Genomic DNA, 60,948 nt, shown 5'->3' with positions numbered 1-60,948 from the left:
GGAGGCCGGGAGCTGAGCTCTGGGCTGACCCCTCCATCCCACCCACCTATCCCTGAGCAGCCCTTTCCTGCCTCCAGGGAAACCCACCTGATTTCATGAGGGCTGCCCATGGATTCTCCAGTGGAAAGGGTGTAGAAAATAAGGCTGGGAAAATCCTCTTTGGGATGATCCAGGTGCAACAGGTCACCCGTGGGCCTTCAGAAATCCCACCACATTCCCAAACTCCACCAATCGCGCCCACACCTAAATCTGCTCCAGGTACAACCATCCCTCAGATGCCCTCAGAGAGCAGCAGCACCCCAAACCCCCATCCCAAACTCACCTTTCAGGCAGGATAACCTGAGCCCCATGTTTTCATCCTCTCAGCGGGATCCAGCTCTCCAGCTCCGCCGCCGGCCCTCGCCGCTGGCGCTGGGAAAGAGAGGTGAGGGTTGAGGGAAGTGATGCTGGGAGGGAGAAAGGAGCAGGAGCTAAAAGCTCACATCTCTCCATACGTGTCTGTGTCTACAGGAGCCCGGGCACCACAGGAAACGCGGCTGCTCGCTCTCAAAACCACGAGTGATGTCACGGCACTCCAGTGACTCAATCTGCTCCCATGAGGTTCAGGAAGAACTTTTTAGGGGGGGTGGAGAAGGAGCCTGGTGCTGGCTGAAGGGGTCCCATCCCAGCTTCTCCACTCCTGGAGTCCAGACTGAAAATATTTTGGGATGAGAAGGTTGTGAGCAGGAGGAATTGGGTTGGTTTTAGGTTGGTTCTTGCAGAGAAAATCCCGAGTCCACACACGGGAAACAGAGGGATGTTCCCAGCACTGCCTCCATCGGGCTGAGACGGGATGCACTGCTGGAATTCACATCATCCTGCTCCTCTTGGGCATCCCTGATGTCTCGAGAGCTTTTGGATGGATGATTCCCACTGTGGGACATCGTTTCTTCAAGATGCTGAAATTTTTTTCTGCGAAAGAAGTCCCTTTATTGGGAAATCTTCACCCCTCCTCCCACAGCTGCTGGGAAAAGCTTATTGGGATGAGGGTCAGTGACTCACTTTGGCTCTTCCAAGCTCTGGGCCACACAAAGAGCCAAGGAAAGCCTCTGCTCCCCCTGCCTGACCTCTGCATTTCCAAGAAGCCCTGAGATGGCTCGGCAGCAGCCAGCAAGGGGAAGTGAAAATTTGCTCTCTCTGCTTTTAATTCTGTATTTTTATCAGTTCCCCAGGGGCAGCCCGAGCTGTGACCGCCCCCTCAGGGCTGAGGAGTGGAGTCCTCCCCAGGCCCTCACTTTGCAGCTCTCCTGGAGGCCGCCCAAATATCAAGAAATCTGTTTTGAGGCAAATCCTGTGGGTTTTGGCACCTGCTGGTGGCTCACACCACTCAGGGAGAGAGGAGGGTCACGCCGGGGACACCCAGCTCGGTGCACAGCGGGTCTGATCCTCTGGGATCTGATCCTCTGGGATCACCCCCTGTAGCCAAACCCTTGCAGGACACAGCAGCCCCCTCCCCACGGCTGAGGGCCAGATTCCAGCTCCAGAATTTGGGCAGAGAATTCCCCGCTGTGAGCATTCCAGCGGGATTCCCAGTGCTCGCTGCTCCAACTTCGCTGCCGTGTGCCAGCGCCAGGCCAAAGAAATGTTTGCACCCCGACGAGTTCACACTCCAAAAACCCCCAGGCACTCACGGCAGGCGTCACTGGAGCGGGGACCGATCCGCCGGGGCACGGGGGACACTCACAGGGTGCGCTGGGAAGGGGAAAAAGGGACCAAGCCGGGGCTCCGAGGGGTGGCACTTACCCGGTGCGCGGAGGGGCGATGCCCGCGGTCGCATCCCACCTCGCAGCGCTCCTGGATGCCGGAGGCTGGCAGCGGGGATGCCCTCAGCAGCAGGGCTGCAGGAGGTGCCAGCCGGCCGGCTTTGTGTTTGGCGAGCTCGGCTGGGAACCTGGCTAATGAGGTTAGAGGAGCCCCGGCTCCTCCCAGCCAACCTCCGAGCCCAGCCGGGCCCGGCAGAGCTCTTGGGTGATGAGGAAACGCTGCTTTCCTCTCACCCCGCTGCACAAGCCAGTCCAGAGCCGACAGAGAGAGAGGAATGACTGCCCTGAGCTGGAGGCAAAGCCCTCGGGCATCCAACATCCCTACAAGCAGCCTGAGGGCTACCAAGTGCCCGGCGAGGGCCAGCGAGTGTGCACACCCAGCTCTGGAAAGACCCATCGGCATCCCTGAGGTCCCGATGTCAACAGACATCAACCTCTGGGAGCCGCTCCACCTTGGGCAGCTTCCAGGGAGGATCTTTTCCCCTTCCCAGCCCCAAACCCAGCCTGGCAGCGGGAAGAGCAGCAGGAGGCAGCGGGTTCCTCACCATTCCCAGGATGAGCGCTCCGGGTCGGGTCCCACCCCGCTGGGAGGATGCTCGGGAGAAGGCTGAGCCTCCGGAGCAGCCGCCTTCGCCTGCATTAGCAGCAGCCAGAGGCTTTTCCATGTTACCCCTCCTCCGCAATTAAGAGGCTCCTTTTCAGGCGGTTCCAATGCAGGGCGCCGGCCCGCGGGGAACGCCGGCCGCACATTAAACACCCCCGGGCTGCGGGAGGCAGGGGAGGGGAGGAAAACTTGGAACTTCACCCAGGCATCGGGAAAGAAAGTGATCCCAGGAGTTTGGGAGGTCTCCGATGGGATCAGAGCCCCACCAAGGCCGGCTGGGATGGGCATGAGGGGCGGCAGGGAGAGGAAACGAGTGGCTGTGCTCCACTTTCTGCTGGTTTGGTCCTGCCATGTCTGATGAAAATCAGAAATCTGGGGAGAGCTGATTTCCTTCCCGATCTGACTCCTCCGATTTGTCAAACAACTGAGTTATTGCGGAGCTCCAGGAGCGGGGAGGGGGGCACAGGGGCAAGGCTGCAGCTCCAGCTGCAGGCACAGTCCTGGGCAGAGACTGCAACCCACAGCTCCTTTTCCCCCCCGGAAAACAGACTAATTAATTGGTTTATGTGGATTTTTTCCCTGTTCAGCTGTAAAGTCTAAGAGTTAGAGACGAGCCTTGAAACAGAGCCTGGCAAACCTGATCTTTCAAGATCCCATCCCAAACCCAGAGCTCGCAGCATCCCATGGAGCCAAGAATCGCTCCCTGGCAGCACAAATCCAGTCAGAGCAGCACAAATCCTGCCTCCACCTTGAGCTATTTTACTGCCTGTCTTCAAAACTACCTGTGTGCTGCTGCTGGGTGAGAACAAACAGCCCCAAACCCACGAGGGTTGGAATTAGCCTGGCCTGGAGCAGCAGTTGTTGCTACAACAGTGACAGAAAGTGATTGTCTTGCTGCAGCAAGGGGTGGGAAACATAAACACCAGGCTGCTAAAATACCTGTGGTTAGTTCTGCGGGTGCAGCACTGCTCCAGCTGCTCTGCTGACACCTGATAGGCACAAACACAGCGTCAAACACCCCTTCCTGTCCTCCCCAGGGCTGGCAAGCAAAGAAAAACCTTTGTTAAGGTTTAGAAAGGGGGGCTTGCCCAGCTTGAGGTGAGTGGGAATGGCCTGGAGTCCCTCTGGTCACTGCTGGGTGAGCAGGGTTAGGGAGTGCTAGGAAGAGGAGCAGCCCAGTGGGCTCGGCACCCCCTTTCCAGGGTCACATCCCTTCCAGGAGTTCCTGATTCCTGTCACAAGGCTCTGAGCTGTGCCTTGCTAAGCATCACATCAGGGCAAGTGGCCAAAACTCACCAAGAGCTGGCCAGGGGAGGAAGAGGATGGGCTCAGGGGGTGGGTGGGTATGGAGCCACCTTGTCTCCCTGGGGGAAGATTGTCCTTCCAGAGCTGGCCAGCGCCTGGCTGTCCCCTGAGGTGGTCACTGGCTGCTTTCCAGGCCTGGATGTGTCCCTTAGGTAGCAGGGCTGCTCCTCTCCCGGTGCTTCCCAACCCTCCTGCTCCATCCTGCCCCGGCACTGAAGCCCTGGTGGGGGGTGAGGATGGAGGACAGCTTCCCAAATTCCCTCTGGGGGAAGGGCAGGGAGAGCTGATTCTTTCCAGGCGCCAGAGGAACCGCAGGGACAAGGGACGTGTTGTGCAAACACTGGCCACAAGAAAAGCTTTGGCTGGAGAGCCCGGAGCGGCTCTGCTGGCTCCCTTCAGGAGCTGCTCCTGCAAACACCAGCTGGGCTCCCCTTTCAGCGGGGAGGGGGAGGAAGCAGCTTTCTGGGTCACAGAGTGCCAGGGTCTGCTAACGCAGGTGACACGTCACCCTGGCTCGGTGCTAACGGAGCAACCAGGCCACCTGTCCCCTCCTGCCCCCGTCCCTTCTGGCCCGGGAGGGGGAAAGGGCTGCTCCCAGCCTGGCTCGGGAGCTGCCCCAGAAAGGGGCTGCAGGGCTCTGCCCTGCCAGAGCTGGAAGTGGCAACCGGGAGCAACTGGGAGCGGAGAAGAAACTCCCTCCCGGAGATCCGGAGTCATCCAGGGCTGGCGAGCCGTACCCGGAGGGGATGCCAGGCGTGGGGAGGGAGGAGGATGTCACGAGGAGGCAGCTGAAGATGCAGGCTCCGGGGAAACTGGAGCAGCTCCAGCACTCCCCAAGCACGGGCTCTTGGCAGGACCGGCAGAGTGAGCAACCGGCAGGAACCGCGTGGGCTGGAAGCACCCCGGGAGAAAATCCAGGGATGAGACGGGAGCTGCTGCGGAGGGGGTCGGGAGCGAAGCGGGGAGGGAGCACGTACCTGAGGCACAGACCTCCTGCATCCAGAACAAAGCTCCTCTCTCCCGGCATGGATTCAGCCGGGAGGCCACGGCCGGGAATTGGCTTAGGGACCTGGCCACGGCCGCCGCTCTTCCCGGCTCGCACAGCTCCGGCTTAATCTGGGCCCAGCTTTCCCTTTTATCCCCTGCTGCTAAAACCTCGATAGAGTTTTTCAATTAGGTCCATCTTTTAAGCTCCAGGGTGCATTTCTAGGAAGGGCTGCGGCGTTTCCCTGGGGCTCGGCTGTGCGCAGAGCGGGCCGTGCCTGGCACGGATCCTGCCCGCATCCCGCTAAAGTGCTGCAGCCGGAGCGGCGCTGCCCGGAGCACTCACAGAGTGACCCCGCACCCCCAGCCCACCTACCGGGTGTTTTTAAGAGCAGAATTCCCTGCTTCCCTCATCCCAGCTCTGGCAGGATGGAAGTGCCACACGCAGGAGCGCTGTCCCCCCTGCCAGCCCCCCGTCTCCGTCCTTTCCGAATCTGCCTCTGCCGCCTTCCAAGGGAAAGCAAAAGGAAGGGATGCAGCTGGGGTGTACTTTCAGAGGAGAAGGCTGGGTGAAAATGTGGTCTAAAAGCGACGGTGGGAAAAAAAAAAACCAAGGGAAATCGATAAAGTCCTCAGCGGATCCTTGGGCACACAGAAAGCGCTGCCGGCTGCGGGAGGGCTGGGTCAGGGCGCTGGGGGAAGCAAGGAGGGGGTTGTGGTGCAGGACTGGGATGAGTGGAGGTGTTCAAATCCAGCTGGGAATAGCAGAGCCTGGGCAGGATGGGAGGGGAGCAGCCCAACAGGGACCAGCTCGTGTGGGTGCCCCGGCTGGGCTGCAGGAGCTGAATTCCACCCAAAGGAGAAGCAGAGCTCACAAACCGAGCACATTTCCCCTCGAGGCCATTTCCCAGGCTGCGCTCAGCCGCAAGCCCACCCCACTGCCAGCCTCCTCCATTAGCATTATCCCGGCTCTCCCTGGCACTGCCCTCCTCCCCCGGCATCTCCAGGCGCTTCCCAGATCGCGGAGTGCAGCGATTAGGCCGGCAGCCAGGGAGCAGAGAGACCCGGCATCGCTCCCCGCATCTGTCACTGTCACCTCTCCTTCCCGCAGAAGGAATTCTTGGGGGCAGGCAGGAGGCCGCCCCGCACGGCTGGGGTGGGCTCTGCACATCTGCCTGCTGCTGGCTCCAGCTGTGCCAGGTGATCTCTGAACCGCTCACCTGCTCCCGCATCCACAGCAGCTCCCGGAGCTGGAGCTGTTACAACTCTGCTCGCTTTCCTCGGGGAAGGAGCATCCCAGGAGCAGATGGGAAGAGGGAAAATGCCAGCAGCAGGCTGCTCCACTTGCTGGATGGGGAAAATAACTTTCCCAAAAATCATATGCACACACAGAGTGATGTGCTCAGGGAGAATGTGGGACCTGGAACTCCCTGGGAACAGGGACCTCACTTGTGAGTGTCCCAGGAACAGCTGATCAGGGATTCCATGGCTCCTGTCACCCATCTGCTTGTGGGGATGTTTGTCACTGTTCTGAAAAATTGGATTGAGTGGGGAAAGGAGAATCCCACAGGCTGGGAGAGCTGGAGGTGTTCATTTGGGGAAGAGAGGGATCCAGGGAGAGCTCAGAGCCCCCTCCAGGGCCTAAAGGGGCTCCAGGACAGCTGGAGAGGGACTGGGGACAAGGGATGGAGGGACAGGACACAGGGAATGGCTCCCACTGCCAGAGGGCAGGGATGGATGGGATACTGGGCAGGAATTGTTCCCTGTGAGAGTGGGCAGGCCCTGGCACAGGTGCCCAGAGCAGCTGTGGCTGCCCCTGGATCCCTGGAAGTGCCCAAGGCCAGGCTGGACAGGGCTTGGAGCACCCTGGGATAGGGGAAGATGTCCCTGCCATGGCAGGGGGGTGGAATGGGATGATTTTAAGATCCCTTCCCACCCAAACCATTCAGGGATTCTTTTTTCCAAGTGCTTCAGGTCGTGTGGATGAGGTAAAAAGTTGGGAGTTAAAACATCTGGGCAGGCAAATGCCTGCTGGATAGAGAGAGAAAATAAAAGTCAATCCTTAATGTCATTAACTGCTAACAAACCAAAAAGGAGTAGGACAAACATTCCCAGTGCTGCCTTCCCAGCAAGAGATGTCTTCCCCAAGGTTTCCTCCCCCTGAAGTTTTAAAAGGAATTACCTTGAATTTCTGCACTGAATCCAGCGGATCAAGCAGCCAGGAAAGCAGCATTTGCTCAGGGCACATCAGCAGGAAAGGGGAACAGAGCCTTCCCTGAGCCCTGCAGCTTCCTCATTCTTTCAGGAAAGCCACGGTGGCTCCCTGGATTTATGGAATTGCTGCTTTTGTCCAGCCTTCAATGCAAATAGGCCAGGGGAGATAAGATCTGCAGGTTTGTTCTCTTTGCTTAAAGCCAGCCTGGGCTTCTGCTGGTGGCAAAAAATCCTCATTTGAAAGCAAAGGGAAGATTAAAAAAAGGGGAAGACAAAGCACTAAAAGCTGCTCCCCTGCCAGCACCGTGTCCCAGGTTAGACACAGGGAATATTCCAACAGGTTACACACCGAGGAGACAAACTCTGCCTAACAGGGAGAGCAGGATTAGCCTGAATTTGCATATTTATGATCAAAGCTTGATTAGGAGATGCTGTTACAAAGAATGAGAAACACATTTCCAGCGGCTCAGGAGACACAACAGCTCCTTCTGACAACCCCAGACGAGGAATCTGGCTAAGATAATGCTCTGCCTCTGGGACAATGCCTTGGATTTCACTGGGAGTTTGCACCAAGTCCTCTTCCTGCAGCGTGGGTGCTTTGCACTCTGCTCCCTGGATCTCTTTTCCTACAGATGAGGAGTGGAGCAGCCACTGGAATGTGCTAAATCACTGGTTTTGGGAGCTAAATACAAGTTTTCAGTCAACAAGTGAAAACATTTCCCTCTCCTGCAAGCCTGACTCAGCCTCGGGAAGGTTCTTGACTGGGTGCCAATCTCGTTGGTAATCACACCTCACCCATGCACAGCAGGGAGATAAAAATCAAAGTGTCCAAAGCTTCCTCTCCTCCCTCCACCTCACCTCACCTGCAGGGAACTGCACAGCCTGGGGGCATCCAAGGTCTATTCCCTGCTGTAAATGGGATTTTAGCCTTGCCCCATCCCTCAGCAAGAGCAGGAGTAAAACTTGGGCTTATTGACTCAAAATCAAGAGGTTCTGACAGTTCCATTTAGAAATAAGCCCAGGCTGGATGGGGCTTGGAGCAACCTGGTCATGGGGAGGGTGTCCCTGAGATAATTTTTAAGGCCCTTCCAACCCAAACTTTGCTGTGATTTTAACACTAAGACTGGAGACAGACAGACATTTTGTGGATATTTGGATTTTCCTTGTAACAACGTTTCTGGGCAGGAAGAGAAGGAAATCTGGAGGAATTGTTGCAGGTTGAGGCTGTGCTTAACTACAGTTGGGCAAACAACCACGAGGAGTGAGGCAACAAAGAGCTCTTCTAGGCTGGTATAAAGCTGCATTGTCCAGGAAACCTCTCCTTGGAAATAAATATTAATGGGAAAGACGAGGCAAGCTGGACTAGGCTGTACCCAGGCTCCCTGATTCCATCTATTTGGATCATGAGGAAAATGAGACTTGCTGATTAACCACCCCCAGCAAATGCACAAAATTAATAAAGTATTTCACTACTGTACACTCCAACTGCAGATTCAAACTCAGCAGTGTGCTTCCAGTCCTTTTTATAAATCATTTACTTTGGGTTTAACACATTCAAGCAGGAACTGTGCTTGCCAAGCCCACGGAGAGCAGGAATCACCAGACTATTTGGGAATACTGCTTTAAAACTCTCTGTCATGCTAAAGCACTGCAAAACAGGTGACACGTGAGCATGGAACATCCTCAGCAGTTTGCATTTTACTGTGCCAAGAGAGTTACAATTCCAACCCAGGCCAGAAGAAACCATTCACCTCCCATTTGATCTATTTGCCCTTAAAATCTCTCATCTGAGGACAGGATTGATTATTTTTTTTTTTTTTTTTTTGGAAAGGTATTTCCAGAAATCGTTAAAAAGTAACCTCTCTAAAGATTAGAAAAGCTGAAGTCAAAACCTTGGAATAGGAACAGTGGGAGCCAAGCAGAAGCAGTTCTGGTTTCCAAGGAATAGCAACATTCACTACAAGTGGGATGGTGTCCACGAGGACAGCTGCAAGTGACAGCTGGCAGCTCTTCCAGGGAATGTCACCACCAACATTCCGTGGCTTTACGGACACAGCACCGCGCCACGGGACAGGCCACTCCTCTTTAATCAGTCAGCTTTCCACACAAGGTACTGAATATTAATTCTATTTACATTCAAAAATAGCGTTTTTCTCTCTTCAGTACAGAGTGGGAATGCCCATGGGTTAGTCAGGAGGATCCCTCCTAGCACAGGTGCAGCACAGCTTTGTTGATCTCCGGGTTTGTCCAGTCGTTGCGGATGTCATCCAGGTGATTATCAAAATCCACCAGCGTCTCGTAGGATTTGCTGTCCAGCAGGGATGCAGCGATTCGCTGGGCTTCGGTCCAATCTTCACAGAAGTCACTAGGATGGAAAAGAACCAGCCATCAACAGGAATCACCACAAAGAAAACTCTGGGGAATGAAGGCACGCTGCAGAGCCCTCCACAAAACCCCAGAGGCCAGGAAAGTCCCGGCTCACTCACACGTGTGGGTCCTTGCACCTCCACTTGTTCTCGTGCAGCTCGTACACGTGGATGGCAGGCTCCACACACTCCATGGTGAACTTGGTGTTGTCAACCTGGGGTGGGACACGGAAACACCACCTCAGTCTCCTCCTCAGCATCCCAGGAGATGAAATAAACCCAAAATCAGTTTGTAAAAACACGACATTGTACACCCATCCACTATTTTATCCTCAAACTGCCAAATTTAAGCTGCCAATGTCCTTTGTCACAGCAGTGAGGAGGCAAAGCCCTGTTGGTGACATTAAATATAAAAATTTAAGTTGCATGAGGAGGGCTGGAGCCAGAAATTGCTGCCTGAACATGTAGAGAAAGCCTCCAGTTCCTCTGAGGTGGCAGAGAGCTCACAACAGTCTCTCTGTGGATTTACTTTGTACTTCACTGCTCGTTTCATCTCCTCCCCAGAGCATTTTGGAGGGGAAGAGAAACTGAATTCCTCGCAAAATGAGCCAGAGAACAGCATTTCCCTGGTCCAGCAGCAGGGCCAGGACACACAGGGGGGTGAGGGGAAGGAAGTTGTTTACCATGATGAGCGCAGTGTCCGTGAATCCCTCAGCAATCCGGGAGGCCACCTTCTCTGCAACCTGGTTTGGGCTGGAGCAGAAGGGAAAAGGAACTGAGTGATGTGAGCCAGGAGTTTCAGCTGAAAGCAGCAGGAAATGAACTCAGAGAGATGTGAGGGTGACTCTGGGTGCTTGCAAACAGGAACAAGATGAAGGAGCTGATGCCACAGCTGATGGAAGGCCCTGCAGCACCCGAACTGGAGCTCAGCTGGGTTTAGGAATGGCTTTGGAATGACAGGGAACCAACATTTTGTGGCCTTCTATCTTCTTCCCTCAGACCAAAGACTTTGCCCTGGCAGGCATTTAAAAAAGAAACTGAGTTTTCTCCCCAGTCTGCACTGAAAACTTGTCCAAAATCAGATAACCTTTGAAAACCTTTACCACATTTCAAAGGTGACAATCTCTGTGTGGTGCCAGTTATCTCCAGAAATCAAACTGAAGTTTTAAAAAACCATCAAGCCTGTGATATTCTTTCAAACCTCAAAGAGAACAAACTGTAACTTCTCCTTAAAAACCTGTCCAGCAGATTTATAAGGAAAAGACAGATCATGCTTTTATCCCTGTTAGATACCTTAGAAGTCACAAGTGTTCTTTAAATAACATAATTGACTTTGAATATACGTTAACAAATAACTGGAATCCAATCATCATGGTATGGTTTGGGATGGGAGAGACCTTCAAGATCCTCTGATTCCATCCCCTGCCATGGGTGGGACACCTTTTACTATCCCAGGTTGCTCCAAGCCTCATCCAACCTTGGACACTTCCAGGGATGGAGCACAATACTTCAAACAAGTTGCTTTTATTCTAATTAGTCCTAATCCTGGATTTGTCCAATAGATAGAGGGGAAAACATGGAATACAAAGATCTAAAATTAAGCTGTGGCTCCACAGGAAGGTCCCTTATTGTTTAGTGAGTAATCTGAGTCAGCCTGCAGGGAGAAAAATGACTAATCCTGAGGAAAAGAAGTGATAAATAAGAGCTATCACTGCCTGGCTGGCATCATCCTCCACTTCTCTACCACGTAAAAAAACTGCTTTGAAAAAAAAACTCAGCGGTGATTAAGAAATATAGAAAGAATCAGGTCACTCCTGACTCTCCATAAGATCCTGGGAGTTGTCAGACTTTCCAAGATCCATACTGCACGAGCAAACACTCTGCAGATTTTGGCTTTTTCCCTGACAACTGCAATTGAAGAAGCTGGCACTGGTTCAAAGAGTGGCCTTTTATAGCAGCCACGGGAGGAGAGCAGGGATTCTGCAAAGCCTGGACTTTCTGCACCTGACCAAAGGCCACATCCCGCAGCCCCACCGAGACAATGTGGAAGCAGCTGACAGTTGTCAGAGTGAATCACACACGCCTGATTTATGGGGATGATTGCTGCTGGCAGAGTCCAAGGTACGAGCTAAAAGAGCAAACAGAAGGAAATATTGGCCCAACACACCTGGCATCTTTCACGCGTTCGTTCGCCTGGTAATATCCAGCTATCACGTAGCTGTTCTCCTTGCACCAGGAATCAATCTGGAAAAACAATGGGAACAATAAATTCTAGGAAAAAAAAAAACCAAAAAAGAATTAAAAAAAAAAAACCCAAACCAACAAACAACTCAGGATGAAGGAAATCTCATGGCTGTCCTGTAAATAAAGCAGTGTTGCTCCATCTCTGCCATGGGGTTCTTGAAATAAATCCATATTTCTGTCTGGTTCTGGGCGTGCTCACAGTTGGGTTGATCGAGCTGGGATGGAGAAACCCAACAGAGCATTTGGAGAATGATGGGAAGCATTAACCAAATGGAGCAAAAGAGCAAGGAGTTGTCTCAGTCAAAGCCTGGCCTAAATCCGAGTGACAGGACAATTAAACTCAGCCTGGAGAGGGTTTGGGTCTCACCCACCGATGGCTGGGAGAATTTTCTGTCAGTGCTCACCTGCCAAGGGACTTTAGAGAATTCTGCCCTGTCCTTGCAGAAAGGTTTTATTTCTAATGTCCCATTTCTAGGGGAAAATGCAACCATTTGGGGCCTTCATTAGAAAATAAAAGCTCGAGGTGAAAGGCAAATGTGAGGCAGAAGTGTGTCCCATTTAGCAGCTTTTCAACTGAGATTAAATTGTTTTCCTTTGAGAGCTCTTCCTTATTTAACAACTCTATGTAAATGCTTCAACAGATGTTATTTTTTCATATAATTTGCACAAGTTTTGATTTACACAAGTACAAAACTGAGGTAGTTTTGTTGGTTGTTGCTTTTTAATTTAATGAGTTTAAATGCTGCTGTTCTTGCTGCTTTACACTGGAGCTGAATTCCTCCTGCTGAGTCTGGCTTTGAAAATATCCATCTATCTATATATATGATATCTATATATATATATATGCTGTTTTTCATTAGAATTGAGGGTATCAAGTCAGCAAAATACAAAGACAGAAGGGGAGGAAGCAGCTCAAATTTTCCTTTGCAGTCCCTAGAGAGCATGGCCTCAAAAAACCCTCCCCAGCTCTATTAAAAAGGACTCCAAAAATACATCTGGTGCTGACCTGTCGCATCCTGGGAGTCAAATCAATCTCATTTTCAGCAATAATTATTGTATTAGACTGCAGAACCAACCAAACAAAACAGCCATGTGAATAATCCAAGGGATGACACGGATTTAAGTGATAAAATAAAAAAGCTGTGCAGCCCTGCAAGAGCTGCTGTTTCAATTCCAAACCCATTTTGAGGGCTTAGGACTCTGGTTTTAATTGTTAGTGGTTTGAAAGCTTGGCATTAGACAGTAAAATTAATAATAATAATAATTATTAAAAAAAAACCCAACTCTATCCATTTAAAAATTAAAAACCGCAGTCCTAAATCCATTTTTGTTCCCTACCAAAAATTGTCTTGAAAAGAAAGAAAAGAATGATTTTAAGTTCTCACTTTCCTAACTGGTAATTAAAAATTGCTTCTGCATAAAACAAAGGGGGGAAAAAAAAAATCTCATTTTGGAATAAAAGCTGTTTCCAGCTGCAATTTCCAAGCCCAGCACTGTCCCCTCAGGTATCCTACAGCAATTAGCTCCTATCAAAAATATTTTTAATATTAGAAATATTTTTAGTCATATCCAGCCCTGCCAAGGAAAAATCCAAAGTGGCTTTGCTTTGTTGCAGCCACCAGGGCTGGAAAACCCTGGAAGGAGGAGGAGGAGGAGGAGGAGGAGGAGGAGGAGGAAGAGGAGGAGGAGGAGGAGGGGCTGAGTGTTGTTCCAGGAGAGGGAAGTGCTCCTTGGCTTCTCCTTTTTGGAGCTGTGGTTGTAAAACCACTTCAATTAGCTGAGAAATTCAGAGGCTCGAGTGCAACTTAATTCACTTTTTCTTAATGACTCTGGCTTGGAAAAGGATTTCAAAGTGCAAATTAAACACGGGAGCTTCTGCTCTGCCCTCCGGAGCTACGAATCTTGGGAAATCAGAGAATCCTGGAATATCCTAAGCTGGGAGGGATCCTCAAGGATCATCAATCCAGCTCCTGGCCCTGCACAGACACCCCCAAATCCCTCCCTGTGCCTGGAAACCTTGGGAATGTGAACATTCCCTGGGGAGTTCAGTGCCCCACCACCCTCTGGAGGTGTTTGTTTAGGTTTTTTTCATTCCTTGTACCCCCTGAAAGTTTTAGCAGGCAAAGCCCTCAAGTTTGGAAGTGCCTCCTCTATTTCCAGATTAAATCTGGAGATTTTTGCTCCCATTCCATTCGGGGATGACTCAGGGCAGGGAAGAGGAGGTGAAACTTGTGGGGCTGGTTCTAAAAACCCTCCCACAGGGCCACCCTCAACCACGGATCAGCAAGAATTGAACTTGGAAAGAACCAGATCCCATTAAATCCTGCCACTGCTGTGAAATCCTTCAGAACTGAAGCTGCTTTGATAAAAGAAATGAGTTTAAGCGCCCTGATCTCCCTGATTTATTCTGGATCCACACGCCAGGTTGTACAGAAGATGTGGAATCACCTCCTTTCCACCTTTTCCATGAACAAATCCAATTTTCACAGCTGCTCTGACAGGATTTACCGACACCTTTGCCTTTGTTTAAACCCAGAAGAGCAGCAAAAGGCCCCAGGCTCTTGTAAAATTCTGTGGTTTAGAACGGCTGTGAACCACACAGAGCTGTAGCAAATCCTAATTATTGTGGGAAACACCAAGAGTTTCCAACCTTTACCTTTTTTGCACCAAAAACTGAGAGTAAATTAGTAAAGTTCTGCTATTGCTTTGGCTCTGGGATACTTTTTTTCCTGTAGATGTTGCAAGAAACAGGATTTATCTCTTAATAATCCTATCCTGCTGCAAGATCTACACTGAAAAGCTGCACTGAAAGCCTAAAGTTTACCAAAATTCACTGCCACAAACCCTGTGGAAAGACTTTAAATTCTGATTTAATGAAAACACACAGCGCTCTGCTACTCCTACACCGCTGTGAATACATTTAAAATGATAAATTTTGTGTGTTTTGTGGTAAAACTAACTGCTCAGGGCTCAGGCTCAGCTCCTGTCCCGTGCCTCTGGCTGCATTTCATCATTTCCAGGCTTCACAAAGATGTCAACATTCCCATGGCATCATCTCAGCTGAAGAAAACTGGAATTTATTTACAAGTAACTGGAATTTGTTTCCAAATAAAATCTTTATTGGGACGAAAAAGACTGAGAGAAACATTAAAGCTGAGTCTGGAGGAAGCAGAAAACCGTCATTTTTAATGATGTCAAAAAGGGATGGATCTTCTTTTGCTCACAATCATATAATCACGGAATCATGGGGTGGTTTGGGTTGGAGGGAACCTTAAAGCCCATCCCATTCCAGCTTCCATCATCCCAGGGTGCTCCAAGCCCTGGACTTGGGCATTTCCAGGGATCCAGGGGCAGCCAGAGCTGCTCTGGGCACCTGTGCCAGGAGCTCCCATCCTCACAGGGAAATATTCCTATATTCCTATATCCCATCTAAATCCACTCTCTGGCAGTGGGAGCCATTCCCTGTGTCCTGTCTCTCCTCCCAGTCCCTCTCCAGCTCTCCTGGAGCCCCTTCAGGCCCTGGAGGGGGCTCTGAGCTCTCCCTGGATCCTTCTCTTATCCAGGTGAGCACCTCCAGCTCTCCCAGCCGAGTTCTCCCAGCCTCTGGAGCACCTCCCTCCACCCCCCAAGCTGTGCCACGACCCTTCCCCATCTCCCGCATCCCTGCGGGAACACCTCACCAGGCTCAGGGCCACCTCCAGCATGGGAGCGAGCGCCAGCGTCCCGTGGAAGAGCGGGATGCAATCCACGAACAGCGCGGGCTGCGCCGGCCGCGGGGCCGGCGGGCGCTCGGCCACCAGCAGCCCGTTAACGGCGCAGTGCGGGTACTTGGCGCCGTGCAGGACCATCTTGCAGTAAGCCTGGGTGGTCAGCTTCATGGTGCCGTGCCCCGGCCCGCTTCGGCCCGGCCCGGCCCGGCCCCGCTGCGGCCCCCGCGCCGCCTCACGCCGCTCCCCGCCCGCCGCCAAGCGCCGCCGCCCGCCGCCAAGCGCCGCCAAGCGCGGCCGGCTTTGCGACAGCGGTTTGGGGTGAGGGGAGCGAGGGGAGGATCCCAGAAATCCCCGGGATGGAGGGTGCAGGGTCAGGGGTGTGAGGGTGAGCACCGAGCGGGGCGGGGTGGGTGCCTGAGGTGACGGCGGTGCCGTGGAATCACCGAACGGCAGCGTGGGTGAGGTGGGGAAAAACCTCTGGGATCATCGGGTGGGGAAAAACCTCTGGGATTATCGGGCTGGGAAAAAGCTCTGGGATTATCGGGCTGGGAAAGACCTCTGGGATCATCGGGTGTGGAAAAAACCTCTGGGATCATCGGGTGGGGAAAAACCTCTGGGATCGTCGGGTTAGAAAAACCTCTGGGATCATCGGGTGGGAAAAACCTCTGGGATCATCGGGTGGGGAAAAACCTCTGGGATCATCGGGTTAGAAAAACCTCTGGGATCATCAGGTTAGAAAAACCTCTGGGATTATCGGGTTAGAGAAACCTCTGGGATCATCGGGTTGGAAAAAGCTCTGGGATCATCGGGTGGGGAAAAGAGCTCCTGGATCATCCGGCCTGTTATGGATCGCCTCCATGTCGTGGTGAATCGCAGGATGGTTTGGGATGGAATGGCCTTAAAGATCATTAATTTCCAACCCTGACATCTTCCCCTCTCCCAGGCTGCTCCAAGCCCCGTCCAGCCAGGCCTTGGGCACTTGCAGGGATGCTCCATCCCAAATAATAAAGGAAAGATGGTTTCGATATAAAAGGTAACACCTCAAATTACTTCAGTGATGCCTCAGGCACATTTGGCCCCAGCTGTCACACGGATCCCTGCCCTGTCCAAACACCTGGAAGCTCTTGATGCTTTTTCCATCCTGGTTTTTGGCTGGTCCTGGGCTCCAAGCCTTGAACCCTGTGTCCATTTCTGGGCTCCTCACAACAACACCTTGGGAGGCTGGAGCACGTCCAGGGAAGGGAATGGAGCTGGGAAAGGGCTGGAGAATTCCTGAGGGAGCTGGGAAGGGGCTGGAGAATTCCTGAGGGAGCTGGGAAGGGGCTGGAGAATTCCTGAGGGAGCTGGGAAGGGGCTGGAGAATCCCTGAGGGAGCTGGGAAGGGGCTCAGCCTGGAGAAAAGGAGCTCAGGGGGAATTTCTGGCTCTGCACAGCTCCCTGCCAGGAGGGGACAGCCGGGGGGAACAGGGACAGGAGGAGAGGGAACGGCCTCAGGCTGGGCCAGGGGAGGCTCAGGATGGACAGCAGCAGGAATTTCCCCATGGAAAGGGGGATCAGGAATTGGAAGTGCCCAGGGAGGTTTGGAGTGCCCATCCCTGGAGGTGTCCCAGGAATTCCTGGATGTGGCACTCAGAGCTCCGGGCTGGGGACAAGGTGGGGACGGGGCACAGATGACCATTGTGGAAAACGAGGTTCACATAATTTTTATAGAATTCAAAAGTTTAATAAAATAGAAACAATTAGGAGAAAAAAAATAAAGTATACAGATACAGCCGGGTGTCTGTGCATTCAGCCAAGAGAACACACCTCACTAACAAAGGATTGTCCCTTAAAAACAGAACCCTACTACATATCCATAAATTCTCATACATATTCATACAGTCTTCTCAGGATCTTTGGTGTTCCTCTGTTCAGTGTTCTCTTGCCCCCTTCCCAATAGATCAATCTTCTTGGCGCCATTGAGATTTACATTCCCTGATAGCAGAAATGCAATAAATTCCTCCCCCAGAGCTCTGGTTACTGCTGTCTTCATCTGGATAAAATAGTTTATAAATGCAGGAGTTCTCTAGCTGTTTTTTTTTTCCCTCAGTCTTTGGGTTATACAAACAAAAGCAGTTTTTATTTTAATACTATGCCATAGCCTAACATATATTTATTATACCACTATTTCTAAGTTTCATCAATAACAGAAATAAAACTATATTAATACAACAGAATTTCCCATTCTTATACACATAACATTCATTTTAATATTTGCGAAAAGCCAACAATATAATCTGTATCACACCATCGATGACCTTGGAGCTCTTTCCCACCCTCAGACATTCCGGGATTTTGGGAATCCGGGATAATCCTCCAGGCGCGGTCCGCCCGCATCCCGTCATCCCCCGCGCGGGGCCGCTCCGGCCCGGGCCGCTCGCTGCCCCGCGCTCCCGGCGTGCCCCGCGCTTCCGCCCGCGCCTCCTTCCGCTGCCGCCTGCCCTAGAGGACGGTCGCCAGGTCGTGGGGCCGGGACGGGCCGGGAGGAGCCCGGGAACGGGCTGGGAACGGGCTGGGAGGGAGAACGGAGCCCCTCCGCCATCCCTACCCGCGCCCGGGTTGGCGGGTGGCGGGGAGGGCTGTGAGTGGGGAGCGCTGCCACCCCTCCCGCGCGTTTCAGCCTGTCCCTGAGGGGTTCTGTCGCCGGTGTCGCGACATGTCGGCCGGGACTGAGGGGACAATCAGGGAGGGCAGAGCCAGGGGCAGATAGCGGGTCCTTGCGGGAGCTGGGGCGGCTTTGGGCTGAGGTGGGGTCAGCGGAGGGACAGGAATGCCGTGTGGGTGGGAATTACCTGTCTGGGATCTCCAGGGACCGCTCCCTGCTGAGGGCTCCCTGCACTGGCTCTGGGATGTGCTTGGGCTCGCTTGAGGCTCCTGGAATCCTCCCAGGAATGGTTTATTTTGGAATTACAGCGTTCTGGAAGGGTGAGTCAAATAAGGGAATGTCCTTTGCTTCGAGTGCAGGAATTAAAAACAGGGAGAGAAATGCTCATCCAAGACAGCGTAGTGGGAGAATGTCCCACTAAATATCCTTTTCAGCGTGGAGTGATGTGCTGCCCTTTGGAGATGGAGCAGGAAATCTTTAGGCTTTATTTTTATTATTTTTTTTCACAATATAAACTCGTGTAAAGCGTTATTTCACCTTGGGCACTGACTGTTGCTGCCTGCCCCTGCAGGATGCTGGCTTCCAGAGTGTTCAGCCTGGTCGGGAGGAGATCCATCTCCACCTCCCTGTGCCTCAGGGCACATGGACACGGTGGGTCCTGGCTGCTGGGGGGCAGGGAGGGAATAAAACAGGGCTTTGGAGCACAAAAAGCTGCTCTGGGTGGGCTGTGGGTGAGGGGAGGGTTGGGATGGAATGGAGAGAGCTTGGAGAGGTAGCAGGAATCACAATTATGGGATCATTCAGGTGGGAGAAGAGCTCCATCGAGTCCCATCTGTGACCGATCCCCACCTTGTCCCCAGCCCGGAGCTCTGAGTGCCACTCCCAGGAATTCCTGGGACACCTCCAGGGATGGGCACTCCAACCCTCCCTGGGCACTTCCAATTCCTGATCCCCCTTTCCATGGGGAAATTCCTGCTGCTGTCCACCCTGAGCCTCCCCTGGCCCAGCCTGAGGCCGTTCCCTCTCCTCCTGTCCCTGTTCCCCCTGGCTGTCCCCTCCTGGCAGGGAGCTGTGCAGAGCCAGAAATTCCCCCTGAGCCTCCTTTTCTCCAGGCTGAGCTCCCTCAGCAGCCCCTGGAGCCCTGGAAGTGCCCAAGGCCAGGCTGGAGCAGGTTTGGAGTGCTGGGATAGTGGGAGGTGTCCCTACCCATGGCAGGGAGTGGAACTGGGATGAGCTTTAAGATCCTTCCCAATCCACCCCAAACCATCCTGTAATTCCATTTTTCTGCTGTTACACCCGCATTTATTCTAAACCCTTCCACGCCCTGGATTCCTGCACTTGTGCACTGTTGTCTCTTGTGTTGTGAGCGGTCAGAGCTGTTTGTGCAGGCCCTTGACCCCTGTCCCCGTGTCCCCTCAGCAGGCGTGGTCAAGGCTGAGGATTACACCCTGCCAGCCTACGTGGACCGGCGGGATGTCCCCCTGCCCGAGGTGGCCTTCGTGAGGGACCTCTCTGCGCAGCAGCAGGCGCTCAAGGAGAAGGAGAAGGCATCGTGGAGCGCCCTGTCCGTGGATGAGAAAGTGGAATGTAGGTTTTGGGGGCTCTGAGGGACCCCCCCAGGCAGCAACAGCGCAATTTCCATGTTTGGTGGCGTGGAATGGGTTGGGTGGGAAGGGAGCTTGGAAGTCATGTCATTCCACTGTCCCAGGCTGCTCTGAGCTCCATCCAAGCTGGCCTTGGACACTTCCAGGGAGCCAGGGGCAGCCACAGCTTCTCTGGGCACCTGTGCCAGGGCCTGCCCACCCTCATTCCTTCCCAATATCCCGTCTAAACCCACTGAGCTCAAAGCCATTCCCTTGTCCTGTCACTCCAGGCCCTTGTCAAAAGCCTTTTGTTCCAGGCCATGCTTGGAGCAGCTCTTAATCCCTGTTTTTCCCAGTGTCTGTGAGCAGATCTGATCCATGAAGGAATTTTCTTAATTATGATGGAGCTCCTTGTGTGCTCCGTTATTTTTATTACCAAGGTCTTTGGTGCTATTACAGAACATGAAATGCCTCTGCTGTGGCTTCTGTTCCATATCTGAGGTCACATTCAGCCATTCCTTCCTCTTCCAGAAAACAAATAATAATAATTAGATTTATTTCTTGATTCCCATCTGCTTTCAACCAGCCAGGAAAAAAATCTCTTCAGTACAACAAGGTGCCATTGTTAGTCCAGCTGAGTGAAGTGAGCCCCAAACACAAACGTGGATTTGAATGTTAATAACCACTGACCTTGGCATGAACCAAACTCCAGCTAATGGAAGTTTCCCGTGGGTGTTTTGACTTGCAAATAAATCTGCCTCATCTTTTCTAACTTCTCTCACGGTATGAAGGGAAAACCTGGTCTGGGAAAGGTTTAAAACTTTTTGAGGAATTGCTCAGATGTCCCAGAGCACTCCAAATTTTCTGTTGCTTTGGATTTTAAGTTCCTGTGGATTTCAGTGGCAGCTGAGAAGCCTTTAGTGCTCACAACATTCCTGATGGAATTACTTGTGCTAGGAAGCTTTGGGGTCAGTAACCACACTGGGAATTGGAGGGGAGGAAGGAGAACTCCCAGTTTTCCTTCCTTCAGGACTATACTGTAACTTTTGCCCAACTTCAGGATAATCTGTGAAATGGAGACTAAAATTGATGTGGGGGTGAAAAACCTGATTTGCTTTGGTGTGTGCCAAACCTAATTTAACATCTGTCCCCTCTTGGGCAGCCTCAGGCTTTGTTCACCTCCCTCTGCAGAGTTCCTGGTCACCTGAAAATCCCAGGAAAAGTTAAAAGAGAGGATTTGATACTTTTTTTTCCCCCCAGTGTATCGGATTAAATTCAATGAGACCTACGCAGAGATGAACAAAGGGACGAACGAGTGGAAAACCATCCTGGGGGGAGTTTTCTTCTTCCTTGGTTTCACTGGAATCATCCTTATCTGGCAGAAGCACTTCAGTAAGTAATTCTTCCATGGGGAGCGGGATCAGGAGATGCCTGATGGGAATTCTGTGGGGTCAGGATGGTTTATGGAACAGCCAGAACAGGAGCTGTCTGTTGGTCCCTGGAAACTCCATCCTGGAGTTGTAACTTGTGGGGAAGTAGCAGAAATATTCAGGAAGCTGAGTCACAGAAAGGGAGTGGAGCTTTGGGAGGACAGGAAATGGAAGGGAATGAGTGGTGGGATTCCTGATCCCAGAGCTTCCCCTCTTTTGCTGCCTTGGTAGCGAACATTTGGGTTTCTGCCACGTTTGGCTGCTTTCCCAGCTAAGGATCCGACCTGCAGGGAGCCTCCAGCGGCTGGGAGGCAGAGCAGCAGTTAAAGGAGCTGCTCCCTGCCTTGAGGCTCCCAAAAATAGGAAAGCAGGAAGCTGTTACCTTGGTGATGAAGGAAACCACTGGAGAATCCATGTGGGAGTGTGGCCTGAGCTGGATGCTGCAGGAACTGGGTGCAGGGAGTGGAGCTTTGAGCAGATCACAGAACCACAGGCTGGTTTGGGTTGGAAGGGATCTTGAGGATTATCCCATTTCACCTCCATCCATGCACACGGACACTTCCCACTACCCCAGGGTTCTCCAAGCCCCATCCAACCTGGCCTTGGACACTTCCAGGGATGGGGCACCCACAGCTGGGTAACCTGCTCCAGTGGGATGACTTCAGGGGGGAAAAAAAACCCTTTATTAGTGAAACTTAGCCCAAAATTCCCAACATACCAGCGTGGCACGAGGACATAATTCCATCATTCCCTTCCCATCCTGCAGTGTACGGCCCCATCCCGCACACCTTCTCCGAGGACTGGCTGTCGGCTCAGACCAAGAGGATGTTGGACATGAGGGTTAACCCCGTGGAGGGCATCTCAGCCCAGTGGGATTTTGACAAGAACGAATGGAAGAAATAAAGCAACTCAGTGGAAGCTGCTCCGCTTGAAGATGAAATGATTCCATCACCTGTGTGTGACCTCGTTGCTTGTTGTACTGGAACACCCTCTCCACCTCCAGAAATGCTAATAAATGTCTGGTTAACTTGAGAGCTGCCTCTTGCTGGTCTCTGGGTGGGTTTGTTGGGGTGGGACATTGGGTTCCTGAACAAGATTTGCTTCCTGGCTTAAATGTTTTCAGGGCTAAGAAAGCTGCTGCCAAATTTCTCCCTTCAGCTGAGCTGGTGTCTCCTGGACTCTGCGGGTTTTTGTTCCAGGCCATGCCTGGAACAGCTCTTAATCCCTGTTTTTCACAGTGTCTCTGTGAGCAGAGCTGATCCATGAAGGAATTTTCTTAATTATGATGGAGCTCCTTGTGTGCCCACATCAATCATCCATGATTTTTATTCCCAAGATCTTTGGTTCCTCTGATCCCTGCCCCTCTGAAAAAACTAAACCAAGCCTGGACTTCAGTTTGCTCTTTTCCTGATGGGACAGGAAACCATCAGGAAACTTGATGTTGTGGTTTAGGAGCTGTGGTGGGGTCTCAGGCACTTGCTGATCCCCTCTCCCTTCCCCTCAGAAATTTGGGAAGGTTTTTAAGGTGAGGTAATCAGGTGGGAATTATGCAACAAGCTCCCCTTCCTACACCTGAAAAATCCCTGAAAATCAGTGATAGATTTGTCTCTGGGGTGCTGAGAAGGATGAGGGTGACAGTCCCAGGCTGGTGATGGCTGGAATTCTGCTTTTCCCAGTTTTTTGCACAGCTCCTGCCTCTGGCAGCCTGGTGGCACCGACCTGGGTGAGGGACACGGAGCTGCCAGCGGTTTGTGCCTGGAAAATGTGAAGCAAATGCTGGAGTTTGAGTGCTGCTGGGATAAGGGAGTTGTTCTTCCTGGGACTGTCCTTCCCTAAAGGCTGTGGAACCCCAGGGAGGCCAGGAGAGAAACCTGAGCCTTGCCATGATCCCAGATCTTTATTTCATCCTCCCCTTCCCGGCACCAGCCACTCTCTGTTCCCTTTCCCTCCAGAGCAGCAGCGGGACCGGCTGGAGCTGCCTGCAGGTGAGCTGAGTTTGCCAGGGCTCTGCTTGCTCCCCTCCTGACATCTTTCCCTTCCTCCTGCTCTTGGAGGGGGTCAGATCTCACCATCCTCCCTGGGAATTTCGGGTGTTTATTTGCAGGTAGCCTTGGAGAAACCGCCTGAATCCTGATCCTGGGGAGAGAAAATCCATGGGGAGTGGAATGAGCAAGGTACAGGGGGACAGTGGGATGGTGGCCAGCACATTCTCCTCTTCTGCAGCCCATGGATGCACTTCCCAGCTCCCTAAATACAGCTATCTGCACCTCCCCCTTTCCCACACCCCTTTGGAATTCCAAGCACTCCAAGAGAATTAAGAAAACAAACAGGGATTTAAATCCAAGGTTTATATCTGAGGTGAAAAGCTCGTTGTCTGCAGGTATCAAAAAGTGTCAGCTGGCATTAAATGCTCCTCCCTGGGGTGGTAAAACCTTGGCATTTTCATCCTCAGGGATAACAGGGGTCCCTGAAGGGAAATTCCCCCCTTTCCACCCTCCAGGTGTGCCCCAGCAGTGGGGGAAGTGTGGTTTCAGCGCTGCCTTTTCCTCCAGGGCTGGAGGAGGAGATCAATTTCTGTTGGTGTCCTTAAATAACCACTTGGAATGCGAGTCCTCCAGTTTAAAATTAGACTCTGGGACAACAACAGAGAGATCAGATCGGGCAGATTCCCTCTGCACGGCTCTGACGTGGTTTAACACGGAGGGTTCACCCTCTGTGAACTCAGCCTGACAGACAAAGTGGCTTTTACAGCCCCCAGTGCCACCAAACCCTTTTGGGGAGCCCAGGCTGTTGTTGCCAAGGGCTGGATTGGTGCAGACACCTCTGTAGGATCAAATTCTGGACTCCATAAGATGCAGGGCTCTGCATTCCCCCTCACAGCTCGTGCTGAATGCAGGTGTTTGCTCCCAGGAATGGGCTGGGGTTCAGCTGGATGTGACCCAGTGCTGTTAAAAACCCCAAAACTCCTCAAACCAGGGCTCTTCTGCCAGATGGGCACCAGCAAGTCCAGCTGATGCTCAGCTCTGTCTTTCTGTGCCTCTGGAAATGTTCTGGCTGCTTTTTACACCCCTTAAACACCCTGAGCTGTCCCTTTTCTCCTTCATAACCCTGCAGCAGCGAGTTGGAGACGGAATTTTCAGCCTTGACATCTCTAAACGGCAATAAGTATAAATCCTGCTATAAATAGTGTCCATCCATCCCCAGCTGGCAGATGCAACCTTTGAAACTCCAGAGGATCGCATCCAAACTCCTCCCATGTCTGTGCTGAGTTTTTCTGAGCTCTGCCCTCCTGAGGGGTTTGGGCTCAGCCTTTCCTGGCTCTTTCTGAAGATGATCCATGGATTTGGGTGCTCAGTTTGGCATGGCCTGGGGAGTTTGGTGCCAAGTGTCCTGGTCCTGTTGGAACCAGACCTGGAGCTCATTCCCACCACATCAGATGTACCTTGCTCCCGGTGCCATCTGAGTTCTCCTTTTTGTCACCTCCCAGATTGTCACCGGCCTCTACCTGGGGAATATTCGAGGTAAGTGTCCTTCCCTGCCCCTCCGTGGTGCTGGGGGATCCTTGGGCAGCTGGCAGGGCTGGAGGATTCCTCTCCTTGGCAGCTCCATGTGCTCCCAACCGGGAATTTCAGCTTCTTCCAGAGCTCCAGAGCTGCCCCAAATCCCCACCCCAATTGCCAGTGACCCCAGTCTAGCCCAGGAAAGGGATGTGGGAGCTGTGGTCTCCAGCCATGCTGGAACACCAGGAAATTCATGGCATGTTTGGAAACCTCCTCAGCAGCAAGGACACAGCAGCCTTTTCTGAGTTACCAGGGTAACTTCTGATTCTGGGGATGGCTTTAGGAACCTGCTGAGTACCCAGCACATCCAAGGGGGATTTTTCTTGGAAGGAGGTGTCCAATCCCCTTCCCTGCACCGTGTGGGATGAGAGGCAGTGGGAAGGGCTGGAATGGGGTCGGGGGGTGGGGGTGATGGGTGTGGGTGGCCAGCAGGGCAGGTAATTCCCACGTGGCTCCCGTTTCCAGACTCTGAGGACCACGAGAACCTGCTGAGGAAGGGAGTGACCCACATCCTGTCCGTCCACAACCACGCCAAGCCCGTGCTGGAGGTGCGTGCCTGGGTGGGGGGCCTGGGGACCACCCAGGGCAGCAGGAGCTTGGAGGGGACACCCAGGAGCTTCTCCTGGCCTGGGGAGCAGCAATGCTGGATGTACAACACCTTGCACTGTTGCCACTGAAGATGAATAGATCACACGGACACAGGTCGAGGTGTGGTGAAAGGCAGAGAGAGTTTATTTTTCCCCCCAGGATTTATAGGTTTCTGACCACAGCCAGGGATTGGATGGTCAGGATAACACTTTCTCACTGCACCGGCCATGAGAGATGCCCATCACAAGACGTGTAACAGAAAGAATGTACACATATCTATGTTTATAGTTACTGTCATGGGAAAGTCCTTAGAAAACCATGTCAGCAAGCTCAGAAGCTGAGTTTTCAGGGCGACATTGCACCGATGGGCACCGACCTGCACCGATGGGCACCGACCTGCACCGATGGGCACCAGGCGGTGCTGCCCAAAGGGGCTCAGGGTGGATATTTGGGGAGGGGGCAGCGGGGTGTTCAGGGCATGGCTCGGTGGTTTTTGGGGGGCAGGCGGGACCCGCAGCGCTGCGGGGCCGGGCCCGGCGGGTGCCCGGTGCTGCCGGGGGGTCCCCACGAGAGGGCGGCGGCGCCCCGCGAATGGAGCCACGGCGGGGAGGGGACACAGCGGGACCCGCTCCCGGAGCTGGCTCTGCCTGCTCGGTGTCCCCGCTTCCCCGGCCCCGCCGAGCCCCGCAGCGCTGCGGGATCCTCGGGGGGGAAACTGAGGCAGGAGGGAGCCGCCCCTGGGATGATGCCAGAGCTGTCGGACAGGGTGGCTCGGGCACAAATCCTGCCCGGATGGTTCAGTGTGCCAGGAGCTGCTGCAGGTTCGGCTCCCGGGATGCTGGAGACCTGATGGGAGCAGGGACACCTTCCACCATCCCAGGCTGCTCCAAGCCCCATCCAACCTGGCCTTGGACACTTCCAGGGATCCAGGGGCAGCCACAGCTGCTCTGGGCACCTGTGCCAGGGCCTGCCCACCCTCACAGGGAACAATTCCTGCCCAATATCCCATCCAGCCCTGCCCTCTGGCAGTGGGAGCCATTCCCTGTGTCCTGTCCCTCCATCCCTTGTCCCCAGTCCCTCTCCAGCTCTCCTGGAGCCCCTTTAGGCCCCGGAAGGAGCTCTGAGCTCTCCCTGGATCCTTCTCTTCCCCGAGTGAACACCCCCAGCTCTCCCAGCCTGGCTCCAGCTTTTGGAGCATTTCCCTGGCTCCTCTGGACTCTCTCCAGCAGCTCCACATCCTTCTGGTGCTGGGGGTGCTCCACCCCAGTGCTGGGGAGCTGCAGAAAGGGAACGGGAACCCCAGGACCCCTCATCCTTTTTGGGGCCACCACGGGGAGGGAGCCCCAAGAAAAGCCCAGCTGGATCCTATCCCCTGCGGAGGCGCTGAGTAACGGGAGCGGGACTGAGGCACGGGGAACGATAAACGGCTTGGGAGCGGGGTCGGGCTCAGCCAGACGGGGAGCAAAGCGCACGGAGCGCTTACAACAGGGAGCAAAGCGCACGGAGCGCTTACAACAGGGAGCAAAGCGCATGGAACACTTACAACAGGGAGCAAAGCACACGGAACACTTACAACAGGGAGCAAAGCGCACGGAGCGCTTACAACAGGGAGCAAAGCGCATGGAACGCTTACAACAGGGAGCAAAGCATGTGGAGTGTTTACAACAGGGAGCAAAGCGGACAGAGTGCTTACAACAGGGAGCAAAGCGCATGGAGTGCTTACAATGGAGAGGGAAGTGCACAGAGCACTTACAATGTGGGGCAAAAAGACATGGAGTGCTTACAATATGGAGCAAAATGCACAGAGTGCTTATAACAGGGAGCAAAGTGCACAGAGCACTTACAACGGGGAAGAAAGTGCATGGAGCGCTTACAACAGGGAGCAAAATGCATGGAGAGCTTACAAAGGGGAGCAAAGCGCACGAGTGCTTACAACGGGGAGTAAAGCTCACGGAGCGCTTACAACACGGAGCAAAATGCATGGAGAGCTTACAATGGGGAGCAAAGCGCACAGAGCACTTACAACATGGAGCAAAGCCGCGTGAAGAGGAAGCGGAAAGGCACTGGGGGGGTTGAGCAATGTGTCAATCACAGCCCCGAGGCACTGACCGCAAACCCCAGCAGCCCCGGCATGGGGACACCGGCCCCGGGATGGGGACACCGGCCCTGGCATGGGGACACGGGCCCTGGGATGGGGACACCGGCCCTGGCATGGGGACACTGGCCCTGGGATGGGGACACTGGCCCCGGGATGGGGACACTGGCCCCGGGATGGGGGAGCCGCTGTGTTCGTGTGGGGCTGGGAGCTGTGGGTCGGGGTTTGCGCTGGGTTGAGGTCGTTTTGGCCTCTCCACGGTGGATTTTGGTGTGGTGGCTCTTCCCAGCGTGGGGAGATGTTGGGGTGGCAGCAGGCATGGAGCTGTGGATGAGGAGATGCATGGAAAGCCTGTCCGTGCTCATCCTTCCAACCTGGGTCATTCCAGCACAGAATTATCCTGTTCCCATCCTGCTCTGCCCATTCCTTCCTTCAATAATCCACTTTTCCCAGCCTTCCCCTTTCCCAGGGAGTTGGGCTGCCTGAGCCAGGAGCGACCTGATGGAGATGGGGCAATCCCTGGCACTCTGGCTGCAGGATTTCCCCCTTGTTTGGCTAAGAAAGGATTAAAAAAAACCCAAACCCAACCCCCAGATAAAAAGGATCTAAATTTAGCTCCAAACAGGGAGGATCGAGGAAGCGATGTTTTAAGGAGAGGAAAGTAATCTGACCTAGGCCAGCAGGCAGCAGATGATTTATGGGGTATTAAAAGGGCAGGGAGGAAATAACTCATTGATGAGAGTGGCTTTGTCAGTGTACGTCTTCCTGGTGGAGTTTGGGGCTCCCTGGCTCTGTTTTGGGGACTTCTGAATATTTTAGTTGTCCCCACAGCCTGTCCTGTCCTGTGGGATTGAGAGGAAATCGCTTGGGGTGGGATGGATGCATCCATCCATTGCAGTGCAGCAAACCCCAAAGTGGTTTCCAGCTTTCTTCTCCCCTCAAGGTCAACTGAGAAAGGAAAAAAAAAAAAAAAAAAAGAGAGAAATGGAAGATCTTGCAATTCTTGGAGGTATTTCATGACTATTTTATTTTGTATTGCAGGACATGACCTATCTGTGTATCTCGGCCTCAGATTCATCCAGTCAAAACCTGTAAGTGATTTCCCATCCTTTTTCCTGTTGGCAGCTGTTGGTCAATAAAAGCTCAGGTTCTGCAGGATGAAGGTTTAGTCCATTCATGCTGTGAAATTTCACATAATCCCTGAGCTTCCCAGAAGCTGGGGTTCATTTTTCTGTGGTAAATAACATTTTAGGGCTTAAAATCTATTTTTAATGTGTATTTGCAGTCAGGAAATGTAATTTTTCGTCAAGTTTCAGAATTATTCCACTGGGAAGGATTGAAAATCGGAGTGTTACAAAGATGATTTGTGTCAGTCTTCCAGGCATTTTTTTAAAGAGAAATCTATGAAAATACAATTTTTTTTCACTATATAAAGCACAGATGCTCATAAGTCTTGGAATGCTGTTTTGGAGATGAAGCTGCTGAGAGGAGCTGGGAGGAATTCCCAGGATTTTGTGGGATGCTGCTGCTTTGGGTGACGGGCACCCATAAATCATCCATTTGCACCAGCAAATTGGCAAATCCACGGGATTCTTCTCTCCAATCAAACCCTAAAAAGCATCAAAACCTAATTTCCAGGGCTCTGCCTGTGGAGGTGCTGTTTTTTCCAGCATCCTTGGGAGCAGCCGTGCCCGGGGGTGGAATTCTGCTTGCTCATGCTCCCGCTGAGCGGAAAGAGAAGCTTTACAAGAAAACCCTGCCTCAGCAAGAACTGGGATTTTTGGTTGGTTTTTTTTTTTTCCCTTCGCTCATTTCTTTGCGTTTTTGGCATGTCTACGAAAGGGAAAAAAAAAAAATAACAAGGGGAAAAAAAAATTAAGATAAGGCTGCCTGCAGGAAGGAAGAGTTGTTCAAGAAACTATTTTCTGCTTGTCAGTTTATGCCTTGGATTTCACAATCCTGGTGAACTTTGTGTGTCCTGCTTGTGATTCGGGAGCTCGGCGGCTCTCAGCACTGCAATTCCACTCCCTGATCCCACACTTTGAGGCTGGAAAAGCAGAGGCAGAGCTTTCCCTCTGGAAAAAAAGCCACCCTTGGAGTGGGTGAGGATGGATGGGGGAGCCAAATTCCTTTGGGATGGGTTGGGACGGGGATGCAGGCTGGAGGCACGAGCATCGCGTCCTTGCAAGCGAAGAACATTCCTGCTGGTCCTGCCGAGGGGCTGAAGGGGAGCACGGGGATCTGGAGGGTTTGGAGCTGTGTGGGCAGCACCTGCAGGCCCTGGGGGATCTTGTGTGCTCTGTGAAGATCAGCAGGACAAGCAGGGAATTCTCCTGGGATGAGCTTTGGGCAGGGAAAATCCTCCCAAACGGTGATGCTCCATTTGCTGGAGGATCCTCGGGCTGACATCTCCTTCCAGGAATGAGAGGCTCAGTACTTGTAGCCTGATCACGATGTCAGAGACTCCCTCATCTCTCATTTTCCCGGGAAGCAGAACCCCCTGCTATTCCTGAATAAATCCATCTTTTTTTTTGGCTCCTTAGAAGGTGCCAAGCCCAGCACTCCCAAGGCAGGGTGAAGAGCAGCCTCTTCCTCGGGCTGGCAGGGATGGAGGAGGTTCTGGAGAGTTCCCAGAGGGAAAGCAGCTCTCCTGGCAAGGAACAGAGTGGGAATAACTGCGGGAGGTCATGCCTTGGCTTCTGAGAAATCAGGAAGGCTGCGTGGGCTCACACCCACCCCGTCACGCGGAGCAGAGGAAGTCCGGCGCCGGAGCAGAGATGCTGCCAAAGGAACCCTCTTCTCCTCCTGGAAAACCCAGGGCTGGGTGGCCGGGAGGCCACCAGCAGCAAAAGCGACCAGAAGCAAATTTTCTGCCTCAAAACTGCCCCAGGGCTCGGTGTGGCTGAGGGGGAGGGTAGGGATGGTCAGGTTTTATTGGAAAGAGAGGAAAATCTGGCTCAGCGTGGGATCTCAGCATTACAACAGCTTCTGGAATCTTATCCAGGGATGAGCTGCAGGGATTTGTCTCACCAGAGCCTGCCACGAACACCCAGCTCTGTCCACTCAGTACACATGGAATCAGTTATCCTGCAGGAAGGTTCCCACCTGCCCCATTTTGCCGTGAAATGCTCTGGTTTGGGGGAATGTGCTCCCTCTGCTCTGCCAGCAGCTCCTGGCTGTGCTTTTGGGAATGCAGGCAGCAATCCATGGATGTGCCTGTGCTGTGCACGCCTCTCTGTGCCTTCCCGTGGGTAGGGGCAAGGTGTCTCCTCCTCCCTCTCCCTCCCTCTCCCTCCCTGCTGGCTCCTCTCCATCTCTCTGGAGGGAGGCAGGTGTTTTTGGCACTGTTGGGAAGGAGGGGTGAGGCAGGATAACTGGGAGAGTTTGTGTCCCCTGGGCACAGGGTCACACCCTTCCCTGCCGGCTGTGCCCCTGGGGCTGAGCTGCTTTCTCTGATGGCATCACCCTCATCCCTCCATCCCTCAGGAAGCAGGAAAACCTCTGGGATGTCTCCCGGGTAATTTCCTTCCCCTGGCACAGGAAGGATCTCTGCTCCCACCCCACGCTGGTGGCCCCAGGGTGGTGGGAGAGCCTTGGGAGCACCGGTGCTGCTGTTTGCAGGGTGTCCTGGTGCAGGGGTGGCCAGCCCTTCCCTCCTCACCTGCCTCTCTCCCTGCAGGCTGCAGCATTTTAAGGAGTGCATCCAGTTCATCCACGAGTGCCGGCTCGCAGGGGGAGGCTGCCTGGTGCACTGGTGAGAGCTGCTGTGACCCCCTCATGCCCCACCCATCCTCTGGGAGCTGGGGATGGGCTCCCAAAAAGTGTCCTCGGTGTTGAGCATCACTGGGAAGGGGGAGGAAGGAGAGGAGGAGGCACAGAACAGCAAGAGGGGCCGTGGGAAGGTCTTCACTTTTGGATCCATTGGGGTTTTTTGGGAAGCTAAATAACAATTCTCACCTTTTGGAGATTTTCTGTCCTTCCCCTCTTTGCCTTGGGCTGGGATAAGCAACCCTGGTTTAAATATCAAGGAATTGATGCCAACCTTCCTCTGCAAAAACTGAATCTAAACTCACCTGGAAACCCCACATTTCCAATATCCAGGTGCTCATTTAAGGGGAAGCTTTGCTTTTGAGGTGGGGTGGGATGAAAGAAGGGGAAGAGACAGAGAAACAATCATTCTGGGGAAGATTTCATCAGTTTCAAGGAACAGGTGGTTTCCCAGGTCCTTGCACTGACCACCTGAGCACCCAAGATGTGGGACAGGCTTGAGGTGGGGACAAGGGGCTGTGACAGCAGCGGTGAGAGAGCTCCTTACCCCATCCCAACCCATCCTGCTCGCAGCCCAGCCAGGGAATCTGCATCCCAGGGGTGATTCCTGCGGGATCCTCTCCCTGACACGGCTCCTCCTGCCATCCCAGCCTGGCAGGGGTGTCCCGCAGCTCCACCATCCTGGTGGCCTACCTGATGACAGTGACAGAGCTGGGCTGGGAGAGCTGCCTGGCTGCCACCAAGGCCGTGCGCTCCTACGTCAGCCCCAACCCCGGCTTCCAGCAGCAGCTGCAGGAATACGAGAGGACGCTGCTCCAGGAGGTAAGGTGCCCTCGGATAATTTTGGAGGGGTTTTCAAGCAGGAGAACCTCCCTTGAGTGCAGCTCTCTGCCCCAGCTGGGTTTTGGGAATGGCATTTATTACCTGGGGATTTGGGGGTTTGCGTGCAAAAAACGAAAAGAAAATTAAAAAAGAGGAAGCGCCTCGATGTTATGTGAGCGCACTTTAAAAAGCTCTTGAAAACCCTGAACTTGAAAACCCTAAACTTGAAAACCCTGAACTTGAAAACCCTAAACTTGAAAACCCTAAACTTGAAAACCCTAAACTTGAAAACCCTGAACTTGAAAACCCTAAACTTGAAAACCCTAAACTTGAAAACCCTAAACTTGAAAACTCTGAACTTGAAAACCCTAAACTTGAAAACCCTAAACTTGAAAACCCTGAACTTGAAAACCCTAAACTTGAAAACCCTAAACTTGAAAACCCTGAACTTGAAAACCCTAAACTTGAAAACCCTAAACTTGAAAACCCTGAACTTGAAAACCCTGAACTTGAAAACCCTAAACTTGAAAACCCTAAACTTGAAAACACTAAACTTGAAAACCCTGAACTTGAAAACCCTGAACTTGAAAACCCTAAACTTGAAAAACCTAAACTTGAAAACCCTAAACTTGAAAACCCTAAACTTGAAAACCCTAAACTTGAAAACCCTAAACTTGAAAACCCTGAACTTGAAAACCCTGAACTTGAAAACCCTGAACTTGAAAACCCTAAACTTGAAAACCCTAAACTTGTTTTCTCGAGTTAGGACACAGTGGGAGGGATGGGAGAGGAGTTTGTCCCTTGGGAAGCTCAGGAAGGAGTTGGGCCAATTCCCGGGAATGCAGCACGGAGAGGAGGGGTGGAGAGGGAGGAAGGCTCTCGGGAGGAGTTTTGGGATGTCTGGGCACTCTTGGGTCTGCCAGGGCTCCCTCTGCTCTCAGAGACAGGTGACAGGAGCGAGTGTGTGTGGAAATGTCCCGTTTCCTGCCCAGAATGAGGTGGAGCAGCAGGTTTCGGGAGAGCTGGATGGGTTCCCATCCTGTGCAGGGCAGGGAGGATGGAGCAGAGCCGAGCTGGATTCCAGCGGCTGGGAGAGCACTTAGTGCAGAGATCAGAGCTGCACTTTTGACCTGGAAAGCCTTCGAAAGCAGAGGGAGAGGCCTTGAAAGGCGAAGGCAAAGACCTTAAAAAGCAAAAAAGGCTTTTGAAAGCACAGCTCCCACCTGGCTCTGCAGCTGCCTCCAGCCTCCCGCTCTGGACCGTGCTCCTTCACCCATCCCTGGGGTCCCAAACTTCCCATGGGACACAGACACCTCTGCAAGGAAAGGCAAGCCCTGGACAAGATGTGTACGAGGGATGTCACAGCTCATGCCACCCCCAAATTCTGTGCCACCGCTGGAAGCAGAGCCCCAAATCCACGGTGGCAAACAGGACCCTGTGTTCCCTGCGGCTGGAACCAGCCCTGGGAAGGGATTCCTGTGCTCGCAGGAGGGAGCAGGGACAGCACAGGACACCGGCACAAAGGCCAGCCCCTTCCCCAGCCCCGAGTTCCCTTCCCCGGGCGCTGTCACACAGGGGTGTGGCTGTGCCCCGTTAGCAGCAGCTGGCACAAACACTCGTGCAGGAGGGTGGAAAATGCTCCGAGGGATTACAAAACACCCGCGGTGCTGGAGATTCCCTGCGGGGCTTCCCCTGGATGGCCCCTCCAGCCCTTCCCACGCTCTGGCCACCGCACGGAGCCTGATGTGGGGTTTGTCGTGTCCTCCCTCCATCCCAGTTATTCCTCCTGCTCCCAAAATCCAGACTGGGCTCAATGGACACCACAATTTCCTTTCTTTCCCTTCGAAGCTGCTTTTCCATCACCTCACAGTCCTGCCAGTGGCTTTGTAACCCTTTCCCTGAAACACCCAAGGTACAGCCAAGGGTGGAGGCGCTTGGATGTGTTTTCCTGTGGGATTTAGCAAGAGCTGCCTTTTCCTTGGAACTCCCGCCCTTGTTCCCTGTGATGTCAGCCCTGGGCAGGGAATGGCCCTTGTGGGGGGAAAGCTCAGGGGGAAGAGCCTCAATTCTTGGTGGTTAAAACCTGCGAGGAACAGGTCAGACCTTCTGGGGACCTCCTGGAGCTGTGGTGCCTCAGTTTCCTTCGTCTCAGGGAGCTCAGATGGGAGGAAGGAATGGGGAAGATGCTCCAGCCTCACTGCTGGAGCGTGCAGCTGTGGTTTCAAGCTGGCAAATGGGGCTTCTCTGGGCTGGAGGGATAAAGAAGGAAGGAAGGGACCAAGAGCAGCAGCAGGGTGATGGGTAAGGTCAGAAAGGGAAGTCAGCAGGCACAGATGGGACAGTGTGGATGTGGCAGAGGGCACAGATGGGATTTCTGGGGACAGAATGGCACACCATGGCCAGGCTGCCTTTTTCCCCCCTGCTGCCATCCCAGATGGGCTGGGTGCTCATGGCCTGGCAGAGAGGAGGAGGAGGTGGAGGAGGAGGAGGAGGAGGAGGAGGAGGAGGAGGAGGAGGGCAGTGGGTTGGTGGTCAGCACTGGAGGAAATGGGCTGGAACCACTTCTTGCTCTGGCTTTAAGGGGAAATGCCTGGCAGCTTCCCCCATCTCCCACCCACTCCTTCCCTCCTCCCAGCCTGGGTGGTGGGTGCTGAGCCTTGGTGGGTGCCAGGCTGCTCTTCCCATGGAGCTTCATCCCTCTGGATGGTTTGCATCAAAGAGATGTTCCCCACCATGAGATCCTGGCATGGATCTTGCCCCAAATCCTGTCCCAAACCCTTTGGGTCTCACTTCCCAGGGAGGGGCTGTGTTCCAGCAGGGAATGCTCTGGCTCTCAGGACCACCCTGAGCTGGGATCTCCCTGCTTGCAGGTGGTAGTTGTGTAACAGCTGAGGTGAGTCCTGCTGTTGGAGGGAGTGCATTTGGGAAATCCAGACATTCCCAGCAGAAATCCCCCCTGCTCCAGCTGATTTTCCCTGGCTGCAGGAGAGGGGGATACCACCAGGGCCAGTCTAGAACTTTTTTTCCCTTGTGGCTCATCCAGTGCTGGAAGAACAGTGCTGAGCTGCCAATCCTGCTGTCCTGCATCCCAAACTTTCTCTAGGAACTGAGTGGCTCCTGCCCATTCAGGAGGCCACAGTGAGGGCACCTCACCCTGGCAGTGCCAAGGCTGGGCAGCTCATGAGAGCTGCTTCCTTTCCCCCTGGAGAGCATCCCATCCCATCCATCTCATCCCTGTCCCTGTGCTACCCCATCCCATCCCATCCCATCCCATCCCATCCCATCCCATCCCATCCCATCCCATCCCATCCCATCCCATCCCATCCCATCCCATCCCATCCCATCCCATCCCATCCCATCCCATCCCATCCCATCCCATCCCATCCCATCCATCTCATCCCTGTCCCTGTGCTATCCCATCCCAGGGCTCCAATGCTCGGCCCCTCTCCGCACCCTTTGCACCCACAGGTGCCCTCCATCCTTTCCTCGAGGTGTTTGGTGTTGCTGGGGGTGCTCCTACCACTCATCCCAGTAATTCCTTGTTGGAGCAGCTGGTTCCCAGCTCCTCAGGGAGGTGGCAGAGCCCTGGCTGTTCCCTGTGAGCCCCCAGCAGCTGGAATGGTGAATCCCAGCAGAGCTGTCCCTTCCTGCCCTCGCTCCTCCGTGCTGCAGTTTGGGGCTGTCTGGCTGTTTCCTCATCCCAGCAGTAACGGGAACAGTTTCTCTGGATCATCCCTTGCTTCCAGGCCTCACCCTGCTGCCAGCTGGCTCCTGGCCACCAGGATGCTCCTGCCTCTGGAATAACTGGGATAGTTGGGATGAGAGGTTCCCCAAAACCGGTGGTGAGCGAGGTGCTCTGACAACAAACCTGCCCCACCTCGCAAGGACTGACTCAGCCTTGTGCTGCCTGTGGGGAAACAAAGCTTTGGGAAGCATTCCTTACGGGAATTCAGGCACACGAGGAACAGCAGCAGCTTCTTGGCAAGGAGAAATAAATAAAGCTGCTGTCCCAGCTGCAGCCAGTGTGGGAAGCTGAGGGTGCTGCCAGCTCTGTCCCGGGCTGGGCATATGGGGAATGCTGGGATGGGGGGATCCACTGCATCTGTGGTGTGCTGGGTGTGAGCTCCTGTGGGATTGGGACCTTCCTGCATGCTGGGGATGCAGCAGGAGTTGCTCTGCTCGCTGCTTTCCGCTGGAGCTGTTGCAGCCCTGCTCTCTCTCTGGGTTCTCTCAGCTTCTCAGGCCACCCTGACAACCTCTCCTGGCTTTCTCCTGGCAGTACCGCGCCTGGATCCGCCGGGAATACGGCAAGAACCCCTTCCAGGACCAGGAGGAGCTGCAGCGCCTGCTGGGCCGGCAGCAGCTGTGGAGCAGGGGTCGCTCCTGGCTCTGATCCCCAGCTCCCACCTTCCCTCCTCCCTGCCACGCAGGTGGCACCGCTGGTGCCAGCAGATGGATGAGCAGATAAGCAGCTGTTCCCGGGCAGGTGTTGGCCCTGGGGCTTGGAAAACTCCGTTCTCCCTTTGCCAGGCGCCTCCAGGGATTCGTGTCTAGGGCAGAAATCCCCCAGCAGCAGCGTGGGCTCCAGGGCTGGAGCAGGGGGACAGGACTCACAGCTGCCAGCTGCAGTGAATGGGTGCCAGTGTCCTGCTCTGTCCCATTCCCCCACTCCCAATGGATTACAGCCACTTTTCCACCCTCAGAGCAGCAGCCAGCCCCGTCCCTCTCTCCTCATGACAATATCTGGGCTGGCAGGGCACGGGAAAGGTGGTGCAGACCTTGGAAATCCAAGGTGGGATGAGATGGAGAGAGGCCACCTTGTCCTCTGCTTCCCTGGGGAAGGAGGGATGAATCCCGGGATGTGGGGGTGCTGCTGAGCCTTGCCTGGCACCCAGTGGGGTGGTGAGAGGGGCTGGAGTTGTTCTGGGGCTGTTTCCCACTCCAGCCTGTCCTTGGCAGGTGAATATCTGGCATTTTCCTTATCCCAACCCCAGGGAGGGGGGAAATCCATCAGTGCCAAAGGCTGCCTGTCCCACTGCCCCCATCCCTGGAGCCAGAGTGGGTTTGGGTTTTCCCTGAGCCCCATCTGAATGTCCCTGCTTGCCAAAGAAGCCAAAAGCTTGGTTGGATTCACTCAACTCATGGACCAATTTAACTCTGTCCCTCTCCAAAAGCCTTTTTAATACCTAAAACCCATGGCCATGTCCAGTTTTTCATCCCAAACTCAGATTGTGCTTTTCCAGAGCTTTCTTTGGCAGGAATCCCCCCCATCAGCCTTACAAGGAGGGTCCCATCCCATGGATTGGACCTTCCCCATGGAAACCTTCAACCCTTCTGTGCCGTCTCGGCCTTTTGCTATAAATACCCTGTTTGTCCACTCAAAAATGTCTGTTCTGCAATTCCTTCTAAGAAAAAAAGGGATTAAAACATTTCTAGGAATTCTCTTGATGAAGATTTCTGGGTACTCATCGTGTGACAGCACCGGGGGTGACTCGCCCAGCTCCTAATAAAGAAGAGAGTGATTAAAATGATGAAGGTGCCTGGACTTGATTTGTGGTGTTCCTGGTGGGAATGCAGAGATGGACTGAAATGACCACCCTGCTTCCCTTTTTCTTGATGAAAACCACCAGCAGAATGAAAAGTTTTAAATATTCCGTGTATAAAATTCCAGGGGGGGAAAAAAAAGGGTGTTTCACCCATTTTTTTTTTAGATGGAGAAAAGGACCCCTGTGGCTGTGGTTCCACATGGAGGTAATGGGAAAGCAATTAATGAGAATGAAGCTGTTGATGGAGTGGGCTGAAGGGAGGCTGAGCAAACGGGATCAATATTGGATTTAAAGCCTCTGTTTTCATTTCAGGAAGCAGAAAAAATGGAACTTGCACGCAGGAAGAGAAAAGAGAAGAAAGTGGGAGTTAATAGGAAGTCATCGGAGATGGGTGATAAGCAGAGATTAGATTTGCAGGAGGTGTGCTAACCTCCACAGCCCGGCTAGCCCTGCCCCTCCCGGCCATCCCGGCCCTCAAACATTCCCACAAGCACCAAAGCAAAACCTGGGAAAATCCCCCTGATTTGGGGAATCACGGGGAATGCTTCCCCGGAGCAGCAGCACCCTCCGTGCCTGACATCACACTGACAGCTCTGTCCAAAAAGCTCCTCCTAATCCAAATTCCCCTGGATTTGAGGGGGATCCTGGGTGAATATCCCCATTTTTCCACTCTGGCCTCTGTCAGTGAGACCTGAGGTGGCTTTAGGGAAACTCTGAACAGGTAAAACTGGGCTGATTTCCACTTTTTGGACATTGCCAAGAGCAGCTCATGCTTGGCTCTGCTGTCCCACATCAGCTTTCCCGGCAGCCTGGTGCCTCTGGCACGGGGATCAGCTCTGCTGAAGCGTGGCTGACACGGGGAAATTGTTCCCAACACATTCCTGGCCCTGCTGGCAGGCTCATCCTCCCTTCCCAGCAGCTAACAGGGCTGTGGGACATCTCCCAGCCTATTTCAAGTGCCTGAACTCCCATTTTTTAATGGGTTTAATGTTTTTATCCTCCCCACGGGGAGCCTCCTCATCCCAGGGAATTTGGATTTACCTTTTCAAGCTGTCTGTGAAGATGCAGAACCAAAATGAAGCTGGGAATGATGCTCCATTGCAATGAATCTCCAGGTCTTTGGTCTCCAGAGGGGATGGAGAGTTTGATTGCGTGCAGACCCTTTAAAATATCACAACTTCTCCAGAATTTTAACAAAATAAAGAGCTTTTTACAGGAGGGTCTCTGTCTAGCAGGGGGAGGTGGTGATGCAAAGTCCCTGCAATGCTTAAAATTGTATTTTTGTTCAAAAAAGAAAATTAATCCTCCTGACTGTATCTGACTGCAGAAGATGTTTTTGGCTCACCCCAAATCTCCTGGGGGGGACCCAGTGAGGATCAGTGGGGTGTTTAAAAACAAGGACCATTCCAGCCATTCTTTATTAGAAATGACAGGGAAGGTTGTGCACCTCAGAGCGTTATTTTTATTAAACCATCTGTGCAGCTCCATACATTTCCCATTTCTCTGTATTACCCACGTGGGAGTAATTATGGTTTTCTTCCAAGAAATGTGTGTGTAATCTGGTAATCCCAAAAAAACCCCGCTGAAGTCAGGCTGCAGATGGTCCTTTATGCTCTGGTGGCCCTGGCTGGGTTTGGCTGGGCTGGGGCACAGTCAGGACACCAAATCCAAACTGGGAACAGTGGGAACTGCTGGGGCAGGGAAGGAGGGAATGATTCGGGACTGGGGTTGATGCAGAAAGGAGCTGGGGATTGCCTGGGGGTGGACTAAACTGGGACTGGGGATGGAGCAGTCTGGGACTGGAGAAAGCAGCCTGGGAGTGGGAATGGACTGAGCTGGGGCTGGGGACACTGGTCTGGGACTGGGAAGGCTGATTTGGGATTGGGGATAGAATGACCTGGGACTGGGGAGTGACCAGTCTGGGACTGGGGAGACTGGTGTGGAACTGGAGAGTCTGGTGTGGAACTGGGGAGGTTTACTGGGGGATACACTGAGGATGGATTGATCTGGGACTGGGGACACTGGTCTGGGACTGGGAAGGCTGATTTGGGATTGGGGATAGAATGACCTGGGACTGGAGAGTGACCAGTCTGGGACTGGGGAGGCTGGTGTGGAACTGGGGAGGTTTACTGGGGGATACACTGAGGATGGATTGATCTGGGGCTGGGGATACTGGTCTGAGGCTGGGGATGGACTGATCTGAGGCTGGAAATGGACCAGTCTGCGTCTGAGCTCGGGAACTGGGGAAGCTGGCTTGGAACTGGGAATGGATTCATTTGGGACCGGGAACGACGGGACCGAACGGACCGGGACAGACCCGGGACAGGGGCGGGGAAACCACGCCCCCTCCCCAGGCCCCGCCCCCTCCCAGGCCCCGCCCCCTCCCGGTCAGCTGATTTCGAGGAAAGCCTCGCTTTAAGAGAAACCGCGGCGCGCGCCCCGCCGCGACGCTCCTCATTGGTCGGCCCCTCATGGCCCCGCCTCCTCATTGGGTAGGGCGGGAAGGGGCGGAGCCGCTGATTGGTGGAGCGTGAAGGAGGCGTGTCAGTGGGCGTGGCCTCATTATCGCGCTGGTATATAAGATGAGCGCGGGGGGGATCCGCGGGCGCGGCACCGGGAACGGGAGCGTGGAAACGGGACCCGCACCGGGAGCGGCCGGGAAACAGGTACCGGCATCCCCTGTGGGACGATCGGGACCGTGACAAACACCGGCATCCCTCCTGGGTGGGCAGGAACCGGCACCGGCATCCCCTGTCCCAAGGATCTGCCGCGGGACAGCGTCCTGTAGCGGCATCCTCTGTGAGGACACCGGGAGGGCACCGGCCCCGAGCGGCGGAAGGGCAGGGGCAGGTCCCGAGCGCTGCCCCGGTTCCCCGCAGGGCTGCGGAGAAGGGCAGGGGCTTGGCAGGGATGCGGGGAGCCCCCATCTCGTGGTGCCCTGCGCACGGACCGAGCTCGCCGCGGCTCGCAGAGCCCGGCACGGGCGGGTTGGAGCCGCGGGTGTCGGTGCGGGGCTGCCGCTGCCAGCCCGGGACAGGGACAGCGCTCCTTGACCTTGTCCCGAGAGTGCGAGTCCCTCTCGGGGAGGGAGATGCAGCTCCGGCGGTGATGGGAAGAAGCTTTCTAGAAGACGGGGTGATTTAGGAGTGTCCCGTTTCTGCGGGATTTCTCGGGTTCTTCCCTTTTGGCATCGATCAGGTTGGGTGCTGCAGCCCCCAGAGAGGCTGCGTGTGCTCCCGTTCCTCCAGGGACGAGCTGTGGCATCCTTTGGGGCATCCAGAGCCGTGCCCTCCGTGATGTTTTGGCTGCCCACCACCCCTAAAAAACAGGGGCTGTGCTCTGAGTGGCCAGAGCCATCTCTGTGTCCTGCTGGTCAGTGAGAGGACATGGAATTTGGTGACACTGAGCTGGTGGGAGCAGAGTAAGCAGGGAGCGCTGCCTCTTAGGCTGGGCTGGGAGCATCCTTGTTTCCTCCCCAAAAATCTTCCAACTGGGGCAGTAAATTACAAACGAAAGAGGGAGAGGCAGCCCAGTAAAATTTAGAGCCCCAAATGCCTGGAAAGTTGATTCAGGGTCTGCTGGTCACTTCTGCCAGGCCCAGCTGCTGTCACGCCGTGGAGGTGGCAGGGAGGGTCGAGCCTGGCACTTTGCTTCCAGCGGTTGCGTGTTCCTTTATCCCTGTGAGGATTCGGGATGCAGTTTGGGGCTGGCAGCTGCTCCCCAAATAGTGCCTGGTGAGAGGAGCTGCTGCCCCCTCCGGGACAAATCCTCGTGCCAAGAGCAGCTCTGGCACCCCAGGTTGGGCAAGTGTCACTTGCTCAGGTGACAGCACAGCTGGGGGCTTTAATCCCCATCCATCTGCTTCCTCTGTGATTTATCCTGCAGCAAAATAGGAATAAGCAGAGCACTGAGTCAGCCGCTTCTGGGAGCGGAACTTTGGTAGAGCTGGAGGAAGAGTTTGTAGTAACTCAGAAGGAAATTGCCTTGATTTTGTTGGGTTTTTTTGCTTCATTTTAAAAGAAACAAGGGGTGGGGTGGGGGATATTTTAATCCTAGAATTACAGAATTGAGGAATCCCAGAAGGGTTTGGGTTGGAAGGGACCTTGAAGATGAGGGTTTCCACGGGCAAACATTGGCACGTGGAGCTTCCAAAAGCTGCAGGCGGTGCCATGGCCAGCTGAGCACGGGGCAAACCCTGCTTCTACACAAACCAGCCCAATCCCTGCTGGCCCAGCAGTGCTGGGATGGAGCTGGGGGAGCTGACAGGGCCTGGACCCCTCTGGCCCCGCAGGATGTGTGACCGGAACGGCGGCAGGCGGCTGCGGCAGTGGCTGATCGAGCAGATCGACAGCGAGCTCTACCCGGGGCTCATCTGGGAGAACGAGCAGAAATCCATGTTCCGCATCCCCTGGAAGCACGCCGGGAAGCAGGACTACAACCAGGAGGTGGATGCTTCTATTTTCAAGGTAGGGACAGGTGGTTGGTGCCTTTTCTCAGTGGTTCCTGGGCTCTGTGATGCTGGTTTTGTCCCCTGGTGGGATGTGGCCATGCTGTCTCTGGGTTTTTTTTTTGGGATGATTTATTCCTTTTTATCAGAAGTTAGGACCTGTTTTGGGTTTGTTTTCAGCATCTTTGAATCCAGGTGTGACGTGAGAAGCAGCTTTTGACCTGCTCTAAACTTCTCATCAGCTTCCCTTGATGAAATGCTGGATTTATATATATTTAAAAAATAACCTGAAAAGACTCTGCAGGTGGGAAGGAAGGATTTCACTGAAAGGGGGGTTTCCAGGTTTGGAAAAAATGGGAAAATTCCATCCTGGAACAAAATACCCAGGTCTTCCCCAGGAATTCCCTTCCCTCTGACCTCACTTCCAAGTACCTGTACTGGTGAAGGAGTTTAATTTCAGTAACCACTGGTTTGGGAGCACTGAGTTATGAGGATAGCCTTGAATTCAGCTCTCTGAAAATATAGAAATATCTATAAAAGAAATCAATATGTATATTTAAAAATATATAGTATTTTTCATTCTTCCTTTGGTGGTAAAATGTGTTCTCCTACCAAAAGCACAAATTATATTCTGGTCTTAGAGTAAGCAGTTTATTTATTTATTTATTTATTTATTTATTAATTTGTTAGTCAGGAGCTGGAAAACGAGATTTATTTTGATTTTTAATTGAGCAGCGGTTCCTCGTGTTTCCAGCAGCTCGTAGGTGCGGAAGTGAACCCACACACGATGATTTTGACCTGTGCTTTTTTGAAAACCTGGCTTTTAAAAGACTTTCTTTGCATTTCTGAGGCAGGTAGTGCAGCTCTGCACCCCCAGAAATCCCCCAGGTGTGGCGGCTGTGCAGGCGGCCGCAGTCTAGGAGTGAAACAGCAAATCCCCAAGAGATGCCTGAGAGGGTGCAAGATGCAAAATGCTCTCCCCAACCCCAGATCTTCCTCCTTGAGAGGCTTTGTAGAGCTCACAGGGAGGATTTTCATAGGTTTCTTTTTTATTCTTTGCTTTAGGCCTGGGCTGTTTTCAAAGGCAAGTTCAAGGAAGGTGACAAAGCGGAGCCGGCCACATGGAAGACGCGGCTTCGCTGCGCTCTGAACAAGAGCCCTGACTTTGAGGAGGTGACAGACAGGTCCCAGCTGGACATCTCCGAGCCCTACAAGGTCTATAGGATCGTGCCAGAGGAGGAGCAGAAGTGTGAGTTCCCCAGGAGAGGACTGAGCCCTGCTGTGGCTCCATCCTGTGCCCGCAGCCCTGCACCTGATCAGGGCTTTCTGGCCAGCCCCTGCTCTGGGCTCTGGCTCTTTGCTTGTCCTGCTTTGCAGGTGTCCCCTGGGGTGACAGGGAGGGGAGGAGAAAGGCCAGGCTTGGGTTTTTTAATCCCTTAAACCCTGAGGAAACAGGGACAGCTGCAGCCTCGTGGAAGCTCCCATCCCCTAAGGATGTTGTAGGGGCAAATTCCACCTTCCCTGCCTGGGGGAGGGACATGAGCCTCAACCTTTTTTCTCCTCCCAACCCCTGCCCTGTGAGGATGGTGGAGAGCTGCAATAAATCCCTCTTCTTGCTGGAGGAGCAATAATTTTGCAGAGAGCTGCTCTGATGTCTGGTGTGGCTCAGGTCACACTAACTATAACTCTAGTTGTGGTTAGGGGAGCCTGTGTGCTCTGTCCTTTTTTTTTAACTTGAAAACTTGCAAAAAAAAGAATGATTTTGCAGTCAGGAAATCTGCCTTTAGCCTCTCTGTCCCCTCCAGCCCGTTCACACAGGGGCTGGGCTGCCACTATGCAAATGGCACTGCAGGTTCCCACCAGCAGCACCACTGCACTGGGGTGGCTGGTGGGAAAAGGAGAAGCAGCAGCCCCAGCCCCAGTCTCTGGGGTGCTCAAAAAACCCCCAAATCCTCTCCTCTGCTCCAGCTCTGTCTCTGCCACCAGCCAGGCTTTTGATTTTTCATGCTGCTGGTCCCCGTGCAAGGGGGCAATGAGCTGTAAAGTGATTTTTGGCCCCAAAAAGCAACTCTGGAGAGGCTGTGAGCCTCTCCAAGGTGCTGTGACATGGCTCTGCTGTAGTTCTCAGTTTCATAACTTTCACTGGGTGAAAGGTTTCTAAAACCCTTCGGGATGAGCTGTGCTTGGCAAGTGTGGGTGTTCTCACTGCAGCCCCACCTCTCCTTGCAGGCAAAGCAGGGATTGCCAGCGGGAGCAGCCTGAATGAAGTCACTGAGATGGACTGCAGCTCCTCTGCCATCGATGACCTCATCAAAGAGGTGAGGCCTCACCTTGGCTGCAGGTGGAGTGGTTGGCTCAAGCTGTCTGCTCGAGCTCTGCCTGCCCAAAATTCCATCTGCAAAGCTGCAGTGTTGGATGTGCAGCTCGTTCGGGTGAGCCAGCACCAGATTCTGATGTTGGCTCCTGCTGTCCGTGAGCATCCAGCTGGGGATGGAGCCTGGCACAGCTCTGTGCCCCTTGTCACACCTGGCTGCTTCCCCTCGGTGGCTCCTGAGGGTCTTATTCAAATGTTCAACCTGGCCAATGCCACGCTTGATCTTTCCAACCTCCAAAAATTGGTTGGCATTGCCATTTGGACTCTTCCCTTGCTGGAGGCATCAAACCTGCTCTGATGCCGGTGTCTGCTGTCCCACAGCCCTCCTGCGTGGATGAATACCTGGGGATCATCAAGAGGAGCCCCTCACCCCCCCAGGAGACCTGCAGGAACCCCCCAATACCTGACTGGTGGGTGCAGCAGCCCAGCCCTGGTAAGTAGCCAACAGCTTGTGTGGTATTTGGGAGACTTTTGGGGCAGGAAAAGTCTTCCTGTGCGGAGATACGGAACGGGGAGCGGTTTATTTTATCTTCCTTATTAAGAAGAATGGAGGAATCCAGCTGGGAGCTTTTGCTGGCATTTCCTGTGTGGGAGCTGGGAAATTTGGGACAGAAAGTGAGTGGGCTGGTGGGGGGAACTGGGGGATTGGGATCTGGGAGCTGGGAATGCAGGCTCAGCTTGGCTTTCTGTGCCCACAGCGTTGCCCCTGATGAATGGATACTCCAGCTACGAGCAGTATCACTCAGGTAAGGCACCTCACCTGGCCAGCAGCTGCCCCTCTCTCTCTGTGGTGGCAGGAGGTGGCTCTGACTCTGTCCCCCAAATCAGAGGGAGGCTCTGATTTGGCTTTAGGAGGTGCTGTAGCCTCCTGATTATCCACTTTTCCATGCTGGGATGAATCCTGCCTGGTGATGAGGGGGCAGAGAACACTTGTTTGGGATGCTGGGATCAGCCTTTGGAATGGGGGGGATCCCCCCATGGCCTGGGGGGAGTGTGGAGCAAAGGCAGGAGGAAGAGGTTCATTTATTTAGTGGCCGTAAAAAGTTCCACCTTAACACGAGGAAGAACTTCCCACGGGGGTTGTCAGAGTGTAGGAACAGCTGCCCAGGGAATTGTGGAATTTTCCCCTCTGGAGACATCCCAACCCCACCTGGGCTTGTTCCTGTGTCACCTGCTCCAGGTGACCCTGCTTGGGCAGGGGGCTTGGGCTGGGTGATCTCCAGAGGTCCCTTCCAACCCCAACCTTTCCATGATCCTGCAATACTGGGAGCTCTCACTTGCTGGTCAGCCCTGGACCATGCTGGGGAAGATGTCCCTCCACCAAGACAGAGTCACTCCCAGGGAATTTGGGATTTGGGCATGGCGGTGAGGAGCAGGTTTGTCCTTTCCTGATGAGACGTGCCCGTCCATCACCTCCCAGGTTATTCCCAGATGGTGATCAGCTTCTACTACAGCGGGAGGCTGGTGGGCCACGTCAGCACCTCGTGCTCTGAGGGCTGCAGGATCAGCCTGGGCCAGCCCTCGGGCCACGGGGAGAAGCTCTACGCCCCCGATGCCCTGGAGCACGTCCGGTTCCCCTCGGCCGACGCCATCCAGAACGACCGCCAGAAGCAGATCACCAGGAAGCTCTTTGGGCACCTGGAGAGGGGTGTCCTCCTGCACAGCAACAAGCAGGGCATCTTCATCAAGAGGCTGTGCCAGGGCAGGGTCTTCTGGAGCGGCAACACCATGGCCTACAAGGACAGGCCCAACAAACTGGACCGGGATGGGGTGGTGAAGATCTTTGACACCAACTTGTTCTTCCGAGGTTTGTAGCAGCCTCCTGCTTTTTGGTGTTGGGGCTTCTGCTCTTCCCTGGGGGAAATAAATCCCTGCATTGGGTGATTGGAGAGGATCAGCCAGCAGATGTGGCTGAGATCAGACAACCCTGGATGGCAGTGGTTTGGGGTTGGGAAGCCTTCAGGAGGGGATGGGATAACAGGGATAGTCCCTATGGCTCTGGCCAGAAACTTCCTGGAAAAGCTGAGGCAATTCTGGGAATCCAAAATTCTGAGAATCCAGTTCTGGGATCCCAAAGCCTTGGGGACAATGCACGAGGGGTTTCTGGAGCTTGAAGCCAGTGTGAGAGCCTCTTGTGTGGGGTTGAAAGGGTGGAACCCTTTTCTCCTTGCACCACTTTGGAGCCATCACTGCTGGGTTCCCAAGGGCTCTGGATGAGCAGGTGACACTACCAGGCCTAGGAAGGAATAATGTGGTGTTCTGGGTCATGTGGCAAATTCCAAAGTTGAATTGGAGCCCACAGCTTCCTTGTGGGGTGTTTGATCCCGGGGATGTGTAACAAAGGCTGGCAGCCTCTGGAGGGCAAATTCCAAGTTTTCCTGTGTCCTTGCAGAGCTGCAGCAGTACTACAACAACCAGGGTCGCTTCCCAGACAGCAGAGTCATGCTGTGCTTTGGGGAGGAGTTCCCAGACGCGGTGCCGCTGAGGTGTAAACTCATCCTCGTCCAGGTACGGGGGGCTGGGAGAAAAAGGGACCCAGACAAGGTGGGAATTCTGCCAGCAGAGCTCCAGTCCTTGGAGCCACGGGGCATTTGGGTGCCTGGATTTGGGGTGTAAATGTGGTGCTTGTCCACAGCCTCCTGAGAGGTGCTTGGGCTGCTGATGATCAAATTCCTGGAGTTGGGTTTGCAAATGAAACTCCCTAATGTCACAAGCTCTGTGGATGGCAGGGAAATCTTTACTTTTCCTCCTGATCCTGTGCTGGCACTGGGACTTCTGCCTTTTCCAGTGGGAAATGGGGAAGCGAATCCTTGGAGTGATTTTAGATTTAAGATCTGTCAGTGATGTGGCCGACAGCCGTGATTGGCAGCAGTGGGGTTGGGAAACCTGAGGAGGGTGAAGGAGAGGGTGGGATGTGGGGTCAGTCCTCATGGCTCTGGTCACAAACTTCTCCTTGGAGAAGCTGCAGCAGTTTTTGGATTGAAAAGGCTCAGGGCAGGGGGCTCCTGGAGCCTCTTGGGCCAACCAGGCTGTGGCAGCAGGGGTGTGACAGGGAGGGCACAGGGAGCGTGTGGCATCCCCACCTGAGCAAGCAGAGACCTTGTGAGGACCTGTGAGGATTTTACAAGATCAGAGACTGGTCCTGTGCCTCCTGCACAACTTCTGACCTTGTCACCTTGTGCTGTCTTGGGTGTCTGCCCCAGTGGGTCACCCTGGATGAGCTGGGACATCCCCCAGCCTGTCCTTGCACCTCAATATCCCTGCTGGCAGGAGCTCCTGGGGCTGCTCCTTTATTCCTGGAGGTGCTTGTGGAGTCAGAGCTGCTGTCCTGGCAGGACTTGGCCACCTGTGCTCTGCTCTGTGTCCCCCACCCCATCTCTGCTGGATGGAGCAGCAGGAGATGTCCAAAGAGGACCTTCATCAATTCCTGACCTTCTTCTTCTGTCCCAGGTGGAGCAGCTGTACCTGAGGCAGGTGGTGGACGAGGCTGGGAAGAGCTGCAGCTCCAGCCCCATGCTCCCCATGGCTGAGGAGCCCCAGCACGAGCAGGGCTATCGCATCTTCCAGGACGTCTGCGCCACGCGGCCGCTCTTCCGCGAGAACCAGCAGATTGCAGTCTGAGCCCTGCTCCCCTCACAGCCTGCTAGTCTGGGCTTATCCAGACCCACATTAGTCCCATGAGTGCCTAAAAATCCCTTTGTTTTGTTGGATTTTATTTTATTTTGGTTTTTTTTTTTTGAAAGTTGGGTTTTGTTCTTTGCTGTTTCCAGTGGTGAAAATTGCTGTGAGCAAATAGGTTGGGTGTTCAGTGTTCGTCCTGTAAACAATTTATGATAAAAGTGACTTTTCTAGTCCCAGGACTGTCTATAGCTCCTGGCTGGGGGGACAAGGGGCATCCAAGCCGTGCAGGAAGGTCAGGGCTGGCTTTGCTTTGTGTTGCCTTTGTTAATGGCCAGTCAAGCAGAACCAAAAATCAACTGCTGTAACCACCTGCCCCAACAATCTGCAACTCAGACCTTGCTGAGAGCAGCAATTTGATAGGAGGTGACTCTTGGAAAAGCCTTAGAGTGCTCAAATTTTGGAAATTATATCCAGGAATCAGCTTTCCCTCTTCAGAGAGTCCTGCTGATGGAAGGCAGGGTGTGCCTCCCAAAGAGAACTCCTGAAATCCTTTATTTTTTATGAAATCTTTATTTTTGCTGTGAGATTTATGTGTTTCTCTTTCATGCCAAAGTGGATTGAAGTTTGGAAACCGACGCAGAGATTCTATATGTAAATATTGAATATGAAAACCTAGGAATCTTAATTTTTCCTGACCAGAGCCAGAGTTTATATAAATATCTAGAATTTTGATTTTTCAAGATTGCAGCATAGTGTGAATAGCTTGGCTTCACCCTCCCAAACACACGTGTGGGGCTCTCCCAAGCGTGTCCAGGCAGTGTCATCCATGTGTAAATCCTCATTTTCACAGCCTCTGTGTATGGCCCCAGCTCTGGGGAGCTGCTGCTGCCTCCCAAAGCAGGACTGCACATGTGTGTGTGCCACCAAAGCTGCCTATTTATTGTGTGCCTGAGGTTTATTAATTTTTTTTTTTGGTAAATTTTTATATCTGTCTGCAATTAAAGTGCTATATTTTGTATTTCTCTTGCAATGTGGTTTTTGGGTGCAATGAGTGGGGTCTCGGAGCTGATGGGGTGAATCTGGGACCTCTGACTTGCCCCTGATTTGGTTTTACCTGTGGTGAGGTCTGTGTTAAGCCTGTGTCACCTCCTTCCTCTTCCAGAACTTCCTGGATTCATCTCCAGGCAGGAAAGGAATGAGTCAAAATCCTGTAATGTAAGTGGGATCACTTGGAGAGCCTTCATTCCAGGGAGGAGGAAGATGTGTCCCTGCTCATCTGCCACAGCACTGAGCTGGGTCTGATGCTTCAGGGTCATAGGGTGGAGGCAGTTTTTTATGGCTGTGTCCAAAAACTTCCTCTTTCCCTTTTCCCGTGGGAAATGGGAGCATTTCCCCACTGTCCTCTCGTGGTGTAATCCCAGCTGACCCTCGTTCCCTGTTACCCCTTCAGGGGGAGGGGAATTGGAAAGAAAAACCTTCTGGATTGAGAACAGTTCAATTTTTGGAAGAAATTCTTTACTTTGGGAAGAAATTCTTCCCTGTGAGGGTGGGGAGGCTTTGGCACAGGTTGCCCAGGGAAGCTGTGGCTGCCCCATCCCTGGAAATACTCAAGGCAAGGTTTGATGGTGCTTGGAACAATCTGGGGTAGTGGAAGGTGTCCCTGCCCATGACAGGGGCTGGAATGGGATGAGTTTTAAGTTCCCTTCCAATGCAAACCGTTCAGAGATTCCAATTATAAAAATATAAAATACAGTAATTGTAATGAGAAGGAAAGAGCAATGAAAGCGAAGGGAAGCGAGTGATGCACAATAAAACTGCTCATCCCCACTGAGAAGAAAATGAACTGTGCCCCAGCAGAAACCAGGACACCTCTCCATCCAGATTTCTTAGGGGTCTGGTCTAGGGGCATGCCCTGAAATGGGAGAACCAGCTTGAACTTTGTGATCAAACATGAGGATTAAGGGAGTCCCTCCATCCTTGCCCCAGCCCTGTTGGTGGGATGCTCCTGGTCGTGCCTGTGCCCTTGTGCACATCCTCTGCACCTGGATTTGGTGCTTGTGAGAAGAGCTGCCTGCACACCGAGGTTTTTTAGGATGCTCCAGGATCCTAAAGGCAAAGGAGACCCCAGCTCCTGTAAGCTCCTACGGGATGCTGCGCCACAGAGGTGGGGATGGCAGCTGTAGGTGCACTGTGAGCACTGCTCAGCCCTTCTCTGCTCTTCCTGAGGATCCCAGGGCTTTTCATCCTGCTCCAGCCCTCGCTGCTCCCTGGGAAGGCGAGGAGCCTCCCCTCCTGTGGGGCCTGGCAGGGTGGAGGTGGGAGCGAGGTACCCGCTGTGGGCTGTGCTGGAACAACACGTGAAACACAGGATGGGCTGGAGCCTGGGACACCAAAAACCCCACTCGTGGTTTCCCCACGTGTGCAGGGCCAAGTCCTTCCCCAGAAACCACCACCTTGTGCTCGCCTGGAGCCACCTGCTCCCACCCAGAGCTCTTTCAATTTCCACCCCAGACCGCTGAAGAGCCGTGGGGAGCTGAGGTGACTTTTATTGCACTGCTTATTTTTAATGTTGTCAGCGTGTCTCAGAGCTTGGTTTGGGACCTTAAGCATCCCAAAGAGATTCCAAGAGGAAATAGCTGGTGGGTGAGGAGGAAGTGGGAAGGAGCCAGTGGGATACAAGAAGAGTAACAGGGTGGGCAGGGGTCCCGTTTAAGCTCAGTTAGGGCTTGCAGAAGTCTTTGGCTTAGGTTTAATGCCTGGATTTGGCCTGAGTTTAGACCTAAACTGGATTTCCCCATCCTTCAATCCATGAGGAAACCTTTGAGGCTGAAGTTCCAGAACAGATTTCAAGGTAAATGCATCCATTTCACACAGGGGTGCTCTGGCCCAGAGTCACCGTGGCTTTTGTGAAATTCCAGAAGGAATCTCACTTTTCCTGCAAGCCAGGCAGGAATGGCACTGCCACCCCTCTCTGGTGGGATCTGGGAGTGCCCCAATCCAGAAGGCAGTGCCTGCATCCCAGACACCCATCCCTGCATCCCAGACACCCATCCCTGCACCTTGCCCGGCCCTGGGCAGCTCCAGGGAGCTGCTGCTGCAGCTGTGCCCTGTCTCGGTGGTTTTGGGCCACTGGTGACTCAAATACTTTCGTTGGTTTCTGTTCATTTGGGTTCCTCTCTGTCACCTCCCTGAAGTGAAACCTCAGTGCCAGTGTCGGCTCCTCTCTGTCAGGGGCTTCTCTGCTGGCAAGACACAAAAGTGGCCCAAGTTTTTGGCTGAGGACCCTGTTCCCAAACCCTGAGGATGATTTATCCCCTCCACTGAATGACCCTTCTGGTGTAGCAGGGTAGGGGAGCATAAATGAGAAGCTCAGATCGCCCTCCCCAAAATTCTTGCTGCTTTTTTTGGTGGTTTCCCACACCTGGAGTCAGAGCAGCAGCACCATCAAACTCCTGCTTGATATCCAGATATCCACTTGCTTCCCAGGAAGGCCTGTGGGAATGGGAAAGGAATTTCTGGGAGCTGCCCAGGCTGAACTCCAGCCTTCAGGAGCAGAAGGTTCCACACAGGAAGGAGAGTGGAGCTTGGTTTCCACGAAGGAAACCTTAACTTGCAGGACACACAGGCTTCCCTCTAAAATATTTGGGAAGGAGCCATGTTCTTACCAAATCCTCCTGACATCTGCCAGAGAAGGGTGGACCAGGGCAGGAAATTTAGGGGAATTTTCGAAGATTTTTCCAACCTAAAGACATCTACTCCATGGTGGCCACGGGAACATCTTGATTTCCAGGTACTGCAAGGGATGTGATCAACACTGCGACCCCTTGATGTTTTGTTCACTGACTCAGGGCTGTGATTTGGGCTCAAAGCCAACTTTTCTCCTGAGATTTTTGGCTGGAAGGCAGTTGGGCCTCTGGAAAACATTTTCTTTGGGAGAAAATTAGCTGGCTTATATCCTGGGTTGTATTAATCTCGTGCATCCCGTGTTTCTGGAGTTTCTCAGGACACACCCCTCACCAAATGCCAAAAATGCCACTGGAGGTGGCTTCAGGAGAAGGATTTGGTGTCCATGAGGACAACAAGTGTCTGCCCACCCCTCCCACATGCCTGAAACCCAGTGTGAGGAGCTACCTAGTGCCAAATCTATGTGAAGAACAAGTTTGATGGGCTGGGGAGGAGGAGGGCGAGATTTGCCCCAGCTAAATCCTGAGATTTACCCCAACTCAGCCTGGAGAAAGAGGAAAAGCTCTGCAGGCACCTCCATCCAGCGCTCTGCAACCACAAGTCAGTGGCAGGTCCCAGCTCACAGTTGAACTGCTCGAGAATCCAGGACCCACCAGCTCCAGCTGCTTCCTCCAGCCTGCCCCCGCTTGGCACCGGCCCCCCAGGCGCCTCTCGAGGCGTTAGAAAACAAACAGTCACTTTTTATTTCTAGACACCAGCCTCTCCAACTGGTTTGATTGCTCAATGCCCCCGTTTCAGCACAGCAGCCTGTCCAGAGCGAGCTCCTCCGGGCTCTTCCTGTGTTGTAACGTGGGAGCAGCCCCTCCATCCACAGGGCTCTGGCAGCAGGATTCCTCTTCCCCCCCTGGGAAGGCAGGAAAGCTGCATGGAGGCTCCTGCCTCCTTTTCCAAAGGGATTTATACCCCCTTGGGTGGTTTTATGGCCAAGGATGATGATTTGTGATGGAAACCTGGCAGGAAAACCCATCCAGAGTTGGCTTTGGTGGATCTCAAGGGCCCTGCCTCATTTTGTGGCTGTTTTTTTTTGACATGGTTTCATGTGACACTTTTCAGTTGTCTTTTGGTTTGGGTGGACGGTGGGACTTGGTTCAAGGGCCAAACCGTGAGGTCAGACCTGTGGAGGGGACACAAGGATGGGCCAAAGGCACCTCCTCAGCTCTGAGCATCTCATCTCCTTCAGAAGGAGGAAGAGCAGCTGGTGGGAAGAGCTGAGGGTGAGGAGGCTGAAGCTGCAGGGTTTCCTCAAGCTGGGCTTGGCTGCAGGAAGGAAAGAAGACCCCAAACCCCAGGAAAGGTCACAGCCACTTCATTTGCAGAATCAGCCTTTGAGGGATGTCCTCTCTCTCAGCAGGTCTCTGCCTGAACACCAGGCCCCAGCTCATGGAAACGGGCTCCACCCAAGCCACAGCAGCAAAGAGAACACAGGGACGAGGAGAAACACAAAAATATTTGTTCAGAACTTTGGGTTTGCTGTGAGACCAAGCCTGAAACCGAGTCCAGGCTGAAATCCCCTCCCTTCCCCCTCAGTCTGCTCGTGCTTAGGCGCTGTGTCCTGCTCTGACATGTTTTTATTGCCGGTGATTTGTTTGTAATAACGAAACACCTGGATGCACCCAGGAGCCATAAAAATCAGTCAGAGCTTTTTGTGTGGGTCTGGGTGACCCAGAGCCACCAGGTAGCCTGGGCCTCTGCTGCTCTCCCTCAGAAGAAGTTGGTGTCAGCTCTAAAATGGAAATGGGAAGACACAAGAGGGTATTTCAGGTCATTGCACACAGAGGTCTTTTTAATGGGATGTTTAAAAAAAATACTCCAAGCTGGAGAAATATTCCTTTTCCTTCTTTTTCACCCCAATGTGTGAATGTAGTTGGGTGTTCAGGAGAGCTGCTCCAGCTCTTGCTGGGAGAATTCACGTGGGTTATGTAAAACCTCCTTACTCTGTGCTGGGTGTTTTTCAGAGAAATGCAAATCACAGAAACGTGGAAGGATTTGGGTTGGAAAGGACCTTAAAGCTCATCTCATTCCAACCTCTCCCTAGAGGCTGGAATACCTTCCATGGGACCAGGCTGCTCAAAACCCCAAAAGAATAACAAGATTTTTAATCTTTGGAGCAATTAATTTCAATAATAGCAGTTTCCAGCATCCCACGGTTCCTGCTTTTTCTTCTGTTGGGCTTCAGAGGGAGGACTGAGGGATGTGGAAGCAGCAGTGGTTTGAAACAAGTGATTCCCTGCCTGTGTCTTTCTGTTCTGTATTTAAGAAGTAACCACTTCTCCCTGAGATAAATCTGGCTCATGGACAGGTCTGCAGGGTGCAAAAGGCAGGTTGGTTTTCACAGGGATCACGGCTAGAAAATAGCAGGAGGGATCGTTTTGGGGAATGTTTTTACACCTCTGCCCCAGAAATACTGTCTGGTTTTGTTTTGGAGGAGGGTCTGGACACCTCTTTTGTAAAAATACCGAATATTTCAAATCTGGTGATTTGCTTTGCTGCCTCAACCCAAGTTTTCTATGTGTGCTCCTAAATGCTCATGACCAATGTGACCTCCAGCCCTTCCTAGAGCAGATGCTGAGGTCTGGAGGAGATCTGATCCAAGGACAGACGAAAAGAGCCTCTCAGCTCTGTCTTCAGGTGGAGAAGGGAAGGGAAGGGACCATTTGCTTGCATTTAAGGCAAGGAAGGAAATATCAGTGGGAAATGTTCAGTTGTGGTGTCAGCAGCAAGGGCAAGGAGAGCCTGGAGGAAGGAGGCTCGTGGTTGGGAAGGTGGGGAAGGTGGGGAAGGTGGTCTGTGGTGTTTCCCACCGAGCAGGAGATGGAAAAGCGGGGGGAAAGGGAGAGATGGTGATGGTTGGAGGGAGGTTCATTGCTGATGCAGCTCGGGATGATGGAGATGATGGAGAAGGGTGAAGATCTGCCCTGCCTGATGTCCAGCCATGGTCCTACACAGCATCATCCAACAGATCCCTGGGAGGGAAAGGAGCAAGCGTGGCTGAGCTGAGCCCCAAAACCAGTGTCTGAGGGAAGCCTGGAGCATGGGTTGTGGCTGCAGAGCCCCCAGCACAGCCCTTCTCCATGGACATCTTTAATTCCCTTAATCCGCTCGTGGCTGTGGGGACCAGCCCCTGTGGGGTGATGGCCAAGAGCTGGATTATGTGGGGATGGGATCAGAAAGGAGAGAGGGGTTCCACCCCGTTGGGCAGGACACAGCAGCAGTCTCTCCTGGAAGAGGGGGAGTCTCCTGGGTGTGTCCTGGGGAGCATCGCTGGTGCCCGGTGTCTGCTCGATTCCTCTTTCCTGCCCACAGCCAGTGACGGTGCTGGCTCTCCTTTTGTGGGGCTGAGATCAGGCAGGAGACACCAACACCAGGCTGAATGGTGGGGAAAAAACCCTCCCTGTGCCCACCCTCTGCCCTCGGGGTGGATGTGGGAAACTCTCACTCTCTACAAGAGTCTGGAAATTCTGGGGTAATTTTAACCTTGCCGTGGGTTGTGAGAAACCCAGGGGTTTTACAGCTTTGCTGGGCCAGGCACTCAGAGTCATGGGGTGCAAATCCCCCAGGAGACACATCGAGCTCCAGCAGGGCAGGATCAGTGTGAGCCCTCGGGATTGGGATCCCCTGGAATGTCCTTTCCCATCTTCTCAGGCTGAAGGCTGTGCCCTCTGATGGAATATAGAACAGAGATGGCGCAGGGAAAATCAGTTTTCAAGGAAGGCAATGATTTGGGGTGTTTAGGAAAAGCACAATTTCTCAATTCTCCCCCATCAGATTTTCTGGGTGAAGCTTCTTGCTGTAAGGATGAGTCATGAAGCCAGGAGATGTCATTGCAGGAGGGTTTTGAGTACCAGGGAGGATTTTGTGTAGCAGGCCAGGGTGGTTGGCCTGAACCCATCACATTTGGATGGCCTTTAAGCCATCTAGTTCATTATTTTTTAATTTCATTATTATTTATTTTTTTAATTTAATTTTAATTATTTTAAATAGTCCCTTGCATCCCAAATTGCTTTGCCTGGCCTGGAACTTTTCCTGCTGTGAGTTTGAAACTGCAGAGGTCTCGATGTGAAAGCAAAACCTGGCCTCGGTTTTGCCTTGTTGAGAAATTATTCCGTATTTCTGGTAAAGTGACATCATCTTTTCGAGCTGCTGCAGGAATTGGGTTCACTGTGTAATTTCTGGTCCTCTCTCCTAATTTTGGCTCTTCACAGGATCCCAGAAAAGTTTGGGTTGGAATGCATTTTAAAGCTCATCCAATCGAGCCTCTGTCAGGGCAGGGACACCTTCCACTGTCCCAGAGCTGCTCCCAGCCCTGTCCAACCTGGCCTTGGGCACTTCCAGGGATCCAGGAGAACCACATCCTGAAGAGTTTAAACACTTAGAGCACAACAGTGGAAAACTGGGGATTTCAGCATAATTTTTATGAAACTGGTGGAGTTTGTAGCAACTCACTTTCTGAAGTGAGAAATGAAAGGAAGGCCATAAACAATGCCCAGAGCCTCTGGAGCGTTTTTGCACAGGAGCAGCAACCCCAGGTGCAGGAAAATCTTTGCCTGTCCATGAAGTTTCATTTTCCAAAGGCTGAACACCCTGGGGCCGGCTCTCACCTTGCTCCACGGTGAATTCATTCATCTCCAAACAACCAGGAGCTGTTCAGGAGGAGCTGATTCATCACAAGCCAGACCTTGAGACATCCTGCTCCTTATCAACCCCGCAAGGCCATCGGGAGAGGTGAGGCTGGAAACGGGCCCGGTGAATTTAATAATTCACTCTGGATTTGTGTGGCCATCACTGATGGATGCTGAGGCGCTGCCAGAGACAGAATCTGACTTCAGGGCAGGGCCAGATCTTAAAATAGGAGGATGGGAATAAAGGGTAACGTTTGTTTTCCCTTTTATTTGCGTGCTGTAAAGGTTCACCTCCAGCCTGAGCTGTCAGTTGGGCACGATGTGGTAACCCTGGTGTTCCAGGAATCGTGCCTGAGGTGGCCCATGGACATGTGACCCCAATCTGAGCTGACTTTAGCGCACCTCTGTTTTTTCTTGAGGTAAGAAATAGTGGTGAGTTGATCATATCTCTCCCGTTCCTCACTTTTCTGCTGTTTCAGCTATTTTATCAGGGTTATTTGGGTCACCACTGGAGGCTGGCAGAGTCAGAGCTGCTGTCCTGTACATTCAATCAGCTTTTTTCAGGCTGGATTTGGGACAGCCAGCTCTCCCCAAAACCAGCATCTTTCCATCACATGCTTCAGCTTCGGAGTTTTCAGGTGTAATCATCTCATCTGGTTCTGAGTTAGCTCCACTGCCTACAAAGGGTAACTGCTTAAGCTCGGAATATTCACAGAGCTGCAAAAAAAAGTTCCCCATCTCCTTTCCCCCAACACCAAGAGCTGCTCTCAGTTTTGTACAGGCAAAACCTGGAGTTTCACTGAAACAAGCTGAAAAAAGTCCTCCCCATCCCTGTCCTTTTCCAGCTATTTATTGTGTGCTTGTGCTACAGCCTCCTCCTGAATCTGGAATTTAAGAGGAATTCTGGCCTGAGACCAAATTTTCAAAAGCAAGTAGAAAATAAATTAAACCCACAAGCTGCAGTGCACAAACCCCATGTGCAGAGTAAAACAAAATTCACTAAATATTTATTTTATTCTACTGAAGCTTCCTGAATAGTCAAGTAGGACTTTTCCTGCTGGGATGAGCCAGGATAAGATCCATTCCCTGAGACAAAACAAGCCTTGAGTTCAGATTTTGACCTCTGCCGAGAATTAATTAATCTGCAGCACTCTGCTCTTAACGAGGTCTCAGCTCCTGGGTTTCCCATCGTGGGACGCTGAGCCTGGGGGTGCCCCTGCTTTAAAAATCAGAATTTTCTGGCAGAAATTCTGGCAGGAAAAGTGACGAGTGTCGGAGTGGGTGCAGGAGTGGCCTCGGGGCTCATTTACATCTCTGCGGGTGAGAAGCGGGGCGTGAGCTGCTTTCCTGTCAGCGCCAGCCTTGGCCTTAAAACACCCCCTTGGTTTTGTATCTCTCAGGGCTGGAGCAAGATCTTGAAGGGGGAAAAGCCCTGAGAGCTACCAAGCCTCTTTTCCTTGCGGGTGGATTTGCTGGTGTCTTGTAATGGGGTTGAGCCTCTCCTTTGTCCCCTCCATTCATGGTGGCCTTGGCTCTTTAAACGTCTGGACTCGATGATCTTAGAGATCTTTTCTGACTTAAATGATTTTATTGTCACATTTGCTCCTCCCAGGAGGTTTGCTCCGTTCTTGGAAGTGTTGGACAGGGCTTGGAGCACACCAAATTCTCCAAGAAAAGTTCCCCAAGGTATTTTGTCCAAGTGTTCATCTTCGGAGCCGAAGGAAATCAAAGTGCTTTGTGGAAGGGAGCTGGAGTTCCAGCCATGCTGGGAAATGGATTCCCTTGGTCTGACCCTGGAATGCTGCAGGATCTGATGTCCCTGAAGCCCCAACTTGCTGAGCAGGGAGGCAGGAGCTGAGCTTGGGGACATTCATGTGGAGAGGGACATGTTTAATAGAGTCCTTAATGAAGGAGCTTCTTTTGGCATCCCACACTTTCCTTAAACAATAAAAGCTTTGTCAGACAAGCTGCAGGGCTGGGCAGGAGGGTTTGTTCTGCCATATTGAGTATGTCAATATGGCAGAATGAGAGGAATTGATTTTTCCTGCTTTATTTCCTTTTTCCTGCTGTTACTGATGGACTCCTTGTCCCTTTTTTCCCACTGTTTTTGGTGCAGGAGGTTGTGGGGTGGAACGGGACATTAATCCCGGTACTCCTTCCACATCCTTGTATCTACACCGAGGTGGAAGACAGAACTGAGCATCCCTTTAGAGCAAAAGGGTGTTTTGCAGGAATAAACAACAAAAAGAGAGAGCAAACCAGGTCAGAGATGAATCCAGGCCTCAGGGGGTTTGCAAAAGAGCTGGAAATCTCACAAGGCCGAGTCGCGCCTCATGAGATTTCTGATACTTCCCACTTCTGGCTGGGCCAGAAATACCACAAGAACAACGCTGCATCATCATTCTCAGCTCTGGCTCTGCTCTTCCCACACTCCCAGCAGGGATCAGCCTCCCAAAAGTCCTCCAGGCCGAGGATCCGCCGGCACCGGCTGCGGCATCGCCGAGCAGCGCCCGGCGCAGACGGCATCCGGCTTTTCCTTTCAGCCCCATGTGCTGAGCAGGGAGATATTTTTGGTCGAGAAATCAAATGACTCATTTTGTGGATCCCAAGGGCTATTTTGGGCCGGGGCGTGCGCCTCCCCCAGCGCGCTCCGCTGCCGACGCTGCCTGGGCACCTTCAGCCACCCGGGACAGGTGGGTGCAGAAAGGACACTGCGCCCTCAGCCCCCAGATCCAGCTGGATCTCAGAGCCTGGAGGCCAGGGGTGTTGTGCAATCCCACTGTTCACATTTCAGCTCGGTCCTTACCCTTTCCGCCCTCCGGCCGGGTTTGTTATGCAGAGGAAGCTTCTAAGGAGCCCCGACAAACAGACAGGAAACCGAGTCTTTGGCTGCGCGGACACATTGTCTGCCCCAGGCTAAATTTGAACATAAAAAGGCCTTATTTATTTCTTTTATTTATAAATCCTGAGCCGTGTGCTTTGAAGACAAGCTCCGGTTGGGAAGGGTGCAGGAGAGGGCGAAGGGAAGGGCGGCCGGCGTGGTGTGGACCAAAGTCCAGCTCTGGTGTGTGAGGTGGGGTCAGGGCAGGCTTGGATGCTCCATGCCATGGCCTGGAGTGATGTCCAGGTGGAAATGGCCTGCTGAGATGGTGGGGCTGGAATGGGACAGCTCTGGGTGACCAGTTTTGGGATGGAGACTCCACTCAGGAGCTGATGGGCCTCCCCTGTGTGGATGATGGTGAAGGTGGTGCTGGGATCCAAAACTGCCTGGCTGAGGCTGAAATCCTGGGTGGCTCAATGTCCCCACAGAGGCTGGGTGGTGAGGGGTTAATATCCAGGATTGGAATCCTGTAAGTGTCTAAAGCCAGGTGGGACAGGGTTTGGAGCCACCTTGGGTAGTGGAAGGTGACCCTGCCCATGTCAGGGGTTGGAACGAGATGATCTTTAAACCATTCCAAACCATTCCAAGATTCCATGGTCAGCAAGGTCAGGTGGCCACTCCATGTCCACACCTGGAGTCACCACCACTGGCCTTGGCCACCACCTCTGGAGAAGTCCCCAGCAGCATCAGAGCTGCCTCCCACCAACCCACAGGTTCCTGGTGCCACAGGGACCCCAGTGAGACCATCAGAGAAACCAGAGCCTCCTCTGGAGATGTTTTTTTTTGTTATTTTCCATGTACCAGCGGGTATTTCCAGGCAAAGGTAGTGTGAGAGAGGCAGGCAGATCTCTGTCACCGCAGCAGACTTCAAAAAGTGAAAACACGAAGTCGAAAGCTGCCAAACCTGCAGCAACTTCCCAAATCCCACCTGAAATTTAGCAAAAGGCACAAGGAAAGTAAAAGTTCCAGCGTTGTTTTTTTTGGGGGTGGTGGGTTTTTTTTAATGCTTTTGTTGTTTTTGGAGAAACATCACCCTTTATTCTGAGAAAAGGGAAGCGCTGAGGCCGTGGGTTCTGGAGAGTTGTGAATTTGCCCCTCAGGAGAGCAAAATTGAGGAGAGCTCCAGCACCCAGGATTGCAGCAGGGCTTGGCCAGTGCAACAGCGATGCTGAGGTTCCTGTGGCAGAGCCAGGAGCTGCAGGAGGAGACACAGGGGTGACACAGGAGAGGAGAATCCTCTTATCCTCCCTCTCTGCCCCGTTAGGAGCACTGATGGCTTTGAGCATGGAGCTGCTCCGTCTCTCCCCTCCTGCTGCTGAGGTCGGGCTCAGCTGCACCAAAACCCACCGGTCACAGCGACCCTTTTCTTTATTTAACCCTCCCTGACCCCAGGATCCAGGAGCCACTTCCACATTTGCTGCTGGCCACGGCCAAAAAGCCCTTGGAGCCGTTTCTGCTCCTCCTGCCGGGCCTGTCTCGCTCACAGATGCTCAAACCACACTTTCCTTGGCCCTGCCTGGCCCATCACAGATGGACACAGCTAAAAACACCCCAAAATAACGCCTGGCCACAGGAGTCCTGCGAGGGTCTCCCAGCCAGAGCAGCTGGGGCTGAGAGGACAGGCTAAAAATAGGGTGTGGTGCAAGTTTCTGAGGATCCCAAAGCATGAGGTGAAACTCTGCCTGGGTTAACTGAAAAGCTGAGGGTATCTTCGGGGTTATTTCTGCTTGGGGAGGGCTCAGCAGGAGACATCGGGGAGCCCTCTTGGGCATGGGTTTAGTGGGGTGTCCCCATCACCTTGGGGCACGGCCTGTGTTTGCTTTGTGGGGTCACCACCCTGGCAGGGAGCTGCGCTCCGGGGCCCAAAGGTGCTGAAGCTGTGCTGTATCCACAGATTTGAGTCTTTTGGGAGAAATCTGCAGGTTTGGCACCTTTGCCTCCTCCAGAGGGTCCAGCCCAGCATCCCAGTGTAGCTGCACACTCCAGCTGAGCCCCAT

General features: G+C 53.2%; 4 protein-coding genes across 9 annotated transcripts; 3 read left to right on the top strand and 1 right to left on the bottom strand.

Moving 5' to 3' along the window:
- Positions 1-8,589: 8,589 nt before the first annotated feature.
- Positions 8,590-15,502, bottom strand: EMC8 (ER membrane protein complex subunit 8). The gene is made up of 5 exons (XM_058846191.1): positions 15,200-15,502; positions 11,443-11,519; positions 9,959-10,028; positions 9,396-9,490; positions 8,590-9,274 (listed from the first exon to the last, which is right to left on the bottom strand). The coding sequence occupies exons 1-5, from the start codon at positions 15,395-15,397 to the stop codon at positions 9,115-9,117; spliced, it is 600 nt and encodes a 199-aa protein (XP_058702174.1). The 5' UTR covers positions 15,398-15,502; the 3' UTR covers positions 8,590-9,114.
- A 2,103-nt stretch (positions 15,503-17,605) lies between these two features.
- LOC131582673 (cytochrome c oxidase subunit 4 isoform 1, mitochondrial) lies at positions 17,606-21,918 on the top strand. Of its 2 annotated transcripts, none has more exons than XM_058846102.1 (5): positions 17,606-17,728; positions 18,445-18,524; positions 19,293-19,460; positions 20,717-20,848; positions 21,653-21,918. In XM_058846102.1, exons 2-5 carry the CDS (start codon positions 18,446-18,448, stop codon positions 21,787-21,789), a joined length of 516 nt encoding a protein of 171 aa, XP_058702085.1. In that variant the 5' UTR covers positions 17,606-17,728; position 18,445; the 3' UTR covers positions 21,790-21,918. The 2 variants fall into 2 exon arrangements, with proteins under 2 accessions (XP_058702085.1, XP_058702086.1); XM_058846103.1 differs by having other exon boundaries at positions 17,608-17,728; positions 19,296-19,460.
- Positions 21,919-22,792: 874 nt separating this feature from the next.
- Positions 22,793-38,753, top strand: LOC131582707 (dual specificity protein phosphatase 22-A-like). Of its 4 annotated transcripts, none has more exons than XM_058846151.1 (8): positions 22,793-22,871; positions 22,991-23,060; positions 24,374-24,407; positions 24,912-24,994; positions 28,171-28,220; positions 30,809-30,883; positions 31,548-31,719; positions 35,999-37,250. In XM_058846151.1, the coding sequence occupies exons 2-8, from the start codon at positions 23,040-23,042 to the stop codon at positions 36,110-36,112; spliced, it is 549 nt and encodes a 182-aa protein (XP_058702134.1). In that variant the 5' UTR covers positions 22,793-22,871; positions 22,991-23,039; the 3' UTR covers positions 36,113-37,250. The 4 variants fall into 4 exon arrangements, with proteins under 4 accessions (XP_058702134.1, XP_058702132.1, XP_058702133.1 ...); XM_058846149.1 differs by lacking the exons at positions 22,793-22,871; positions 35,999-37,250 and adding exons at positions 24,519-24,700; positions 37,578-38,753 and having other exon boundaries at positions 22,986-23,060; XM_058846150.1 differs by lacking the exon at positions 22,793-22,871 and adding an exon at positions 24,519-24,700 and having other exon boundaries at positions 22,986-23,060.
- A 1,072-nt stretch (positions 38,754-39,825) lies between these two features.
- IRF8 (interferon regulatory factor 8) lies at positions 39,826-48,725 on the top strand. 2 transcript variants are annotated; one of them, XM_058846208.1, is made up of 9 exons: positions 39,826-39,931; positions 41,557-41,731; positions 42,778-42,961; positions 43,942-44,030; positions 44,408-44,519; positions 44,785-44,832; positions 45,507-45,893; positions 46,479-46,594; positions 47,537-48,725. In XM_058846208.1, the coding sequence occupies exons 2-9, from the start codon at positions 41,558-41,560 to the stop codon at positions 47,705-47,707; spliced, it is 1,281 nt and encodes a 426-aa protein (XP_058702191.1). In that variant the 5' UTR covers positions 39,826-39,931; position 41,557; the 3' UTR covers positions 47,708-48,725. The 2 variants fall into 2 exon arrangements, with proteins under 2 accessions (XP_058702191.1, XP_058702190.1); XM_058846207.1 differs by lacking the exon at positions 39,826-39,931 and having other exon boundaries at positions 41,536-41,731.
- The last annotated feature ends 12,223 nt before the right edge of the window (positions 48,726-60,948 follow it).

This window comes from Poecile atricapillus, chromosome 10 (genome assembly GCF_030490865.1).
Source record: "Poecile atricapillus isolate bPoeAtr1 chromosome 10, bPoeAtr1.hap1, whole genome shotgun sequence".
In the NCBI taxonomy this organism is placed as follows: Eukaryota; Metazoa; Chordata; class Aves; order Passeriformes; family Paridae; genus Poecile; species Poecile atricapillus.
This window is presented reverse-complemented; position numbering and strand designations above follow the sequence as displayed.

What these genes read in the sequence shown, in the direction of transcription:
- EMC8 (XM_058846191.1), bottom strand. Translation starts at nt 15,397, where the DNA reads ATGAAGCTGACCACCCAGGCTTACTGCAAGATGGTCCTGCACGGCGCC. An exon ending in TGGAGGTGGCCCTGAGCCTG is followed by an intron (nt 11,520 to 15,199) that starts GTGAGGTGTTCC and finishes TTGTTTTTCCAG; the next exon opens with ATTGATTCCTGGTGCAAGGA. An exon ending in GAACGCGTGAAAGATGCCAG is followed by an intron (nt 10,029 to 11,442) that starts GTGTGTTGGGCC and finishes CTTCTGCTCCAG; the next exon opens with CCCAAACCAGGTTGCAGAGA.
- LOC131582673 (XM_058846102.1), top strand. Translation starts at nt 18,446, where the DNA reads ATGCTGGCTTCCAGAGTGTTCAGCCTGGTCGGGAGGAGATCCATCTCC. An exon ending in CCTCAGGGCACATGGACACG is followed by an intron (nt 18,525 to 19,292) that starts GTGGGTCCTGGC and finishes GTGTCCCCTCAG; the next exon opens with CAGGCGTGGTCAAGGCTGAG. An exon ending in CGTGGATGAGAAAGTGGAAT is followed by an intron (nt 19,461 to 20,716) that starts GTAGGTTTTGGG and finishes TTTTCCCCCCAG; the next exon opens with TGTATCGGATTAAATTCAAT.
- LOC131582707 (XM_058846148.1), top strand. Translation starts at nt 24,640, where the DNA reads ATGGCATGTTTGGAAACCTCCTCAGCAGCAAGGACACAGCAGCCTTTT. An exon ending in ACGCCAAGCCCGTGCTGGAG is followed by an intron (nt 24,995 to 28,170) that starts GTGCGTGCCTGG and finishes TTTGTATTGCAG; the next exon opens with GACATGACCTATCTGTGTAT. An exon ending in GGAGGCTGCCTGGTGCACTG is followed by an intron (nt 30,884 to 31,547) that starts GTGAGAGCTGCT and finishes CTGCCATCCCAG; the next exon opens with CCTGGCAGGGGTGTCCCGCA.
- IRF8 (XM_058846208.1), top strand. Translation starts at nt 41,558, where the DNA reads ATGTGTGACCGGAACGGCGGCAGGCGGCTGCGGCAGTGGCTGATCGAG. An exon ending in GGTGCAGCAGCCCAGCCCTG is followed by an intron (nt 44,520 to 44,784) that starts GTAAGTAGCCAA and finishes CTGTGCCCACAG; the next exon opens with CGTTGCCCCTGATGAATGGA. An exon ending in CACCAACTTGTTCTTCCGAG is followed by an intron (nt 45,894 to 46,478) that starts GTTTGTAGCAGC and finishes GTGTCCTTGCAG; the next exon opens with AGCTGCAGCAGTACTACAAC.